At 46.6% G+C, this 72089-nt stretch overlaps 2 protein-coding genes across 2 annotated transcripts in view; both read left to right on the top strand.

Annotated features, from left to right (window-relative positions):
• The first annotated feature begins 13986 nt into the window (after positions 1 to 13986).
• LOC119386402 (uncharacterized) lies at positions 13987 to 45946 on the top strand. Its single transcript, XM_037653718.2, has 4 exons — positions 13987 to 14194; positions 40611 to 40835; positions 42417 to 42615; positions 45635 to 45946. Exons 1-3 carry the CDS (start codon positions 14189 to 14191, stop codon positions 42552 to 42554), a joined length of 369 nt encoding a protein of 122 aa, XP_037509646.1. The 5' UTR covers positions 13987 to 14188; the 3' UTR covers positions 42555 to 42615; positions 45635 to 45946.
• An 18297-nt stretch (positions 45947 to 64243) lies between these two features.
• Positions 64244 to 72089, top strand: part of LOC119394906 (uncharacterized) — an 8004-nt gene continuing 158 nt past the window's right edge. Inside the window, exons 1-3 of the mRNA XM_037662210.2 lie at positions 64244 to 64486; positions 70000 to 70811; positions 72004 to 72089. The exon at positions 72004 to 72089 is cut by the window's right edge and continues 158 nt beyond it. Of these exons, the coding sequence (XP_037518138.1) occupies positions 64475 to 64486; positions 70000 to 70794 (807 nt within the window). The 5' untranslated portion in view covers positions 64244 to 64474 and the 3' untranslated portion in view covers positions 70795 to 70811; positions 72004 to 72089. The remainder of the gene's footprint in view (positions 64487 to 69999; positions 70812 to 72003) is intronic.

Raw genomic sequence — 72089 nt, 5'->3', positions numbered from 1 at the left:
GCTGCACTTAGCCAGACGCAAAATACAAAAACAAAACGTTCATGAGCTGCGCTTCGGTTGAACGCTTCAAGAGCAACAAGTAGTGAAAAATGATTTGGAACTTTTCCGTACGTCACCTTTAATATGCCACTGACCTGCTTCAGGACTGCTAAGCCTCGGCATCAAGTTTCCCGGCATACCTCTGAGCTCACTCGCTGAATTTTTTGTTTGAGGCTCGCTATTTCCCGCTGATTTATCTCCTCATTCATCCTCCCGATCAGCCCGTGCCTGCTTCGACGAGCGATTGTTTTCCACAATGCAGGCCTGGCGGCTGGTTTATCGGGTTTGTACCTGTATTGACGCAATCTGTTTGCAATACTAGAAAAAGCCACTTAACTTTTCTTGGCTTCTCGGCTAACCTTACGTTCACATCCGCTTGAGTTGCTTCTGTAAGCCACTTCAAACGGCTGCTCTATTACAGCCACTCACTCAACTTGGTTCGTGGCTCGCTCTTATGTAAGTTTTTTCGAGAGCCTACCTTAAGCTGCATACGTGAATGCGCAAGAGGTGAAGTTTGCACGCCAGTATCCAAGGCCGATCTGCTGAACGAGCCGGAGAAAGTGTTCCTTTCACGACGGTGGTTTCCTTTTATGTGGGTCCATTTGGCCGCTTCGCCCGCGCGAGTGCCGTGGCTTTCGGGCCACTCCCCTGCGGTCTATTGGGGAGAAGACCAACAGTGCAAAGCACGCCTCGCGCTAAGAACATTGCATAAGCCAGCTTCGACAGGAGAGGGGAAATGAGAAACGTGCCAAACAGGACAAAAAAAGCGAACGACATCATTAGGGCGCCGAGGAAAAGGAAGAAAGAAATCTCTGGTCGAGACAGGCTTGCATCTACAACGATGCGCTGGCTAACGCGCGCCCGTCTGTGTGTACGCGGAAGAAATGAAGCGTGGGACGGCGTAACCTAACGGAGGGGGAGGCAGCACGCGCGAACGACCGGCTGCCGCATCTCGAGCGCGGCGGTTCCGCGAGGCGCTGCCCGTTTATCCTCTTGGTCAGCGGCCCAATGGAGAGAGGTTCCGACTGGTGCGCTGAGGCGTGCACGTCGTCCGACTGCTCGAACGCCTCGTTGTCAGCCGAGCGAGGCAATAGGAAAGTGGCTTCAACCGAGAGTTGAACTTGAACTGTGCTCCTAGTTAAATCAACAATGGTAGCGATATAAGTATAAAACCGAAACAGAACAGATTAGCTCCAAGCGGGACGAGAAAACAACGATGAATGCGAAGACAGAGTTGAAGGCGCTCGACTTACAGCGGCAAACCTGTTTCTGGAAAATGTGAAATAACTTGGACGATGTGCGCATGCGCTGTTCGGTCTTATCTATATAACAGGGCTTACCTATATAACAGGGCTTATCTATATAATGCGCAATGTTATCGCATATAGGAGTCCCGTCATCGCTGTCTTCCAAATCGATGGCTCAGAAAGCGAACCGTGCGTGATATATGAATTTAAACACGAATGATAAAGATCCATGCGGCGTAATATTGACTTTCTAGGAATTCACTGAAGCTGAATTTACCCTTTCTTCATGTTAGATGATTTTAATATGTGGCAAGCTGAACGTACGTAGACAACATCCCACAACTTTCTCACACTTTCCTTTTTCGGAATTTCGATGCGCTGATTTTTGTTCTATGTATCCCGTCTAAAAATCCCTCCTATTTTAACCCACGGATAATAACTTCATCACATGAATGCCGACACGAGTCCGGAGATGGCTTTTCCCTTAATTCTTGAGTGCCGACGCTGCTCGTTTGAAAAGGGGCACCACAATTAAGCAGGCCGCGTTGGATTCGAATCCCACTGCGTTATAAAAAAAAAAAAAATGTTCGGGCATCGATGAGCAGTCAGCGAAAGGACAATTAGTTTTGAGAGTTGCTCAGCTGTCTAGAACACTTGTCTAGTAAATTTTACCCGTATTCCCACGACTTCTCTTGCATAACGGATACACGGTTGCGTACGAATTGGCGTTTCTCCTGCAGAAAGTAATATTTTCATGTACGTCCATTTCTCGTCTTCTATTTTCTTATTTCAATCCGTCTTATTTCTGCGGCTTCACGACGCGTTTGCTTTATATGGTTGCGGAAAAGTTTGAGCCTGTGTACGTTTCCCCTGATCCTTTCTATTACGTAAGCGCAGCCTGCGGTTGGCCTTCGCCAAAACGATCGTATCGTTATTGCACCAATCGTTATCATTAGTAGCCGGCGCCGGAACATTGGCTAATAAGGAAAGGCTTTTTCGTGACAGAAGTTTTGTGAGAACTACAACGCCTTTCCGTACATTACAAGCCTTGAAGTCCAGGATTTTGGAAAACCGAGTACAGCATTGCCCGCGCTATACCACAACGTCTTTGATGCAGCGGACACGTCATTATCATCATAATCGTCCACCTGTTTTATGTACACTGCTTGACGAAGGCCTCTCCTAAAGATCTTCATCCCACGTGTCCTGAGCTAGCCGATTTCATTTTATGCCGGCGAATTTCTTAATTTCGTCGCTCTACCTAACTCCTTGCCGTCTTCGGCTGCGCTTCCCATCTCTCAGTGACCACATCGACGCTCTAATTGACAATCGGTTATCTGTTCTTTGCATGACGTGGCGTGCTCAGATCCATTTTTTCCTCTTAATATCTACTAGGATACGCGTCGCTCCTGTTTGTTCTCTTATCCTCTCCGGTGTCTCCTTATCTCTTAGAGTTACACCCATAATTTTTTATTTCCATCGCACACTGTGTGGTCACTATGTCATTAACATTCTTAATAATATTGCCCTGCTTATCTTTGACTGCATGCATAGTGGTCCTTACAATACAAACTCTTCTTTTAGCTTCCTTGATGGTGCCGCCCTTTTCTACTGCTGCCTCTACCTGTTTGACGGTATAGTTTCCTGTGTAACCAAGTTTACTTCTGTTGATCTGTTTTGACAGCTATGAAAATTTTCCTTTAGCTCTTGGTGTATTTACTTTCATCTGTTGTTGTTTCTTTTCGAAGTATTTAGGGGTTTGAGAGAGCTTGCTTGTTGTTTTGCCTCCTATTTCAAGCGCGTGCTTCAGAACTTATCTTTGTTACGGTTTCATTCTTCTCACATATGTCTTCCTTTTCTTCTTGTTCTAAAGAACTGCACTTGTTCTTAAGTGCAATCTTAAATTCCCCTGTTTTAACCCTGCTACATCTAAGTTGATTTGTTGGTTGGTGATTAACTTTGTCCTTGCTCCCTTAAGGTTGAGTGTAATCTTTAGCCCTCATCTACCAAAGGTCTATGATTTTTACCTCGCTTACTACTTTTATGTACTGTATTATGCTTGGATGTTTGTGGACGTGAGACTGCGCTTTCAATGCGTAACCATCCTAGGATTACTTCCCTCTGGAAATCGTCTGGCCATCCATCCGTCCACTTTTAACGTAATGCGTTACACTGTCCATAGCAGTACATCCATGGCATCTCAGGGAGGTGTTTAGATACGACAATGCCTTATGACTGCGTACTATTACGTCACAGGCTCATGCCTCATCAAGTGTAATAACGCCGCTAAGAATACTCCACGTGCAAGCAAGCGCCTTCAGACGCTTGGCGCGTTTTCCGCAACGCTGATGGTTTTATGAAGTATTTCCCTCCTGCAATCAAGCGCGTTGAGTCGCTTGGCACACACATATCATAGTGAGACCTCGCGCACAAGACAAGGTGTATGCATTGGCCAAAATAAAGACATTTAATGATAATCGTATGATCTCTTCTCAATGCGCCACCAAATCGAAGATGCGGCCACAATTCGAACTCTTAGGAAAAATCTCCGTAATTTTTGCTACGGTGCGGATATAATGCTCACGCGCTATGCCGTACTCCTCCTAAGAGTTTCTGTACATTTTTTCTATGATATATCTACTTCAACGAACTAGAGGAAACAGAAGTTTGCTAAAGTTTCGGTGTGTAAATGAGCATATTCAAGCGCACACTACTTGGAATAATAAAGATGTCTGGTTACAATTTCGGCAAACAAGATTTCCCTGCCTTTTCGACACCATGCGTCCCGCGTCACCGCCCGCGCCCCGTTACACACTCCAAAAGAAGAAATGTTCGATTTTCTTCAAGCACTCACTTAGAAAAAAAAAAACAGAAAAAAAGAAAGCTGCATACGTTATGCAAATGAGGTGTGTTGTGCGCCAGAAATACACTGCGCAAAAACAAAACAAAAAGAAAACGCTAACCTATAGCTGCGCGGAACACGCAGCACAGTCACAGCGAACGCTGGAAGAACGGTCTTTCTAGAGCCCGTTGTGAACTCTCTTGGATGAACTAATACAAGTGCACTTGCAAGGTACCCACTACGTCATAAATCATAATTTGCGTGAAGTAGGAAAACACTTCATCATTTTGCTACTCAGAATGACGAATGACGGAGCAAAAACTTAGCATTTCTAGCAGAACCTTGGCGTTACTAGCGAAAACTTGGAAGTTAGGTCAAACACTAGCTCCGCTGTTAGGTCCAGCCTTGCGCCACTGGTGCAAGGCGCGCACATTTTTTTTTAAACTCTTTTCGCGAGATAGCGGTTACGGACACCAGAGGCGCCGCCGGTGCCGGCGGTCAACTACGCCATAAAAATCGGCTGATGAGCTCTCATAACTGCTTTCGCTGTAAATAGAAAAATGAAAGGTTGTATTATAGAAACTGTGCTGAGGCGTTTTAAAAAATTTTGAACGATCGGACTGTAGTCACTGCGCAGCATAGAACATTGTTTTATGCAATACAGCATAGATTAGACACCCACTTAGCGTGTATTGTAATTGAAAATTAAAATTGCATCTGTGAGTGCACTTTATGGCGGCAGCAAAAGCATGGTAACTGATGTTGGCTTATATATATCGCCACTTTGGCTCGTAGCCAAGGTGTCGAGTGTACCCAACGAAGTGGATGGCGAAGCACCTTCCGTCGTAGCTCAATTGGCGGATCTTCGGACGCGTAATTTTTGAGGTTGTCAGTTCGGATCCCACCGACAGAAAGGGTGATATATTCGTCCACCTTAGTTAGTTTCAATTTACGTCATAATCACTACACTGCAGTTAAAGTCAACAATTGGTGTCCGCTGTGCTTTGCTTGGCCCAATTGCCTGTTGGATTAATTTGGTTGTGTCCAACAAAGAAACGAGCCCCTCTAAGAGATTCCCCTTCGTTCGTTCTCTCGGTCATCATGCAGGTTGCATACCTATAACAACGGTGGCTCGCGAAGTAACAAACCACCTGTAATTCATAGCAAGCAGCTTGGTGAGGCAGGCTGCATTCATTGGTACATTTTTGCAACTGCATATTGCTATATATCACTCATGTTGATGAGGAGACGATGCTTTGTATCGAGCTGTATGTCCCCGACCACGGCTACGACTATACTTTCAACAAGCAACTTCTCGGAAAATAGGGAGGGTATACGTGATGGCGCACTTTCAGCGCCTGTCCATCAGCCTACCAGGTATAAGCAGAAGAAAAAAATTGTCGCATAAACTGAGCGGGCATTGCACATCAAAATACAAGCTGTATAATACGTAGTTACACATATTTAAATCTAATTGTTTTTATATATATCAGCAATAAATACGTAGAATTGTTTGCTGGTGAAATACCCACTGTTACGCGATACAAAAGTCAGAATGAACCGACATGTCCAGGAAGAAGTTTTGTTAAAGTATTGTTGTTATATGATACGTGTATGAAAACCACTGTTGTAGATGGCAGTGGCAATACCACTGACAGAAATGTCTATATATTTCGCTGTTCAGCACATGCATCGTGCGGTGCTTTTAATGGGGAAGACGTTCTAGTGTACGGAACGTCGTTGAACTTACAGGCAAGCGAATACTGGAACCTAAGTGCAGCGACACTAAAAGTGTGTAACTGAGAGATTTATTCGAGTCTTTGGAGCACGTACCTTAAAAATGAGCACCGTTTTTGAGCAGCGCCAACCATCGACTTGTCGGCTGTTCATAGCTGCGGTAGAGTAGTATCTATGCCCCCTTTTTATTCTTGTTTTGCCGTGGCGGTCAGTACAAGGAGTAGTTCACCGGTAAGACCGGTAAGAGAAGTGTTCATTGAAAGTACACCAATTTCTCTGTTTGCTTAGAACTTAACTCGTAATCGCGCGTTTTTCTTCGAAATCGACATTTAACGTTTGAACTGTTTCCTCTCTGAATTCATTCTACCCGGGTTCATGCAGCCCTAGCTAACTTTCAATGGAAAATTCTATAATGAATTTGTCCCTAAAATCCAACTTAAGTCCCTTGTTGACAGTGTCAAGGTGACAGTGCCCAAGCGACGCTCAGGTCTTCGTTTATTCATTTAGGCACATTTCGACTCGGGCCGTATCGTTGACTTTCTTGCCATCTGAATCTATCCTTTCTACGAAATTGCAAGTGGAATCAAATTTCCGTGTTCATTAGCATCAAGCACGCGAGTGGACAAGAGTACAACTAGACAAGACAACGATGCAGGGATCGACCCCAGGCAGCCGCGCCCAAGCGTTTGCCGAGAGAGGGACGAGCTATAGCGAATGAGCTATACAGCCGAATCTCTATAAATAGACACGCTTGGAAAATATATGAGCTGAGCGGGGAGGGGGCGGTCGAGACACAGCTTCCGATTGCGGCGTCATGCCAGTGCAGACTTCGGAGTCAATGGGCGAATGGCGCACACACTCTCGCGGACACGAGGGATGCTGTCGTTATACACCTGGAGGAATAGGAGCGACCCACAATAATTACGGACGAGGAAGACGACAGGATTGGTACATTTCGAAACAAGACGAAAATAGCGACAATTGCCTCGGTGCAGCGCGCTCTAAGTGACCCGGCACAAACAAGCTGATGCTTCCGCGAAGTGAACAGCAGCTATCGCCGTTGGGGATACGCGACTCTGACCCGCTAAAAGTATACTCCTCTTCCCGGTAACACCACAAAGCGAGTAGTATAGTATAGGAGGCCTGTCGCGTGGCACGCTTCACGGGCCGGTTACAGCATTGGCTGTTTCCTATACTATCAGAAACTGGCGCGGATGCCTTCGTGCGCGTATATGGACGTCATCACAGCCGCGATGTAGGAGGAAATGGAAGTAAAGGGTGTGCGTTGATGGCGTTGCCGAACTGGAGAGTCTTTCATTTTTACGCTCGTTTCCGCGAGCAAAACCGGCAATTCATTTTCCAAATAGTGTATCGCGGTACGAAACAATATGTTGTCAACCACTATTCGATGACGCATAGCGCAATTTTAACATACAAATTCCCCCCCTCCCCCCCCCCCCCCCCCCCCCCCCAAAAAAAAAAAGAAATGTTACCTGCAGTAGATGTTTCTGTTTTTCAGAGAAATATTGTAAAATTAAGGGAAGAGACTTTATCTCATTCCGTTCAGTTGGTTCTTGCGAATCATCGTGGACGAGTACCTTTACGTGTGTATACTAATATAGTGACCGTACAACGAATGCGTGGGATCCATGTTGTCACGCAAGGAAATGTTCGGGGACAGCGGTAGCATTATACACAGAACTCCATGGCCTAGCCAGCGGGGGGAGGGGAGGGGTGTTCAAACACCCCCTCCCCCTAATATTTTTCAGTTTTGCATGTTATACATATACGCACGCATACAAACGCATGCATACAAGCGCACGCACGAACATACATAAAATATGGTTGAACTCCCCCCACCCCCCTCCTCTCCCCAAAAAATTTCTGGCTAGGCTACTGCAGCATTCATATAAGTACTGTGCGCATGTGTATTGTATAGCATGGCTCTTCTCGGCATGTTATTTAAATAAAAGGCGAATGCGAACGCTTATCGCGAAGAACAACAACGACGACAAATACAACAAATCATTTTTGTATTGCGAAATTCATGCAGCAAAGGTTTTCGTCTACCTCTCCTGGTTATTTTCATGGCTAATTTTCCGCAACATTAAATTAAAATATATCTTCATACCCTCCTTCCTATCAAACAACTTACTATCACAAAATGATAATCTAGAAACTGTAATGATCGGCGCTTCAAATTATAGTGAAAACGAAGACACCTAGACACCTTCGGCGCACATGGTGTACGAGGTAATGACGAGCATCTCTCTCGGTATTCATATTTTTTCTGCTACCGAGAGCTGGACTGCAGTGAACCGACCATCGGCACGCATCCGCCTGCAACTCTTCTTCAAATGCTCTACATTAGGCCACTGAACGTCCTGTACAGGAAATCGCGCAACTGGGTCGAATCATTGACGTAAATAAAAGGAGGATGCAAACCACGTTTCCTCAGCCACCGCTCCTGAAATCAGTTGCTACGACAAGGAGCTGTCCCACTGGTAGAAGTATAGAGATTGCTGCTCGCACGAATAAAACAAAAACAAAAGAAAGAAAAGGTAAATTCGCAGTGAAAGATTAAAGAAACACGTGGCTCGTATGTTTCGTTTGTTTGTCTGCGCTCCGAAGCCGGTCAACCATGCATTTCTTTCTCCGACGTTCCTGTCTGACAAGATAAAAGAAAAAAGAAAGGTTAATAAACAAAAACAAAGCTTGTTCACTTAGGTAATGGTGTCCTGCTCGGCGAAGATGCCCAGGACTTGTTTCGGTGGACCCAAGAAGGAAACACACTGAAAAAAAAAAGACTCATAAAAACTTTGGAAAATAATGAGGTCTTGTAGGCAATGAGATATTACGTTGCCGCAAATCAGGCCGCATCGCATTACGTCCACAGAAAAAGAAAAGAACTAGAGCATAAGCTACAAAGTAACTAAAGAAACAAGCAAGCAAGCGAACAAAAAAAAATATTCAAACTAAACAGGCATTCTGTACGCATTATAGTAGGTGCTTTCAGGCGCTAAAGGGAAGGAAGGTATTTTTATGGCGTGTTAAAGCCGGTGCAGTGACAAAGAAATTGAAAACATGCGCGCCTGAGCAGTTAAGTTGAACGCGTTTTCGTTTAACGATCTTGAAGAATGTGAAAAACAGCTGATATAAGGAAACACGCAGGAATAAAATCTGAATAGCATTGCTGTGAGGAAAGCAATGGAAGATCCCCTGCTAAATTGCTCAATTTAGTTGTTCCAAAATCGGTTAGGCGTTTAGTACGAGTACAACGCGACAAGGTCATGAGGATTCGTTGGCACCAATCTTCGCTCGCACAGAGGCATTTCGATTAAGTCTTTTCGCACACGGTCGCGGAGTGGAATTCTTCGCCACCTAGCATAATTACCTCTAACAGTTTTGTTAATGAATTGCATGTGTCGTACGTTTTGAACCCCTGGCGTGCTTAGTTCTTTTACGCTTCTATTTGTTTTGTTCCTACCACATTTGTATTGTGTTCCTCCCTTTTAACGCCGCGTCATGTGCGTCATCTGCAGCGAACAATATGGTGCGATGCAAATAACCAGTACGGACTGCTGCACAGAATATATACCCGGCGTGTAGTTTTTATATGCCACAGGGACTAACCGGGCAAGATGAAACGTGCATTCACCGCCTGAGACTCGACGTTGCCTATACGAAGTACTTCAAGCACAATCAGGCAGTCGGACTCACCCACGTGCACTACACGTAATACTCGGGAAGACTCAAAGCACGTACTCTGCGACTGTTCCCGTTACGACGCCGAACAGATTCTGAAGGTAGCACTTCATTTGCAACGCGGCTCGAGCTTGGAGCTGCGGCACCTTCTCGGCCCGTGGCAAAACAGCGGATGTGCGAAGCGCAACACAAAAGCGTTGTTGGTGTTCTTGAGGAACACTCGACTCAACCAAAGTTTGTGAATGATTCTTTTGTGTATATATGTGCGTTTGTGACTGTAAGTACTATTTGTGTGTACATGTGATCATTGTATATACCATAGTCATCATCCGACACCTGGAGTAGCAAGCCAGGCGACAAACCAGGCTAATCTCTCCGGGATTTTAATTAAAGGTTATTATCTCTGTCTCTCTTTTAATGGCAGCATCTGTAAAACAATTTTCACGATGCGTTTTATTTTATTTTCCTTAGCGTATGTTTTGTTTCATGTGTTTATCTCTTGCGTTGTTTGTTTCTACATTTTTATAATGCGTACATGAAGCCCCTCCTACTCGTGGGATCACTAGAATACTTACGCGAGAATTGTTCTTAAGAGAAAAGTCCAGCCAAAACTGCTGCTTAGCGCGATATTAGCGGATACAGTCGGCCAGAAACTAAGTTAACACTTACGAAAGTGACGCTTCGTGAAGTGAGCTCGCGTTTTTTTTGTATTTATTCTTGAAGAGCACATCGGCGATATATGTCGATATTACTTTTTGGCAGTTGTTTCTATCGTATCTTTTTTGTTGCATTTTCATAACAGGTCCATATCGCTTATGGAATATGACTTCATTCGAAACGACTTGCATATGCGTGGAATAGCGCCTAACTAATATGCATAGTATTGCAGCTAATAATTTAAGGCGAATGCCTCAGATGCCTCATCAAACGCGAAAATTGACCGGCGTCCCGTGTCGGTGTTCCCCGTCGGCGGCGTCAACACGAGGGACGCAAAAAACCATCATCACGTAATCACGTCTCCATATGACGTCATCATGGCGTCACTGATACACGGAATTTGTGGCGTCATTGTGACGTCATCGCGACGTTACAGTGACGTCACGTGACGTAACGTCACATGATAACGTCATCACATGACATGGTAACTTAATCAAAGGTGGACCGATCACGGAGGTAGTGCAAAACCAGGTGAGGTGCCTCCGATCCTGGAGGCAGTGGGAAACCACGTTAGGTGCAGAAAGCTTTAGGAGGTTGGCGGGGCAGGATAAGTACATCGACTGATAAGAAAAAGAAGATGGCTTTCGCCTTCCAGTCATCTTCGGTGAGTGCACAGGGGATCCTGTGAATTCTCTTTCCTTGATGTAGCGGTGACAGCGGCTTAGCGTTATTAAAATCTGGCCTCCAGCTCAGTTTCGATACAAAGGCTGATATTTCACGCGAGGAGCTCTCGATATGGTTTAACGCTATGGTTGGCAAGATTTGCGTATTTGGACGCACTGTTGCCATGGGACGGCGCGTCCCTCACCTCTATGTCGCCTGCCAAAGGGAGAGACCTCCCTCCGCCCGCCTTACTTATTTCCAAGCACGAGGGAAAGTGAATGCAGAACACGCGAGCGGGTCGCCATTTAGAAGCGAAACACCCAGCGTAAAACTGTACTATAAGCGGTGTAGTGACAGGCCGCTAACTCGTGGCACGTAAATGCTACACTCACTCGGGGTTAACGTGTTCTACTGCGCAACGACATCGCACGCCAACGCGTTGTGTTCTTGTTCTCTAAATGACTTGTCGCATTTTCCCCCTTTTTTTGTTTCGCATTTAAGCTTTTATTTATAACATTTTGTAGTTGTCGTGCGAACTCGAGTTACTTCGCCCGCGGCGTACAAAGAAAAAAAAAAAGAAGATGCGCGGCGATGCGTGAACATGCGGGCGTTTTTTTTTTTTTCTTTTCTTCAAAAGCTCGCGCGCCTCGTGTCGGCAAGGTCACGGTCTCGGCCCTTTTCCATGCAAATATTGGATAACCTTTCTTCGCCCGAGAGACGTGACACTTCGACATACACGCCTCTCTCTCTCTCTCTCCATCATTTCCTCCTCGGTCCTTCTTTATTATTATTAATTTTTAAAACGCACACGTCCCTTCCCTAACGCGCGACATTCACGCGAGGCACGAGGCGAACGCGACAGAGCAGGAAAGGCTTCTCTGCCCTCCGCCCTCTCCTCGCGAGGAGCCCCACGGATGAGGGCAGGCAACCCGGCCGACCTACATCTTCTGCGTCGCCGACGGCTCGCAGGGCGTGCGCTGGCTCGCGAAGCGCGCCTTGGTGTGAACGAACCGGCCGCAGCCACTGCGGTGAAGCCAGCCACCGCCGGGCGAAACCGAAACCACGAGCACTTTATATTTTTACCTTTTCTCCCCTGTACGAAAACCGCGCCGCGCACGTACGTACGTACACGCGCCGCACGCTCAAACCACGCACACGCCTCCCGCTCCCGTTGCTCCCTCCTGTCTCTGTTCTCTTTCTCTCTGTGTGTATGTGTGTAAGCGGAGGGCGGTTTGCTCTCTGATGTTCCACAGAGTCAGCAAGCAAACGCCGGCGATTTGTCGCGGTGAAACCGTTAGACACCTCCTCTGTGCCGCTCCTTTTGTTAAGAACTTTGTTTTTACGTCGCTCCTTCTCGTGTAGTTCCACGTGATATTGTTATTTATTTATTTTCGCTCGCTCCGCTTTCTCGCTCGGGATTCGGTGTCGGTTCTTCTCTCGCTTCGAGGCGCGCCTTTGTTGACGCTATTGGGGGTATACACCTCCGTAGGATTGTAGCGTGAACGCGCGCGCGAAAACACGCAACGGACCAACCACACGCCGTGACCCCCCGCCCCACCTCACCGAGGTTCACGTGGTTTGAGCTGAGCGAGCATTAGGATGTGGCACACAGCGACACCGTATATGTGCCGTGTCGAACGAAATACGCTTTCCTGGATGGGCGAAAAGCGAGAAAGTTGGGATTGGTTGTAGACGACGGAGTGCGAACACTCTCCCCCCTGCCTCATCATACCTCATCAAACTATATGAATTGATAAATAATCTTCTCAAATGCGTTCGGTTCACGTAGTACACCACCCAATATTCTTAAGTGCTAAGTCAAGTGTCATATCTCGGAAGATTCTTTTTCTTAGAAAATGAATTATAAAAGAACTCCCTTGCTTTGTTATGCTAGTGGAAAAAAATTGCATACATCAGCAATGATCTCAAGTTTTGTAATTCATTACTGAATGAACAAAAATAATAAACATTTTTTTTCATAATTAGGTTCGTTTGATGACTTTTCCGCTAATGTTCAGAAGACCGCCGTCATCGAGAGGCGTCGAGGAATTGAGAAAATAAAGAAGTAACTTGATGTCGATATGTGCAATAACGGAAGTCACGTGCATTGACGTGCTTCATTGCCAGCAAGCAGCCTAAGAGAAAACGATAAGAAACACGTGATATGCGACAAGTTGTATGTAAAGTGCTCTGAATGGTTTTGTGCCTAAAATTTGTCTTCTCGCCCTTGATGTCGGGAAAAAAAAAACACTTCTCGCTAGACGCGCGGCGACGGCACCCTATACGTTGGGCTCGCCCGCTACGTCGCCCACAACAGGCTTGGTGTCGTGCAGGAAGGCCAACGCTGCGCGCGCGCGCGTTCTCTTTCTCTCTCTCTCTCTGTCTTGTTTCAGCGCTGGCCGACGGCCACCGCGAAGCATCTGCCTGTGGCTCGGCGTGCCCGGCCGGGCCCCAGCGATGTAGTAGTAGTAGTAGTAGTAGCAGCAGCAGCAGCAGCGAGTGGCGGGCGTCGGGAACGAGAGAGTTTTCGATAAACGAGCTTGCCCTAAATCTGAAGGGACGACGCGGCCGCCTCTCCGCCGTGGAGCATACACGCAGCATCCCCTTCCAGCAGAGCAGAGTCGGAGGAGAAGGAGGCGAGTTTTCTTTTTTTAGCCGCCCCAGCAGCATCTTTCACGAGTTTATTTTTTTGGCTTCTCTCGTGCTTTGTACTTTGTTTTACCGTCACCCCCCCTCCCTCCCTTCCCCTTCTGTGCCTCGGGGTGCCGTAGCTACGCGGCAGCAGAGAAATTCGCCTTCCCTGGCGTTCTCCCCCGGTATGAAACGGGCGCGTATCGTCCTATTTCGGCGCAGAACAAGAGAGCTTGCAACCACCGCTCATCGCTCCTCCGTGCTCAGCTCTCACCGTTGTCGTGTGCTCCTCGGCTCACTACGCGACTGTCCCAAACCACGCTGTGTCAGCGCTGTGTACGGTTCTCCCATCCCAGAGGCGCCAGCGCTTGCCCGCACAGCCGTAGTCACACAGCGACCACGACGACGCTGACGTACCTGCGCAGCATACTGCCAGCCGACTATCTGGTCTAACTTCGGGAGAATAAAAAAAGACACTCAACTCTGCTACAGCACCGTGAGTTGGAGAAACTACCCTGCGGGACTTGTACGGACGCCGCCATAGAAAGAGTCGATCGTCTTCAGACTTCATCGTGACTGTGTTTGCCTTGACTGGTACCGTTCCCACGAGTACTAGTCCTCGTTCCGCTTAATCCATCACGCAAGCGACGTCGGACTTCGAATCAACATGAAAGTAAGTGATTGCTTTTTTTCGTCGTTTAGCTTGTGTGTCACTATCGCTGTGTCCCTTGGCTAAGGTTCAATACGATTGAGAAAACAGGTGACACAATTAGATTCGGCACAAGAGTGCGCGGAGAATCATGTATGGCACTCTACTGTTATTCCTAGTCACTGAAAAATGTTTCCATGGCGTCTGCACCTCCTCTTGGCGTTCAAGATGGGAACATTTTTCACTGGCCTTCCTTTCACGATGAGTCTCTCACACTTTATTTAGCGACGACGCAATGTCTGGCATGTCCACCAAAACTTTAGCCTTTCGTGCTTGTAGCTGACGCAGATTAAAAAATGCTATAATAAAGAGTTGACGCCCATACAGAGCGACTAGACATGTTGCCTAGCTTGAAAGAAAAAGTGTTTGAGGGCTGCTATGAGAAAGAACGGCTGTTTATATTCGTACGAGGCTTCAAACAAATCTTGATACTGAGCTATATGCGCAATGTCACTGGAGGTTATTACAAAATTTATTGACACCACTTCATTTCAGATTAGACGCTACGATTTTTGAAGAATGACCTAGTCCTAATACACCTACGTACATAGGCCTAAACCTTTAGACTTTCCAAATGATGCCACACTCCCGTTAGAGTTGTTTCTCACGGCTTAGTTACGAAAATAAAAAAAGAAAGAAAAATACATGTGCGAACACAACTTGCTAACACGTATGAGCCATCAGTAATTTTTCTCAAAGTTGAGTCGTTGTATCATGGCTCAATACAGTAGTCTTGAAGGGCCCGTGTATTTTTCAAGCAGTATTCTTCTAATCTTTCAACTTAGCTATCCACGGCCATCCATCGCTGGTGCACTTGGTCATGTATTTAAGACACAATCTTCAAGTGAAGGTCCTAGCTTTCTGAATAACGGTATCATGAGTGTTAACACTGAAGAAACCATACGAAGTATGCTCAAACCTTCCTTCTGGCTGTCGTTTCGCTTGTGAGAAACCGCCAACGAAAGCGAACGCACGTGCACCGACAGCTATCTTGTGGATAGGTGTGTTGCTTTCGCTCGAACGCTAGCATTTCTTTTTCTGTTACTTCGTCAGAAAAACGAATTAAGAACCTCTGCAAACACAATATTTATCAGGCACGCCTTAGGTTACTGCTGTTGTGAAGTTAGTACCTGTTCCAGTGTATCTGTACCAATGCAGTAAACGTGCGCGCACGAGGGTGATATACCATCGCCAGACGCTGGTGTGGCCTCAGAGCTGCTCATAACTATCTGCGAAGGACTTCATTGCTTAAGTGCTTGCCGTCGTTCTCCACCAGACAGACTTCTCATTAAAAAGCCTTCATACGATATGAACGCTGCCCTTGAGAATAATTAATCGTTTCTTAGCTACGTAAACCTACTCACACAGGTTCCTTCAAGCAGTCGCTCTAAGATGCCTCAAGGTATGCTTCACCAAGTGAAATTTCTGCTGTCGATACAGTATGTCCCTAATCGTAAGTTTTTCCTCCGAGCGTAAGAAGCAATGTTCAGTTCAATTCAGCGCAGCCACTGAAAGTGGATTTTTAGTTGCACGTAGTGATCGCGGTAAGCAGTTTTACTGCAAGTCAGCGTTTGCTGCACGACTTTTAGGCAAGCCACATTTGTATCTACTGATCCCCTGTTTAGTGAACACAATCCCTTAAGGCACTCATCGGCGTTCTTCGATGCTCGTTATCGTGGTCAGCAAAATGTTACCCGACTGTCACGCTTAGCAGCTTGAGGCAGCCCAACTATGCGGTGAGCTACAGGAGTTTCATCAAATGAGGCGCGCAATTACAAAGAAAAAAGCAAGAACTTTCCCTTCGCAGGGAATAGTTGTCATCACCCGCTTGCTTTCACCAACAAAATTTCTCTCTCACTCTTAGTCGGCACCTGCCCTAACAAAAAGCCCTAACGTGAGAACTGCTTTAGAAATACGAGCCTGGTGTTTGTATTAAAGGGACATGCGTACGCTACAGCAGTTGCTCTCCATTACCGATGCCGCGAGTGCTCACCACGGATGGTAGCGATCAGCATGCTAAGGAGGCGATCGGCGCAGTGGCAGTCAATTGCCGTTGCTTCTCTTACCGGGACGTTAACGGCAACGGAACGCTACAGAGCGTGTGAATGCTTCAAACGGGGGGTGGGGCGGTGGGGTACAAGAAGCGTCGCCGGTGCGAGGGAACTACGAGCTGCGTGTGTGATCGAGCACAAATCTATACGGAGGAGAGGGAGATAACGTGTCAAAAAGCGTAATAGGGTGCCGAGCCAACAAGAAAAAAAAAAAAAAAGGAGTGAATTGGGTGTCCCAGAGATTTCAACAAACGCCCCTTTCAGCGACAAGAACACAAGCAAACAGACAAATCTCAGACGTAAGAGGAGGGCGAGGGGAGAGGCGCTAATCGGGGCCGGGAATCCTGAGAGCGTGCGGAGGAGCTGCACGCGCCGCGGCGCCAGGCGGTCTGCTCCGCGGGCGAGGCAGCATCGCAATCAGGAGCATCGGCACGCCGAGTGCCCCGAAGGTTAGTTGCGTCGGCAAGCTATGCGGGCCGCCCGAAAAAAAATCGCGCCTTCCCTCCGCCGGACCAACGACCTCAAAGGAGCTCAATGGCATTCGTCGTTCCCCCCTTCTTCCCGCCACCATGCACGTATAGCCAGCTGTGGCGTGCATGCTGCAGAGAAAAGAGCCGGGTACCTAGGGGCACCCTTGGCTCCCGTTATGCGAACGCCGCGTCTTGCGATAGCCGCGCATCATGAGAGCCACCCCCTCTCGCTTGCCCGGTGCGCGGGCAAAGGAACGACGCGATTGAAATGCCGCGCATCGCTGGTGCACGACACTCGGGACGCGTGAGACCGCCGCTTGAGACTTCTGCGCGCATTTAAGATGAACGCACAGATCATCACAACTAGCCCTGTCATACACTAGGAATCACAGTGTTTCGCACTGCGTTGTTAGCGCCGCACGAGGAGCAGCCACGAAAAACGTCAGCGACCGATATCAGGTGCACCAGGCTACTGCTTCCGACGTATATATCACTCGTATGTCTCCCAACCTTTAGATACGTAGATTGTTGCAGTCAAGAGAAAAGGATCGCAGTGCAGACAGGGGTAGAGATCATTCTGAAGGTTTCGTGAGAGCACTCGCTTGCAACCATCGTCTCTGAAAGGGAAACACTTTTTTCCCCTTTCGTAACTCTTTCTCCACGCAGATGTAGAGGAAGGGTTATAAACTCCATTGCCATAAGCATCACTTTGCACTCATGCGTAATTCAGGGTGGAAGAAGGCAGATGCAAGAAGAAAAGGGAGAGAAGGAAGCGTCTTCGACTTTTATCTTCTTCAAGGCAAGGTCAAGTGTGCGGACGTTCATTTCGCAAGGCGACTAATAGCTTCCATGCGGTCGCGTGTAATATTCTCTCTGCGTGTTTTGTATGTTAGCATCCACACTGCATAAACACACAGGCGGTTTCGCTACGATGCGCCTTTTCTTACGGAACAGCGCCACTAGAATTCAACAATTTCTATTAATCGATTCTCTTTATTTTCTTGAACGAAGCACGGGAAACTTAAGGGCTTGTTTTTTCTTTCTTCTTTTTTTGACACAACCTCAATGAGAACCAACAGACAATCAAGCCAACGAAAGTATAGGGAACTTTATTTGTAGTAATTGTGATACAAGTGTGAATAAATTAAAGTGGGTAAAAAGACAACTTGCCGCCAGCAGGGACCGAACCGGCAACCTTTGAATAACGCATCCGATGCTCTACCAACTGAGCTACGGCGGTCGTCCTCCCGCCTACTTTATCATGTATTTATGTGCATTTAAACCTACGAGTGTTAGCGCCACTCGTAACCATGACTGCGAGTGTGGAACTCTTTTTTTGCCTGCTGGCTTCACGTAGCAGGTGATCTTGTTGACGAGATTTCAGCGGACCTATAATTCCTTGCATATATACTTGAAGGCGTCAAGTCTGCCAGAACGAGACCCTCGCTATGAATGAAGGAAAAAAGATGACTCTTAAGCGCTCATTTTTTTTCCCTTGTCAGACACAAACTCTCTCGCAATTTATAGCTCCAGACTGGCTTATCCTGACAATAATGCATGCAAGGCGCCAGTCGGACTGTTGAAGAAGGGCAAGAGTAAGAGCTTTAGAACAGAATCGTTGAAATATTTGAGAAGTCCAGTTCCAACTTTTTCAGATGTAACGCAAGTTAACTACATCCGCGACGTCGTTGGCTTGTGTTGCAGCTTAAAAAGCCTTAAAGCAGCTTTCATACCTACGAGATCCGTAGCTCTATGCCCGCTAGAGATTGCCCCCCCCCCCTTTTTTTTCTGCGAAGGTGAGAGTGCAACAGTGCTGTATATTCGAGCCATAGTTACGTTTATTCTGTCGGATCGGTATATATGTTGCGGTGGGCATCCTCGTAAACAAAGGTTTCTGGTCTCACGACGAAAGTTTAAAGACATAATAGAACGCAGAAATTTCGCCTCCGTCTTGCACTTCACCAAGGTGCTCCTAACATTCGTTCGTGACATTGTGTTCCTCGTGGTCAAAGTTTACTAAGGCTGTGTGGTTCATGGATATTTCGCATGCTTGTCACTTCGCATCCCTATTAGCCGCAGTGTAGCTCGCCAAGGCATGCCGTCAGGAAATCCTCTCCAGCGTCCACTAGCTCATGTCTTCTTCTCTCAACAAAGCGCTATACGCTGTTTGTTTTGGTCTATTTTATGACAGAGCTCAAAAGCCTCCGAGCACGTTGCATGCGCCGCTGACTGCAGTGGCTGCAGTTGTGCCTCGTCACCTGTGCCAGAGAATGCATGCGGTGTCCGCACGTCGTCACTAAGTGCAGCACGTGCTCAGAACGGGGGTTGTCGAGGGGTGGGGTAGTGGTGGGTGGGGGGATGGGACGAGCTCGCGGGCGGCGGTCACTCCGTGCTGCAAGGCCCCCTCGGGCGGAGGAGTGTCCCGATTTCGCGGTCCGCCGCCGACGCCTTTATTTATTTATGTACTTTTGATTTTATTGCTTCTTGAGCGGTCCGAGAGACGCCCCGGGGCGGCCGCTTAACGTGAAGAAGATGGAGGCGAGTAGCGCCCGTCGCAGTCTAAACGCGCGGGCAACGCTCGCTGCCGGTGAGACCGCACGGCGGCAGCCCCGGAGAACTGGAGATGGGCTGCTAGCAGGAGAAGCCCACTCAGCGCGCGCGTTCGCCTCGCCGACACGCATCGGCGATCTCTCAAAAGAGTCGGCGCCCACCGCGTGCTGCCTCGCACGTATTATACAGCGGCGCCCGCCCGTGCGACCCTATAGTATAACGTATGACGGCGGGTTCCAACGGCCGTGAGACTGCATGCGAGCGCACGGCAGTACATTGCAGCTGCAGCCCCTCGTTTATAGTAATGGGCGCTCCCGAACCGCATTCTTCTAAAGCACCGTGGCGGCTGCTATTTGAGATTGAGAACATGCGTTTTTTTCGAAACCAAGGCGAAACGAGCTGGCTGCGAGCTTCGAATTGAGAATCGCTCGACGGGCGCTCGACGACTGTTGGCGCATGAATTTGCGCACGTGCGCGCGTGTACGACGGAGCAGGGGCGGAGTGGCCGTAACCATACGTCGGTCATTGCGCTTCACCCCGATAACGTGCTAACCTATGCGCTAAGGCACACGTGCCTCGTATAATTAGGCTCTGGCACGTTAGGTGTGAGAGTAGGTGGAATAAACGCGGGTGCATCGCTGTAACGCGCATCTAATCAAATTTGCATGGAGACGGCTGCGCGCTGGAGCGAACATTACGGTGGTAATGATGACGCGGCCCTCCTGAGGCGTGCAGATGCTGTAGCCGATTCGGCCCGGGTGGTCTAGGACATGACCGACAGCACCCATGCAACACTGCGTCGGGTTGCTTCAAGTGCGTGTCCTGAAAGGCGCATGTCATGCGTGCTATATATGTTGTCACAGCATTATCCAACTGCTACAAGCGAAAATATGTGTATTATTCTGCGTGCAATTCTAAACGTGAAGAAAGAGTGTCGTCTAGGGCATGTGGACAGTCCTCAACACATGCCTTAACGCACTCACTCTCACGTGAGTCACTATACTTCGAAAGAAGGTCCTCAATTTTCGCTATTCAATGTTAACGAGCAGTGAGACCAAATAAGGGATGATAATTCAGCAGATTGAAAGCCCAAGCAAAACCGTTTGCATTTCTATGCTAGGTTTCGATCTTTTGCCTGTAAACCGCGAAGCGACACATGGCATTGCAACAAACAATACTCCGACAACCTAGACAGCACCCAAACGTGCCTCCTGCAACGGATGCTTGTGGGACACCGTAATCGCAATAAAAATTGGCTCGTTTCGGAATTATGAGAAATGCGCAACGGGTGATGATAGGTGCGGTGTTGCGAGATGACTTCTAAAATCCCACAAGCATCTTCACGTTAACAGCTGAGACAAGGCGAAGTCTTGTCCCATATTATGCTAGAAACGTTCCCAACGTATATCGCCTTATCCACGTTGCCAGGGGTCATTGGCCCGCTGAGAGGGATACCAAGCGGCGGCAAGAAAAGGCGCAATGACCATTTCCTGTCATTTCGCTTCCACTTCTTAGGCTCCCTCCTCGCAGAGACACGAATGTATGGCCTAATACCTCATCTATGTTAGGCACGCGGCTTGTTTCAGGCTATACAGCAGAAGAGTGAAGGCAACTTTGCTTCGTGGCGTCTCATGCGCAGAGCAACGCGCGTCAGCGGCCGACCGTGTCTTCGGGATGCGCTCGTTCCCATCCGAGTGTTTCGGAGGCGCACTCGGGTAGACACCCTTTCCAGGCCAATATTACGCATGGCTGCAGCGCCGTTCGCTCGCATGGAACAGCAAACAATGGCCGCTCGAGAGGGAAGGCCCATTTATTGTGCACACCACGCCTGCGCACAGAGCATGCATGAATTCATTAGCCGCTCATTTTCCAATTATAGAACAAAGGTCGGCTTCTGTAATCTACAAAGGAGATTGCTTGTTAAGTCGTTTCCTGGACATACTGAAAGAGAACGTAATGCAACCTTAGGCCTTACGGCAGCGTACTGTTGTGCTCATGTTAGGAATGTCTTCAGAAGTGTGTAGCCTCTTGGACGTTGCCATCATTTCCAGTTCAGTTAAAGATACGGCAGAAGAAAGAGATCTGAATATTCTGATCACTTTTTTTCTGTGTCTAGACGAATATGCTCATAAAGCACATAGCCTCTCCTCGACTTCATCGCCATTCTGTACATTGTATCGCAGGAAAAGTATCGGTAGCTGCCTTATACGACATTAAATTAGTCAGCTGTTTCTTACCCCTCGGAGTCGTACACTTCTACACTAATGGTGCTCAAGCTATAGTCGTATTAGAAAGAGGAAACGTACGTGCCCCCATCCAAGTCCTTTCACGCCTCTTAAGTTTTTATTACGATGCACATGTGGTGAGGAACGTTGCTTGAAAGTGTCTTGGTGAAAAGTTTCACTGGGTGAATAGTTGCGCAAAAGCCTAATAGAGTTTCGGTTTCTTAGATCTTACGAATGAACGAGTCCTTGCTATGAAGTCGGGTTTCGCTATACTTTTGTGCACTATTCTTTGGATAGGTTCTGAATTTGAATTTGAAGTTTGCTTCCCCACATAAGTACACTGACATAAATGAGCGGCGAGGATGGCAGGATAAAAGCTGCACAACGGAGGCTTGTCTGGTCCTACCTTTCCGTGAACAAGCAGCAACATGAAAAAGTATTCGATACACCAGGCCCGTAGCCGGGGGGAAGGGGTCTAGCCCCCCCCCCTCCCCCGAAATTTTGGTGAAGTAGGTGCTTTTACCAAAGATAAATAAAGAAAATAGGCGTTTTTCTAAAATAGTCAAGGTTTTCAGCAAGTGCCCCCCCCCCCCCCCCCCCGACCGAAAAATATTCCTGGCTACGGGCCTGCGATACACATACTCGTGGCAAGATAAAAGAAAGAAAGGAATCATACAGCAAGAACGGAAATGTCGCAACTTTGAAACGGCAAAGAAATACTTTACAAGTTTATACATTCCAAAAATATTTGCAGCCATGTGTTTTTACGCACCGAATGCATGCTTCCGTCCATAGTTCCTATTTATTTCGTACTTAGTGTTTGTATTCGAACAGGTATAAAAAGCCACGTGTTCTCGTTTAGGGTGGACCATGCTGTACATCGCCATCAGAGTTAAGCCGCGCAGGGGTCGTGTCTTGTTTCGTCCCCGCGTCATTACAGGAGCGCGGCATTTCACCCAAGGGAAACCGCCTCGAGGTTCCCTCAACACCGTCGAGATCATCAGAGGCGCATGCCATTGGCCAGTGCGCGAACGGCAAGCCTTTTTTCGCCTCCGCGCCTAACAAGCGCCGTGAAAGGCGTTTGTGCGCAACGCAACGCCCGTTCTCGTTGCTCTCTCAGAAGCGCTCGCATTCGAAAGAGCAAAAGTGACCGGGCCGCGCGTGCCGGGCGACAGTGCGGCAATTACGCAATTTGGCGGGCCGTTATACGCAACAATGCGGAAAGTGTACATAAAAGGAAAGCCGCCAGGGCCGATCTCGGAGACACCCCGGCGAAGCCCGCGCGCGCCACCCGTGACCGCATTCCGAGCACGCGGGGCGCGTACGGTGCCGACGATAGCGAGCGTGCGAAGCAGGCGATCTCTGGAAGGTCAGCGCGGGAGGAGCGCACGGAGCGCCCGACGCTCGACGGTGCGCCTCGATCGGGCACGAGAGGGGCTCCGAGGGTTTCTTTCTTTCACTTATCCCCTCGGGCACCGGCGTCAGGGCGGTATGGCCCTACTCCAAACGGTATATGGTGAATAGGGAAGAAGCACCGAACTCTGTCCTTTTATACCTCTCCATTTTTCTTTATTTCTTGTCGCTGCTTTCGCTTTGTAGCAGGGGCCGTCAAGTCTTGCTGCAGGTATAGAGCTGTCCGTATACAGAAAGAATATATATCTCTTTGTTTTGTTTTATTTCTTCAAAGAAAAAGGAAAAACGGTAACCGCGCGCAGTGGAAATTCGAGAACGAACGAGGGACTGTAGAGATAAAGCCGCCACCGCCTCCGGGGCTATACAGATCATCTCTATACAGGGGCTCTTTGAGAAAGCAGGTTTGTCTCGGGTGGCCCCCCTCTTTTATCTATTTTTCGTCCGCCGTCTCATCCTTTCGTTCGTAACCCCTATTCTATATACTGGAGCAGTCTTATTTCTTCGAGCAGGTTAGGTTACCCAGAAGCTAAAAGGGCCCGAATTACAGGGCGTACGCGCTCGGCATTGGCCGTGTTGTGCGGGGAAGCATCGGAGTGTATTATCGCCCCCTGCCATCTTTTTGCGTCTCGGTGAGAGAGACTGCTAGAGAGAAAACGTGTCATTTGGAGCGCTCTCAAGCGCTCTGTGCATAGGACGATACCGAATGATCAGAAAGCAGGGGACCCGAGCGGCTCATACGAAATACAAAAAAAAAAACAACAGTAGAGTTATCGTATTCGTGCTGGGCACTGTAAAATGTCTGCACAGTAGTATGGTTAGATAAAATTACCCTTTATTTTCTTCAAACGCCTCCGTCGTCTCAGATTAGCTGCCCTTTGGACGCGGAGATTTGTGTGGCTACATTTCGCTCTTCAGCCTTACAAGGCAAAGCTATATTGCTGTTTCATGTGGGTTTTGTGCAACGACAGGTTGGTTGAGTTATAGCACAACAAAAAAAAAAATTCCCAGCGGCCTGATTTCGCACTCTTTCGGGAGGTATGCTTACACATAACCCATTTCAGGAAAAAAAAAAGAACAAGCCGTATTTGTGATGCCTTTAACTTGTTTTCTTTCTTTTTTTTTTTTTAGCTGGATAGAAGAGTGGTGCGGTGTTCTTACAAGATATTTCAGTCATAATACCGGAATGAAACAGAATCTAAGATAAAAGAATTCTGGCTAGGTTATACTGGTATAGTTCGTTACGGACAAGAATTGAAGTGCAGCATTACCGCTCCCACTTGAATTCTTGCCCTAAAGTGACATATCGAGTATAGTAATAGTCATAGGCGTGCGCAGGGTTCCCCATCAGGGGGAGGCGAAGGTTCATCGCAGCGCCCCCCCACCCTACTAAGTCAATGTATGGGGCAGATTTTGCCCCCCCCCCCCTTTAGGTGACTAGAAGGGTCAATGTACGGGGCAGATTTTACGCCCCCCCCCCCCCCCCCTCTTAGGTGATTAGGGGGGGGCACGCAGGAACAAGGCACCAAACACATTAACAGGAAACAAGGCACCAAGGAAACGCTGGTCGCGTTAAACGTCGCCAGGCTCCGCCGTTAAACATATACATAGAGTTGCAGTCATTCTATAAGTAGCGCCAGGGCACAGAAGCTGCCAGCCGTGTTTTGTTTAAGTAGCGCTGCCTCAACTATGCCGTATTGGCCCGCGTATAAGGCTACGGTGGCCGAATGCGTAACACACTTCTGAAAACATCTGTTCCCTAATGTACAGGGGTGGTCAAAAGTTCCCAGGCCACGCTGCCATAGACATACATGGGATAGTGGCCTGGGAACTTTTGACGGACCCTGCACGCGGGGAATACTTGCCATTGTATCGCTCCCGCAGTATCACCATATGTAGCTGTATTGCAGAAGCAGCTAAGAGCAATGCACCTATGATTTATTACGCTATCAGTTAACGCAGTCGGCGTTGATCGCATTTTGCTGATCCGCAGCACTCTGAAAGTATACCGCTTCATATTCGCATATAGTAGAACAATAGTACCGGTTTCTTTATGCAATCGGTTCTGAGGCGTTCCGACCAGGGCACCTAATATGTGCCGCTATTTTGTATAGCGATGCTTTTTTGCTGCTCTTCCTTTCGTACATTTCGCACCTCGTCGCTGGCCAGAGCGACACCCGCTTATATCATCAATGGCGTGTGGATCTTAATAGTGGTGTGCTCAAGCGAGGAATTTCCTATCATATATATATATATATATATATATATATATATATATATATATATATATATATATATATATATATATATATATATTGTTTAATAATTAGTAGACGCTCCTCGCTAAAACTCTTTGCTTGATGTGGAGGAGACTGGAGAAAATGTTTTCGTATTGAGAGAAGAAATCCAAGTTTATTTTTATTGACATAAATCTCCGTCGGGGATTTTCGAGGTGTGAACAAGGTTAAAGATTAATAATAACACTAATACGCGAGGTTTAACGTACCGAAACCACAACATGATTATGAAGCACGCATAGTAAAGGTCTCGGAAAATTTCCACCATCTGGTGTTCTTTAACGTGCACTGATACCGCACATTACAAGGGCCTCGAGCATTTCGCCTCCATCGAATGCAACCGCCGCGGCAGGGGCCGAACCCGCAACATTCGGGTCAGCGGCTTTCTACGAATAATAAAACGGTCGTGATAAGCATCTTCGAGTTGCTTGGACACTACATGGATTAGTAAGTAGTATTTTTATTTAATTTATTGTGGCAATCGATTATTTTGGAACACGAATGACTTGATGCTGAGACAGGCTCACGTAGCTTAATCTTCATTCCCGGCAACTCCTTTACAAAACTGCATGCCATAACGTTTGCTAGGAGGCAGAGAACACCGAGAACGGGTGTTTCTAGCTAACATGGAGCACTACCAAATGAATCGAGCAGACAATTAGGCCAGGGAAAGCATAGATGACGTTGATTGTTGTTTTCTATGCTTGCCCTGGCTAAGCGCCTACAGAAGAGATGTGGGATGTGTGGTGCGTATGGCTAGTGCCGCTATCGAAAAGTGGCGCTTGTGACCAATAATGCATATTTTGGGTCATCAAATGAATTTACGAGAGCGCACTAGGATTAAGCTACTTATAAACCAAGCCACTATGCGCCTGAATTTTCTCATCAGCTATTGTTAATCAATGTTTGATATAAACTACAATATACGTATAATCTTTGGTGCAAGTAGGCGAAATAAAAAGAACTCGCTACCAAATCTGGTTAACTATGCGCTTATAAGTATTGAAAACTTTCTAGGCCTCCAGTTTAAGTTTCATGGGTATGCTTTCATCAGCGACAACATAATAATTGTTGGGGTTTTACGTCTGAAAACCATGATATGATTATGAGAGATATGATATGATTATGGAGGACTCTGGGAATTTCGACCACCTGGGGTTCTTTAAGGCGTATCTAAATATGAGCACACAGACCTCTAGCATTTTGCCTCCATCAAAAATGCGGCCGCCGCGGCCGGGATTCGATCCCGTGACCTTCGGGTCAGCAGTCAAGCCCCATAACCACTAAACCGCTGCGGCGGGTACAGCGACAACATGCCAATCAAGGAGCTGGCAGTGCCAATCATTCGCGAGACACGTATTTTGTTGGTATAATAATTATAAGCACATTCTAGGTGCGTTCGCACTCTGGGCGCCGTTGCAGCTGCCGCAGCCATCGCGCTGCCACAGTGCTGACGCGTATGCGCGACACGCGCTTAGACAATATGATGACCTACAGAAGGGGGAGATGCGCATACATTTGCACACCATCCGACGAGTCTGCGCAACGCTAGACTTTGTCATTGTTCTCAGCGCAATTGGCGGCGAGGTTGCCAATCCTTTTTAGCGCAGAAATGTGCAGCTACTGTGCATAGCTGGTTTGACAAGGAGAGTAAGACATTTTAGAACTGGAGTTGCCAGATGTGCTCACATTTTCCGTGAAACAGGAACTCTGCGCTTAAATGCTTGTGTGAACATGAACGGCCGCTGCTGGACATCGAAAGGAAGTGATAACACATTTGGTAATGCAAACGTTTGGTAATCTATTTGCTGCTAATTCCATTCGGAGTACTTCGAATTTGCCAGATGCCATCCCACGCTTCTACTTACACGAACCCCGAACAACAAGCTATGCATTCATATTCACCTTGTCAATAAGCTAAGCATTGTTGAACGTTACGAAATAATACAGTTACAGCGGTGACAAGCACTGAGGGTGAATAAAAAAAATTGGGGCAGCTATGCACTAGTCGTGTGAAGACTGAGCGAGCAGCGGAGCTGGTAGCGTTGCCTTCCTGTTTTCCCTCCTCCTCACCATCACTTCCCTTTCCCACCCCCTGCTGTACTATACTACACATGCCTATGCTTGCTCTCTCCTTCTTCAATATTTTCTTTTTTGTGTGTGTGTCTGTTTCTTCATGTCTCTTTCTCTCTCTGCCTATTTCTTTCTCTGTCGTTCCATCTTTTTTGCCCTGGCTTCTCTTTCTTTCGTGGCACATCGTATGTACGGCTAGGGTAAACACGAGCAAGCATTCTGTAAAATTTATTAGTTATTGATCAATTATTCACTGGCTATCGATTGATTACCATAACGCATCGGTCTTGCATTTTTTTTTTGGGGGGGGGGGGAGGGGTCAAGCTAAGCTCATCTAAGCATTTTCTATAATGTATTGGTTACTGATCGATTACCGATTAACTATTGATTGGTTATCGATTGGTTATAGCAAGGTGTCGGTCATGCATTTGGCTCAGGCTAAGGTCATCCAAGCATTTTCTAGAATTTACTGATTATTGATGGACTATCATTTACCTATTGATTGGTTATGGATTCACTATCATAGGCTTTGGCCATGTATTTGGGCCTTGCTAAGCACATCCAAGCATTTTCTAGAATTTATTGGTTATTGGTCGATTACCTATTAGCTATTTATTGGCTATCACAAGGCTTTGGCCCTGTATTTGGGCCCTGCTAAGCACATCCAAGCATTTTCTAGAATTTATTGGTTATTGGTCGATTATCGATTAGCTATTTATCGGCTATCAGTTGGCTATCACTAGGCTTTGGCCACGTATTTGGGCCCTGCTAAGCACATGCAAGCATTTTCTAGAATTTATTGGTTAGTGGTCGATTATCGATTAGCGATTGATTGGTTATCGATTGGCTACCACTAGGCATCGCTGGCCATGCTAGTAGCTGCTTGGCACGTGTCCGCTTTCAGTGGCGCATAGCCGCCGAACTTTTGCGAACGTCGGACGCAGAACGAAAAGCTTAAACAGCTCCGCTATTAATATTAATACTAATCATAAGGCCTGCATAACAATTGTGCCGGTAGATTGTTTCGTTTTGAACGCAATTGAAGTTCCATAAAAACATTCTGAATCAATTAGGATAAATGAATTGTCAAGTGCTCAGTGACATCTCCGCAAGCCCTACAGCAATATTTGAATATATACGATATAGATAAAGCGACTAGCTGACGCAGCAGGTTTCCATAAAAAATTTACGATTGGCTGAATCGTTCGTCAGTCCATTGCTTTCATGTTGCTGCGCAACGTGACATATATGTTTGCCATAGACGCCGTAATTGTGTTATTAGAGTTGATGTTAGTCACATTTTATATAGTTATAAGTATATTAAAATAGCGTTTGGGCATTCCAACTCCCACCGAAATGTCGCCATTGTAGCCAAAAACTGAAATAATGAAATTGTGTTCTGCTGAGAAGCGCACTGAGCCACTGAATCTTTCCAAACATACTTGTTGCGCTTCTTGCGGACAACTAGTCTCAGAGACAGATTTTAAGTAGTGACGTTTATCGCATTATTGTTCTTTTTTTTCTCATTCTTTTTTTGTAACATCACTTTTCTATCATCTTTCATTCCCCCTTCCCCAGCACAGGGTAGCCAGCCGGTCTGACAACTGGATAACCTCCCTGTCGTTCCGTTTTACAGCTAAGGCTGTTATGAGATCATTTTAACGGCCGTTTTTGGCGCCGTAGTTGTCCGCCGCCGCCGGTGTCCGTAACCACTATCGCGCGAAATAAGAAAAACAACGAAATAAGAAAAAATTTCCAGGATGGAACGGAGTTCGAACCTGCGCCTTCTGCGTGGGAGCCCAGTGTCCTACCTCAAAGCCACGCCGGTGCTTGAAACTGCCTTGCAAAAAGACTCTATACAGGCTTCGTGTCCGGAAGGAACCACACTACTCTATGTAATATAGCGTGATAGAAGAGTGAAATAACAAACAGGTGTCACACGACGCGAATTCTGTAACCAGGCCTCACACAATGCGAATTGCGCGACGAGTAGGTTGTTGAATGCTTCCAACCCATCACAAAGGGCTCTGCCATAAATCTTCATCGTCATCAGGCACCACATCAACAAAGTGCGCATAATGCCTTACATGTTTTTAGCGGGTACCCCGGCTCTCCGTTGAATGACAAAAAATGGCATAGTGGCTGCTTCCCTACTTCACAGAAATTGTGATGATTTATAACGTAGTGGGTTCCTCGCAAGTGCACTAGTATTGGTTGCCAAGGAAGTCCATAAGCCCATGATCCATTTCCTCAGGGTCTCAATAAAGTTCTCTCCCCCCCCCCCTCTCTTTTTCTCACGTCAGCGTATGGTATAGTGCATGGTGGGAGAGTGAAATAGCGACCGAGTGTCACACAATGCGAATTACGTAGCTGGTGAGCCGTTTAAAGCTTCCAACCCATTACAATGGGCTGAGCCACAATTCTTCATTGTCATCAGTCGTCACATCAACAAAGTGCACATAATGCCTCACAGATGTGTAGCTGGTACCTCGCTTCTGCGCAGAATGACGAATAATGGCGTTGTAGGTGCTTCCAAACTTCACAAATATTGTGATTTATGGCGTAGTGGGTACCTTGCTTGTGTACTTGTATTGGTAGCCCCAAGAGAGTTTAGAACGGGCTCTAGAAATCCCGCTCTCCCAGCTTTCGCTGTGACTGTTGGTTGGTTGGTTGGTTCCTTACACTGCAAACGCAAACTAGCCGAATTGGGCGTTTTAAGGGCTACAATCCCCCTTAATACTACCTCCATCTGGACAGTACTACCTTAGGGTGTAATGAGGTGGGTGCAATAAAGTTCTGCGTCCTCAATTTTACTTCGTTAAGAAAATATGTGGAAGAAAGGAGGTAAATTCACTATCTGGCGCCATTCGTCGAATGGAGTTAGAGGAACAAAAAACTCCCATCTCATTTCCTCTGGCATGTTTTCTCTTTTTTTTTTCCGAAGCTTTCCATAATGCCTTCAGTGACTGGCGGGCATGCATGCAGCTGTGCGGGGGAAAGAAGTAAAAGAAAGAGGCGGCATGCTTCAGCACACCTAAAAATCCCTTGCACAGATAGCCCAGAGAAAGAGATATACGAGACCCTCCGAACGGCTGGAGAGGAAGCGAGCAGCCCTTTGGCCTTGGCGGCTGCAGCCTACTCGGCCCGCCCCCGCCAGGTCAAAAGCAAGCCAGACGAGGCGCTACCGAAGTGAAATGGGACAAAGCTTCGCGCCGCATGCGCGCGCCGAAGAAAAAAAAACAAAAAAAGAAAGAAACGTGAGGAGGGAGTCGTTCCCGCGGCGGCGCGATCGTCGTAGCTAGGCAAAGCCGGCTAGGCCTTGTCAACACCACTTCTCAAGTGATCAGCTGTGTCGGTCGTGTGTGCGCGTTTTGTGCCTGCAGCCTCACTGTGTTCTCGCCGCTGGATGTGATATGCGTGGTTTGACGACAGTGCGACATGCTGTGCTGCGAGTGGGATAATCGCGACGGCCTCTCGACTCAAGCGAGCGTCCGCTGTGCATTACCAAGCAGATGATGGGCACCCTGCGTGCTCGGCACATTCAGGAACAAAAATGGTAAGTAATACTGATGTTCTCTCTCTTTGCGAGCCCTTATCGTCGCTTATGCACCTGTAGATGACCTTCTGCACGTTGCGTCGCTTGAAAAGTGCAATGAAAAGCAAAAAAAAAAAAAAGAAAGAAGAGAAAATCGGCATGTCAAGCTTGCGAAATGCCCGCACCCATGAGCGTGGCATGTAACCCATGCCGTTCATTACACGCATGTCATTCATTGTTTCCATGTTACCAGCTGTCATTTATGTACGTCATACCAGGCACGTAGGCAAGGGGGGGGCCCGGGGGGCCCGGGCCCCCCCCGAAATTTTTCCATCCCTCTATATTCCCAGGCAACTTTTTTTTGTTTTTGCCATGGAAAGATTGTCTTTCGAACAAATAGGCCCTGGGCCCCCCCCCCGAAAAAAAATCCTGGCTACGTGCCTGCGTCATACACCACGTCACGCTATGCCAATCTTGGTATGATATCAAGTTAGAGAACCGGACGCGAGTGCACCAGGCTCCATGCCGTAAATGACATACATGTCGTTATTTTCATGTTAATATATGTCATTTATGTTCGTCGCACAATCACGTCACGCTATATCAATTTAGGTGTATGTCAAGCTAGCGAACCGCCGCGAGCGCACCATGAGCGTGGCGTGTGTACATGACATGCATGTCATTATTTTCATTATGCCAGCTGTAATTTATGTTGGACGTGCAGTCACATAGCACAATACCAATTTTGGTGTATATGGAGCATGCGAAACGGCCACTAGCGCCCCCGAGACCATGTTGTCAAAATAACGCCATACATGACAAGCGTGTCATGATTTGCAAGTTAGAAACTGTCGTTTATGTGCGTCATACACTCTTGTGACGCCATACCTATTTTGGTAAATATCAAGTTAACGAAACAGTCGCAAGAGAACCAAGAGAGTGACGTGTAAATCATGTCGTTAATGAAATGCATATCATGATTTTCAAGTTAAGACCCATCATTCATGTTCTTCATGCAGTCCTGTCATGCCACACGAATTTTGGCATACATCCCATTAACGAAACACTCACACGAGCTATGAGTCGTAGGCGGCTAGATAGATAGGTAGATAGATCCGTTCAGAGTCGTAGAAGTGTTTAACAAATGCTTCGCATTAATTCGTTAAACTCGGATAGCAATGATGTGTGATGCATGTTTTGGAACTTCTGTGAATATCACTCATGCTTCATACGACCAGTCAATCGACCCAGGAGTGCGGCCTGGTAAAGTTGTTTGCACGATATAATTTTCTTGCCTGCGATAAAGCATGAATGAGGCATGATGCTTTCAGGGAATATACATTAGAGCAAAAGGCCACGGTTATCACATTTTCACATGATGGAATGTGCATAAAGGACAACTTTGTTTTCGATTTATTCTTTTCTCCAACTTCATTTGTTTGTTTTAATCCTTCGTCATCGTGTCAATTTGCGCACATTGACATGTGACAAGACCGTGCGCTCTCATTTTGCAGCATCTACCTTGGATGCAGTCAACTACCCTGGACATCTTTCTCCCGCCATGCAACTGTGAGAACCCACCGAAGCACAGATTGTCAGGAAGTGAAAGACTTTTCGGCAACAATTTTGCATTGCGCACTCTGCCCGTCGCCTGAAATAGCATATTAAGGTACATAAGCGCTGTACCTTCATACATATGCATCAAGGAACAGTGAAATAGCATATCAGGGTACATTAACATCATTAGCTTGGATTCATTTAGCTAGAACGAATAAATCATGTTAAAGCTATACAATGACGGCCATATCATGTGACAGACATCTGCTAAGTGCAGTGTGTATTGTGAAGCACATGCATTTTATGGTATTGAATGAATGGATAAATGTTTATTCCAGCAAAATACAGGAAATGGGCCTCAAGTGAAAAGCGACAATGGTAGTTTGAGAAGTGCACAAGGCCCAGTAGAGCAAAAATAGAGACAGAGCAGCAGAAACGTGTGCACGTTCAAAGGCAAAACATATACGCATACAAAAAGAAAACAGGAAAGACAAAGCAGAAGAAACGTGCACATTCAAAGGCAAAACACGTATGCCATCTGCAAAGTGACAAAATCAAAAAGGGTAAACATTTACGCTAGTGAAACAATGAAAATCAGAAAACAGTGAAAACAGAGAAGAAGGAACGGCCATTCAACGGCATGGAAGGAATGCAACTTCATTGGTCACGTATCAACAGTGGAATGTGCCAAGGTTACATGTGTATATTCTTAGCCATTAGGAGATGTGCAAGGCTAATTTAATCGCATTGATATAAGTCAGCTGTTGAGTCTGTTGAACCAGATTGTTGAATCATCTTGTTTATTCCATCTCGTTAATTTGCTGTTTTGCATTATGTTGCCATAGTTTTCAAGGTCAATACATAGTATCATGACTGTTGAGACAATCTGACAAGGTGAAAGCGCTGTTATTGTGCCCAGGCCTTAGTTTATCCTCACTAGAAGTGCGCTGTTTATTTTTGCCATGGTTCAGTGCCAAGTTGCCCAATCTTCACTCCTAAACAGAGTAGGTGCGGTTAATCAAGACCTTGCTAACATTCACAACCCTTTTAAAGTGTACTTATAGTGATAACTTTACTGACATCAAAAACTACCCACATAATGGTAAACATGGCAAGAGTACGCTTCTGGTGGTGTGAAACGCTCACAAGGAAGTACTTAGCAGCATCTCAATTTTGTATTCATTTCGTGTTTGACAAAATGTCTGCAATAAGGATAGTCAAGTGCGAATCTTCGGTAAGACATTCATTTTATGTATACAGAAATCTTAGTGGACTTCTTTTTTGTGTAATTTTCAGGAATACACTTCTGGCAAAGCAGCAAGTGTTGCTTGCCCACCAGTCTGTGTTCATGTCAAGTGTATTGTGGCCATGAGTGTCGGCAGGATTTGTCTTGGGGTGCAAGGCGGCGTAACGTGTCGGCCTGGTGAGCAGGAGAGCATTGGTGTAGCTTGGGTGGGGTCAAGTGCTGGTGTGTCTTGATGGCGGCAGGTGCCCTTTGTGCAAATCCCTGCCGACACCCATGATTGTGGGAACACCCTGATGTGCCTCACTTTACACTATGTCGAACAGCTCGTACATCTTACCACATTTAGGCCAACACTGGTATTGATGCAGAGTGTTATGCGCAATACTGCGTGCAACCTTTCTGATATCGTGTGCATTTGAAAATTTCGCATTGTTTAAAAAGACGCTGAGTGGACCCAGTGTTATTCAGCAAACATAAGTCTTAACAGGGGCAGTTGGGCGAGTTGGTGTATATTCATAGTTAAAAAGGGGGGTGCAAAAAAATCACAGCACAGAGAAATGAAGGGGACAGGATAACGCGCTACTAGCAACTGAAGTTTAATCGAAACCACAGAAAGATGTAAACACACAGTACGAAAAAATTACAAAACTAAACAATCACACATCCATAGAGGAATGAAGGGGGCAGACAGGACAGTACGCTACTAGTAACTGAAGTGTAATCAAAACCACAGAAAGATATAAACACGCATGACTAAAAAAGCGAAGCACATGTTCAACTTCAGTTGTTAGTGTGTCGTTCCGTCCCCTTTGTTGCTATGTGTTCTGATTTCGTTTTCACGTTTTCCTTACCCATGAACTGAACTTCTGACTGTTTCACAGTCTCTATATATGTGTGGTCAATTTTTATTCATCCTCATGGCATATCAAGTCCTAGGACCCGGTGTGCAAAGCGACCAGTCACTACAGGAATTTTTTTATTTAGTGCCTGTGATTGCCTAATTGCAAGTTGACGTTGCAGCCATGGTGCTTGGATTATTTTCAATGTGGTAATTATGCGTAAGCCATCAAGTGAGGAATTAAGGATGAACTTTTGAGTTACAGATGGCACTAGCTGGCATAAAAACATAGAAGCATGGCTGTACTTGTTATGCATATTAGAAGTATTGGTACACTGCAGTCATGTGATTATGCCGACAAGTTCCCAAGCACACTTCCAGAAATTTACGATGGCTTCCAGGTATCTGTGAGTAAATATGTACAGCAACATATGGAGGCAACCTTGTAATTTTGTGGGCATTGCTGAATGCTTTTATGCACCTTGGTAAGTGGACCTACAGTCAACACCACAGGTCTATTTTGGGCTTTTTTGTAGGAAACTCAACTCCAAAATCATCTGCGACATGTTTTGATGCCATAGGGCAAACTAATGCAATAAAAAACTGTACAACTGCCTGTCTACACGGTTTCATATTTCCCAAAAGTGATGCTAGCCTTATTGTACTAATTAGTTGCCTTCGTGTGTAGGCTGACACCAAGTTCCTTGGGTAGCTTATTTTTTTGGATTATACTTACATACTGGCACGGTGAAGTGCACACGTTAGTGCGCATCATGATGAGATTTTACACCCTACTTTCGTATTGCTTTACTGCTGTGAATTATGTATAGTGCTTAGGCTGTACTGTATATGTTGTTCCACGTGTTCAATTTTGGGAGTAGGTTCTGTGCACGACGATGGAAATATATACCTATATCCTTACATTGACACGAGAACTGCTGCTGTTTTGATTCCAATAAAATGTTGCAACCACTGGTTCTTGTATCAGTTGAAGTATGACTACTTGTCGTGCGTGCAAATTGAAGAAATGAATTTGTGCTTGCAAAACAAATTGCTGAAACACTGCCTGCTCAATGTAACTGCTTGTGTTTTATTACCAAACACATTGAACAGATGATTCACAGATTATGACACGTTGTAGAAGATAGGCAATAGAAAGACAGAAAGTCATCACTGTGTTCTAACGTAGATTGGGTGATCTCTTATCAATAGTAGCATAATTGAAGGTTGCTGTTGTATAAATAAAGTTTAACGTAGTGTGCAGGTGGACGAGGGAGTGCACATATGATAGTTTTTCCAGTTTTCTGCATATTTGCTACAGTCCTCGTGTTTCTGTGTTACGATTGTAAAATTCTGAATTGCAAACAAGCCAACCTCTCTGCTGCTGTGGTGAAGTCATTCAACTGAACCATATTTTCTCAAGAACAGCTGTTCCATTGAGGAAGAGGGTAATGTTTTTTTTAATGGGTACTGCATCATCTGTCTGAGGGGAGGGCCAAGTACACATGGAGAGAAGTGCAAGTACATTAACTTTTTTGTTTTGTGGGAGACCTGTCACTCGTAAACTGGGGAGGTTCACCTTGACCTTGGGGCACGCGTTAGGCATTCGCTTTAACGCGGTGGCGTGATGCTTACCAATAAAAGCAAACAAATACTGAATATGTGTTATAGAGAATCGCTGAATGCCGTGCTAAAGCGTGCATTGCGAATAAGCGCTAATTGCGGAAATAGATAAGCGTTCAGCTGCTCAGAAGGTGCTGCTCGCGGCTGTACGCGTGCATTCAACGCACTTTATGTAGGCGCGTTACAATGTCCTTGTAACTCTGGATTTTTCTGCGTGTGTAATTTTCATATGCGAACGCAGGCGGTCCGCGCTAAAGGGTGCATTGCGAATAAGCGCCAATTGCGGAAACAGATTTTTGTTCAGCTGCTCAGAGCGCGCTGCTGCCCCTGCGTGCAGCTCGCGGCAGTACACGCGCATTAAATGCACTTAATGTAGGCGCGTTACAGTGTTCTTTAAGTCGGGCATCTGCGTGTGTAGCTTTCATATGAGAACGCAGGCGGTCTTCGAACCGCTCATAAGACGCTGCCGCATCTGGACGCGCACAGTTCGTGGCTGCAGAAATAACTAAAATTGCTCCACAGCATACGCTCATGGAATGCACATACGTTCACTCATCTGAAGATACCTTTGTCACGCTGGTATTCACGAATTTAGCGCGAGCAGAGAGGGCACACGTTTATAATTTTTCTAGCGGCACGACACGGTGAACCGGAGAATTCGGAGCCGAGGGTGTTTACGTCGATCGGCTCGGCCTGCATGACGCCCCACAAATTATGTATTGACCTTCCGCAAGAGCAAACACACGCCGATGGTACAAGAACAGAAGTTCGAAGTTGTGCCGACGGGTTACCAGCCGCTTTGTACATACATTGGTACATATATAAGCCCACGAAAAAAGCAAGCTTGCAAGTGGTGGCGCTGTGGTATAATGGTTATAGTGCTTGCTTTGAGCGCGTGTGGTCGCGAGTTCGATTCCTGTGCCGTGCGTACTTGTATGCAAATGTCATGATTGTGCATAAATACTTTGGTGTCCGTTTTCTATTATGTCCTAGTGATGAATAGTAGCTGAAATTGGCCGGTGAACGTAATATACTGCCTAAAATATACTTTTTTTTTTTTTCATTTCGCGACCGCTCTAGGGCCTCGTATAAAAGGAGGCTTTAACAGCTCTCAAAAGAAGCAGAAAAACTCTCAGTGCGCTCTGTTCAAGCCCCCAAAATGGCTTACATAAAAACAACAACTTTACCTCCAAAAGGAGGCTTTAAAAGCTCTCAAAAGAACCAGAAAAACTTCAAATGCGCTCCGTTCAAGCCCTCAAAATGAGTTCTATAAAAACACAAATTTACCTCCTTACTTCCGTCTAATCACCCCCTTAAAGGATGTAAATAAAACCTCCTTTTCAACCTCGTTTTAAAGGGGGTTTTGCGTAGTACCTTTTGGATGCACGTTATGCGTCGAGCCCGAAACTCCCTAAAAGGCTCAATCCCGTTTGCAGTGTAGGGGAATAGCTCAACCCACTACGGGGGATCGGCCACGAAGCGTGCGGCAGTAGACTTTGTGAAAAAATAAAATAAAAGGAATATGCGAAAAAGGTAATTTATAGTAAAGAAAAAATGTTGGGCCAATTTTGATTTTGCTGCGCTTTCCGCGCAGGCTCGGCGTTTTTTTTTTTCTTTTCCTCTTCCTTCCTCCAAACATATTTCATAAATTCATAGAGATCAGTCTGACTACAATAGCTGCTGGCTGAATGTTGTACTGAAACATAAATACTCTTGTTGGGTAAGCATGTCAAGGCAATTTATTTGTTAAATGGACACTAAAGTGAAACAATGAATCGATTTAGATTGATACGACATGGACTCAACGAAATTTCCTGAAACTTGGTATCTTAAGTCTATGGCCCCCTTATAGGACAATGTACTTCATTTCTATTGATTAGGGACTACGTAGAACCTGGCAGACGCTGTCAAATCTATGACGTCACTGCGTTTGGTGCGGGAGTTTCACGGTGGCGTCACCACCCGCATTTTCGTTTGCGCGTTTTCTCGCTTACCAAGCGTCTTCTCGCGGCAAGCGGGGGGATCTTGGAATTGCGAAACAGTAATTTACTAATATGAGAAAAATCGTTTTTCTGCGTAGTGTCCCTTTGAATAAGCGATGTGGGAGGAGCAATGTACTACCAGCGCCACGCACACTTTACTATCTTGCCCCAAGGACTGCGCGTCAAATTGAATCATGCACTCAAGCGTGAATCACGGCAACGTTGTGGATTCGAAGATAATCGTCAGCGCAAGAACCTTCGCGTTTTTCAGTATTTGTGGCCATCCTGATTCGAGGCACTCATTTTTTTATGTTCTGTTCTTTGTGCCACATTTTCATACATAACAAATGGCTGGAGGCCGCTAAAAGCGGAGCGTCGCTGGGATCTTGGCACAGGGTATTAAGGACGACCCCTTCGTACACGTGAAAGAACGCGAAGTCGATGCATGCTTAGTGTACTGCTTCCTTTGCGGATTGGGTGCTATGAAGCCGTGACACAGCAGTCCTATCTCCTGATAGCCATATCTCGCATATCTGTGCCAGCCTAGCCGTGCTTTACGAAGGAACCGGTGGCCCGACCCTATAAACGAATCGGTATGTCCGGGACGGTCGAACCGCTGAAATCGCGCGGGAACCAGTTATGTGGCACAGCCTGCATACCGACGGACGCTTACCTCATCAATATTGCGTCAGTACGGAGGCTCAAATCTTTACGCAACAGTATCGCAAGACAGCATCCTTCTATACGAATCGGCCGAGTGTGACAGTTGTCGACTGCGTGAGAGACGCAGCGACTGTGAGTCGTGTTGGCGGATCCATCAATCAACCACCAGCAACGTTTAGCTTCCGTCGGTACTCGTATGCCTATACGACAAGGTAGGAAGGCTCCTGTCAGCTGGCGTAAGAAGGAAGACGCACCGCATGGTGAACCTTCAGCCGACTCCACCAACGAATACATAACTGTACATACGACTTCTACGATTGTGTGCCTTGCTGTCGAAACGTGGTCTGATAGCGGGTAATTCTGAAATCTCAAAAAATCGAGGGTGGTTAAAAGATATCTTACGACATAAGCAAAGCCAAACTTGCCAGCTCCACTTATACAAAGCTCAAACATACGTTTAGGAAACTTCAGCTATACATGAGATGAAAGTTTCATTGTATTTCCTCCTCATGGCTTACATCAGTGTTTGTCATTCGTTCGTTTTTTTCTATTGCTATCTATTGGCAGTGCTTTTATCTTCTTGCTACATTATATCATGATTATTAGGAAGGAGTTCCAGTTTTTCTTGAATGGTTTATTATGAACAGAAAGCAGGACTTTCTTATTCATACGCACTTTCGCGCACACTAACACAACGCACAAAATGAAACGGAGTGCTGGCGCACTGCTTACAGACTGCGGCAAGGTGTGCATGCGAAGAATGGAAGCGATTGAGATATTCACGTAATTTCGCTTTCGAAGTTGAACATGAACTACACTCCTGTAGCAGTTGACAAGAATATTCTTCATTTCCGCACGCAGGTATCTTTTCTTTATGTGGCTTTTCTTTATGGTCAGCTTCACGCGGGATCATAGTCACATTGATAAGAGTTAGTGTGGGTCGCTGAACTGGCCTACAGCTCATATGCGAGCGAAACAATTATTACTCTTGAAGGACCCATCACCAGGCTCCATTGCAAAGGTTGGTTAATCACCGTATTTTATAAGGTGCCGTCTGGGGAGCATTTCACCCTCTTTATTAGACATGTTAGAAGAAATTTACATGTTCATGCATCCTGGAAGTGCGCTTCACTGCCAAAGCAAGCAGTCTCTCCCTTTTCCTCGGTCAGCGTGCGCAAGCGCTGCGTACTGCTCTTTTAGGTTGATGTGACGAGCGCCTTTTTCGTTTTCCCCTCCCTTTCTATTTTGCTACTGGGCGCACTTACAATAGCGGCATTGAGAGCTTTGCACTGGACGAAGTACCAAAGTCACGTGCAATAACGAGTGACGTTTCACGACCACTATGGCTCACGCAACTTCACAAACCGGATATGGGCGTTCCGACAAGTGCCACTGACGTAGATACGCGCGTTTTCACTCTCTCTAGAAGCGAGGCTACCGCGAATAGATGGGCGCACAGCTTTTTCTTTTAGATTTCGACCGTTCTTGTGCTACGCGGGCGCTGCATAATTTGAAGGCATGATCGCTACCGAGTGATATATGCACCACACTTGATTGTTTGCCATGCCCAAACTTGGATAGGAGCCCTGGAACTGGGCTAGTTTAGTCTATATATAAGGCAGGTCAGAAAGCCACAGGATAGGTCGTTAGATACCGAGAAGACGCTTGAATGGGTGCACGTTCGTATTGTCATTTGTTTGGCTTATTCTACTCGTTACGTAATTCGTAACTTACCGGGGGTGTATTGGTCTAATCGTTCAGTGCCTTCACTTCTGTTCCGTCGAGCGTTAGAAATATGGTGTACACTATATTCCCATATTTCTCACGCGAGCTGACGGCAGTCCCTTATTTTATGCGCAGTTCTTCTACCTCGCACTGGCCCTGGTGGTTCTGCTGGCGGCGGCCCAGAGCGGTGTCATGGCCCAGAACGAGCAGCTGCTTATGCCCTGGAACCAGTACCGGGCATCGCCACTGCTCGACGCCCTGCGCGGGTGGATCAGACGGCCCAGCTTCACCTTCACCCGACCAAACTTCCTGCCGGCACTCAGCGCTAACGCCATCAGGCTGCGACCGGGACTCCAGCAGGTATGCACCAGGGCCCAAACATTAAGCTGAGAGGGGAGCCCGTGTCTAACGGTCTCGTGCTTGAAAGCAATGGAGGCGGAGCGATGCATAAGACAGAAAAATGGTTAACTAGAGCAACACTACGTCTGTTCGGTAAACCCTATATTAGGCATACTATTAGTATGCATTAGTAGGCATAATATTAGTATTCGGCGCGTAGCTTTTCAAATCTTGGAAACATGTATCGCCCGCACTTAGCGACATTGATCTCTTTAGGCATTAGTAGCTGTTTTGGTGCAAGCATTGACAGTGCCTCAAGGAAGAAGATTAGAAATCACGGCAATTCAGCAACTCATTCCAACTATTTGAATATATTATACCGTACCAACGAAGTTGAAATTGCTGAACGAAGGTACTGCGTGACATGTTATAACGTACATAGCTCGTTCCGCTCGGCTACAGCAAGGCTTAACAGCAGTGCTATGACCCGCTGCCTGGGCTGCGATTTGGTTCATCATTATGCGTCTGACCTTTTAAAGCTTAGGCCGCGCTGACCTGCACAGCTGCTGAATCTTGCGAAAGCTAGTTACCATTGAAAAGGAAAATCGAGATTTCTCAGATCAAGCAACATATACCCATGAATAAGCTTTAGGGTGGCATATGAAGACTTTGGTACGCGCTAAAATTAAGTACTTGGCGGGCCTTTAGGGCGCACATCACTTGAACAGCTTTAGTGTAATGTTAGAGGAGCGGACGAGAAAAAAAAGTACTGTTGAGTGGATGTAATCATAGAAGCCACTAGCACCAATTAAATACATACTTGTCATACAAGATTTCATTTCTTGACAAGAATTTATTTCTTTGACACAAATTAGAATGAATACCAGCGCCACCACACTAAGATGCATGTGCTGTAGCATATGAATGTCCCTGCTGATGGCTGGTATCGTTTATTACGTGAGGAAATTATGTGGGTAGGCTTAAGGAGCTAGTCAGTCTGCAGTCATCCCACTTATGTTCATTCCTGTAGGCATCAGAAAAAACGTAGAGACATGGAATGCGAGGACCGTGGTATGATTTCTCCTGAGGATCCCGTTAATTTTTGTGTTACGGTTGGCTCTCGTAATGTTATTTTCATGCTGTATATATAAAAAAAGAAACAAGTTTATTCAGGAAACACTTGCATTACAAGTGAGTACTCTGTTGCGACGGCCTAAATGTATAGGTGGTGCCTTAATACCAAGGAAAACACGTTATTTCGCTTTTTTTATGACAACATTGATATCTGGAGTTTTTTTTTTTTTTCATGTTACCATATGACCCAGCGCCATCCTGTATAACCGATGTTTCGTGTCTCCTCGAGACAATCATTTAGACTAAGTAATTTTCGGGGGTAACACCGTATGGACCTTACAGATGATGACAATACGAATGCAAAATGCTGGTCCTGCTAAAAGAGGGAATGAGTATTAAAACAGAAATGAGAGATTTTCTGCTTCCAACTATGTGATTTAGTACCACTGCAGCCAGATATTCACAACATGCTCTTGCCAGCAGTTGTTGCACAATGCAGTGACCCACATCGTGAACGTTGGCGCGCAGGTGCTGCGCCCCATGCTTCAGCGGCCGGCCATTCAGAGCATGATCCGGCCAGCCCTCAACCTTCGACCCGTCATCGCCACTGGAATCGCCAACCTGGGAAGCCTCATCCGGCGGCCCTTCCTAAACTTGGAGGAATGACATACGCGTAGCCCGGCCATCCGCGTTTGAAAGCGTCGTGTATTCTTCAGCATTTCGTGAGGTAAGAGCGAGCAACTTTCCGCCGTGAGTGACTGAATGAATGAATGAGCTTGATAAGTCCAAATTAAGCGTACGTATGTGGCAACAGTCGTAGTTAAGTCCCTGAGCCCTCTTAGGACCACGATCATACGGTATGTGTGGTTTTTCCAGGGCTCGATAAATATAAGCACTCTCTTCAAAAACATACAGCAAGGTTGACTTCAAAATCTTAAACACTGCATGTATGATTGTCGCCCTCAATATTCAGCTCTGCAAGTATTAATCACTGTATCAGTGCAAGAACGAAAGTAGGAGATGTTTTTCGAGGGGCTCGTTTCTTCGTTAGACACAACCAAACGAATCAAAGAGACAATTAGGCCAGGGAAAGCACAGGGGCATTATTGATGTCTTTTAACTGTAGTGTAGTAATACTGACGAAAATTGAAATGAATCAAACTGGGCAAAAAATCACCCATTGCGTCGGTGGGATCGGAACCCAGAGCCTGCGAACTGTGACAGGGTAATCAAAGATAAACAAATCCGAGTGATTCGTCAAGCTCTGGACACATTTACTGCCATAAACTGAGGCTCTCGCAAAAGAGAACGGCATCCTTTCAAGGTCTTTTTCTCTGCAAGTTCCACAATGCCATCTTCGTCCGCGACACTATACGAGTAGTGTGTTGTCGCTTAGGAGGCACATGTGCAGTTACAGCGACTGTCAACGTACATTTTGCGAATACAAGCTGCGCGAATTCCCGAGTATCAAAGCCGCGCGATAGCTCCGTGGCGTTTGTGTCTCTTAGGTCTGTGTCTGCATCCCTTACCATCTTTCATGATGAGCTCAGTCTTCCTTCCAGCTGCAAATTCCCATGGGTTTACGTCGCTACTTGCTAAGACTGAAGCTGAGAATGAGATGGTAAGCTGACGATGACGACTGCAGAGTATTGGAAGTGAGGGACAGAGATAGCAAACTCTCTCTTCAGCATTTACCGGCTGTCGCATCAAATTCAAGGAAAGAGCACTATACAGCAGAAATACGAAAATGTTAGAAAGGTTACAGGCTAAAACGGCATCGATTTTCTAGCTCCATAGGTGCCCAAACTGGCGTCAACGCGGCGACTGTTCAGGTACGGAAGTGGCGGACAGACACGAAATAAGCTTTCATCTAACTCCAGGGCAGTTTTAGTAGCTTTTACGAACGATTCTGCGCAAGAAACTTACATAACATCGGGCAAGAAAATGCGACGAGCACCAGACAAACTGCCATAGACATCATCCGTATGTGCACCGACTTCATACTTCTCTCTCAATGGCGCCGTGTCGCCGATTTTTGGTTATTCAAATGAGCTCTTTTGTTTTGGGGAATACAACAAGACGCTGCTTTTCCCCAGAAAAATGTGTCGCGGTACCTCAAGTGAAAAACGTATCGCGTTGTCGGTTTGCCCGATTTGGTTCCTCGTTTCCGCGACTGTTGCTTGTCTGAGAGCAACGTTCCGGGAAATGTTGACGGAGCCACCTACAAGGCCAAGGGATCAAATTCGTGCGCCATTTTAATCGCTCAAGAAACCAGCAAGCCCGCACTAGCGCTAGCGCAAATGGCCACCTGTTTGTGTTCGCTAGCGTAAGCAGGTCACGTAACTCTCGGCGAGACGCGGGCACTGCCAAAGTCTATCAGTTCCGGCTTCGCTTTTTTTTTGTCGCAACTGACACCACGAAATAAGTAACGGGAGCGCCCAAAGGGCTATGACAATATAAAATGCGTCATCACAACGTACAGCAGCTGCAGAGTAAGTCTTGAACTATGCTGCGTGACTTCGGCAAAAGTGTTTCGTTCCGGGGAGGAAATAGTTTAACCGCTTATTCCCCTCAAAACTACGTGTTCGCCGGCAACGCGAATAGACTTCCCCCGGTAGAATGAGCACGACACCGTTAACGGACAATGGGCAACGGACGCGAACGCAAAGCAAAGTAAGAAAAAGGACGCGATGTCCTTGACAGAGAACGAGAAGCATCGAACGAGGTCACGCAGGGTGGTTTCCCCCGTAGTTGTGACGAGGAGAAAAGCCTTGTGTACACGTTGGCCGAGACTTCCCGAACATTTACACGTCATGGTTCCTGGTGTGTAGCTGCGCTTCGGTGCGTACCATGACGAAAGAGTTACGCCAGTGAGCCAGTCGAATGCACTTGGACCTGCTTGCCTGCCTGAGGCGCGACGGTACAGCCACAAATCCCTCGTGTACGCGCACAATAAGTTAAGAAATACTATTTCCGTGCCAAAGAAACCGGAGATATAGTATGTCCTGATCGCAATCAGAACATTTTCCCCTTCGTTGAAGTGTAGGTAAAGAATAAAAGTGTGAACTTGGATGCCACTTGAGTTCCGGAGAGCGTGCAGCGAAGTGTGCAGTACAAGACAACACGTGTCAACATTATACTGCGTCACCAAAGGCATAAGTTTCCCATTTTTCCGCGAAGAGAGGCAAGGGGGGGGGGGGTGCACGCCGAGCTACCTGTGTTCGGAGGATGGCACACAAAATACATCCGTCATTTTTGTTATCAAAATATGGAAATTTATGTAATAAAGGCTCACTTCAGCAGTCTACAACATGTCCTGAACAAAATGTAGTCGGTAATTAATTGGGCTGGTAAGTTACGCGGCTTTAAAATAGAAGGAGGGAGGGGAGGGGCAGAATCCTCACCGCCTCCCCCCTTACTGACTCCTTTGTGCGCCATCCCTTTCCTCGTTTCTTCACCCCAAGGGTGTACCGCATTGCTAACGTTATAGGCCCTGCCTTCTATATATATGCCATGTAGTTATAGAGCCCTTCTTTCGTTACTGATGGAATCAAGGCGCCCGAATAACCAACCACCGAGATTGACACTGAAAAGAATGACATAATCGTACAAATTTCTAGATGGCTGTTCTGAAAGACTGTGATATTTCTTGTCGAGTTGTTCATAGGACGTGTACCGAGGGAAGAGTCGGTTGATTTGTTCAAAGTACCGAATTGCTTTAATGACGCGTCACCTTCTTCTCACAGGTTCCGCTGGTTTGGAGCCCCACTTCACGCCTCATCAAGTTCGAAGCAACCTCGAGCGGTGCAACAAGTTGTAAAAGCACCTTTGCATCGCCGCCTGTTGCCGTTTTTACCTTCGTCATCGCAGCGCATATGTACAGTTCGGCGATCATTGGCAGTGCCACTGGACGGGCCTCGGTGGCTGCCTGTTTTTGTAGCACCTCTGTTTTTTTTTTTCGTTACACCGCGCCACTCACACTCAAGCGCATATTTACGTATACGGCGGGACCACAGTTCACCGACCTTTTCTTCCAGATAACAGTCACACCACTAATTTATTTCTTGAACGAATAAAAGAACATATATAGATACAGATTTATGGTGGTGCACTGTGTCCGCTTGTCTCAGGTTACTACAAAAATAAACGTGCCTATGACACCGAGAAAATATCCTTTAATGAATGGTGCCACTGCTTATCGCCTCTTCTGACCGCAATATTCTCTCAGCTCAAATAACAGAACATCTAAGACAGAAATATAGAGGGTGCCCCAGCTGATTCTGGCCAGAGTTTAAAAATACGCCGACACACTCAATGACGACGCGACGAAATGCATGTTGCTGGCTGTTGCCTGGAGTAAGTCTGACTATTTTTTGCGTTCTGATTGATTGCTTAATTAGGCCACTTAAATGAACTAACTTCTGAGGCAACGAAGCTGGGGATAAAATTCCAATGAGAAAATTGTAGATTGGTTTGCAGAACGTCCGATTAGACAGTTTCTTACTTTCTATCCATAAAGTATTAGTGTTTTTCTGCTTACTACAGATGCCCGCGAAATACAAAAAACAAAACACCACGTGACATGCCGGCTTGCGCGCCTATGAGCGCCGTGATTCTAGTGCTCCCTAACGTTCCGCGTACAAACGATATGCTTCCCTCGCGCCGGTTCATGACAGCGATAAGCAGACGCGACGGTTATTGCTTGTGTTGCCGCTAGAAAATCGTGTCCGTTGCACGGCAACCACCATCGTCGCTGCCCTCTCGAGGCAGCACAACCGGGCAAATGCTATGGTCGTTCGCATGCGGAACTTTAGGGAACACCAGAATCATCGCGCGCACTGGCGCGCAAGCGGGCATGTCACGTGGTATCCTTTTGTATTTCGCGGGCATGTGTAGTAAGCAGAAAAACACCAATACTTGATAGATAGAAAGTTAGAAACTGTCTAATCAGACGTTTTGCAAACCGATCTACAACTTTCTCATTGGAATTTTTTGCCCAGCTTCGTTGCTTCAAAAGTTGGTTAATTAAAGTGGCCTAATTAAGCAATTAATCAGAGCACAATAAAATAGTCTGACTTATTTCAGGCAATAGTCATCAACATGCGGTCGCGTCGTCATTGAGAGCAGTGGCATATTTTAAAACTCTGGCTAAAGATAGCTGGGGCACCCTGTATAACATAAATGTGAAGGTCGGGCTAGCTGGGCTAACGAGTATAGATGCCTGTATTTTTAACACATGGCGTTTGGAACATTGAGTAGCAACAACTGGGTTGCTATTGAGGCGCATTGAAAAATGCGTCGACACTGCTTTCACAGCATCGACTTGTTATCCGGACGACTCCTAAGTTAATGAAATGTTCCCGTGTCACAGTAATGCAACAATGTGGGCAATAGCTTATGGGCATAGGTCGGCAAACTCACTCATGAGTCGACTCACTCAAACTCACTCAGACTCATATCGAGACGTGAGTCTGAGTCTGAGTGAGTCCGGGTGAGTAAAGTTTTTGTGACTCTGAGTCCGAGTGAGTTCGGTTGGGAAAAATTTTGGTGAGTCTGAGTCCGAGTGATTCCGGTTGAGGAAAATTTTGGTGAGTCTGAGTCCGAGTGAGCCCTAAGGGCAAAATATATTGCATGAGTGAGTCTGAGTGAGCTCCACATTTTCTGCCGACCTATGGTCCTATCTACTCAACTTTAGCAGTACTATCAGCCCTATGTCAGCTCACTTTGATACTCCCGTATACTCCCTCATATTTCAACGCGCTACCGTTCATACGTCAGCTCAATATTTATTGATCAGAGGCGTGAGTTGAGGAGGGAGAGGAGGGAGGTGCCTTGACCTCCCCCCGCAAACTTTTTCACGGGAAGTTACTGACATAAATATCTCGTGTGAGTCATGACATTCAATAAAAAGGTCCTTATTGAACTGCAAACTCAGATAACTCGTATTTGAAGGTACGAAATCAAAAGGTGCTAAGTAGCGCACCGATTATGCGAGATATTGTCGTTAAAGGGCATTGACATTATGGTAGAAAAAGGATAATTAAATGCTAACGGACTCATGAGTCGACTCACTCAGACTCACTCAGACTCAGATCGAGCCGTGAGTCTGAGTCTGAGTGAGTTCGAGAGAATAAAACTTTGGTGAGTCTGAGTCCGTGTGAGTCCGGTTGAGAAAAATTATAGTGAGTCTGAGTCCGAGTGAGTCCGGATGAGGACAAGTTTGGTGAGTCTGAGTCCGAGTGAGCCCTGAGGGTAAGATATGTTTCGTGAGTGAGTCTGAGTGAGCTCCACATTTTTTGCCGACCTATGCTTATGGGTAACCTTCTTTAGCATTCACTCGAACAAGCACACCATAAGTAAAAAGTGGGCGCCTTTATAGCAGGTACGAAGCGTGATTTCAATATTCAAAGGTCAAATAGGAAGGTGCGCTTATGCATCGGGAGTTCCTAAACGGTAACCACTCTCTGCGAGCCCCTCTAGCATGCGTTCTAGTTCGCTCTCACCTACTCTTCGCCCAGCAGTCATGATAATGTTTCAAGAGGCGGGCAAGCTCGATAATTTATAAGCCGGCAACTGTTACGTCCGAGCACCTCTCTCGATTTCACATAAATTTGTGGCCATGTGTCAATCAGATCAGCCTATATACGCCGATCAGCCTATATAGCAAATATGTAGGAACGTACAAGGCTTCGTTGAGCGCCATCCGTGGTCCTTCAGGCAAAACTACTAATTGTGCGTTTGCATGAGAAAACTCTCCTCTAACGAGAACTGGCGGGTTCACATGAGGTACTTTGGATCATCCTCTTCATTGCACACTGCGGAACATAACTGCGCAGCACGCCCAGCTTTACACAACATGCTGGAGAGTATAGGTCGATATTGTCCGTGCTTTGCGATGCCGGATGGCTTCTCTGAGGCGAAGCCGTTGCACGAAGCAGGGCTGGTGCGGCAATGCACAAAACGGTTGAAAGTGACTAAGAATCAGGGGCCTAGCAAGGGGTGTGGCTTGCGCCGTGCGACTACAACTCCGTCCTCAATTTTTACATTTTATTCCTTGTATATATATATATATATATATATGCGCACACGCACAAACATACATAAGGGAGGTCGGACCCCCCCCCCCCCCCTCTCCCCCCGAAAAATATTGCTGGCCACGCCCATGCTAGGAATTGCCGCATTAGGGAACTGGAGACATAACGGTGCTCCAACTGATGAAATACTGGCAACATTCAAGATTGCTACGCGAGAGGCCGAACTCAGCGGGGGTAAAGGTTAAACAGAATAACCCGATCCCTTAAGTACAGTACAAGCCCACTATTCCCGAAAGCAGTTTGAGAATTTAAAATACGCAGAAGGCAAAAGAAGGTGAACAACACGAAGTTCTGGCCTGGTATCTTTATGCCGAGTCAGCGAGTGTATAGCGTCGTAGATCCAATGTCAATGTCCATGCAAATGAGGCCTTTATCTCGCCTGACCGATGCCGGAAAGGGCACATGTAATCGCTAGTTCACGTAACCATCTCGCTTGCGGTAAGAACAAAGGACACCCTTGAGCGGCCGGCTGGGACAAAGGGTATCCCTGCATTATGCCAGGGGGCAACGTAACTTGCACGAGGCCACTGACTCTTGTATGCGAGAGACGCCGCCCAGTCCGGATCTCTCCGACGCAAACCGCTTTCTCCTCGCAGGCAGAAGAGTGCCGCGCGTGTGCACGGGAGAACAAAGCTCATCCTTTACGGAGAGGAAACCCTTTCTTGCTTTCGGCGTCCGTGCGCTTCTCGTCACGAAGGCGGCCGCGCGGACCACGGGCATGCCGAATGGGGAAACCGGTTCAAGGGCGATCAGCGCCGTAACAGCTGATCCTCTTCGCGTCAGCTCCAGCAAGGTGCAGCGCTTTAACTCCTCCTCCCTGACCATCGGCCGTCTCGCGTTTCGAGACTAGCTTCACGGCTGCTTCCGAAGATTCTGATCATGGTTCTCGAATGAGAAACCTAACCCCCGACGTGGGAATGGCGAACCAGGAATAGATCGCGGCAACGATTTGCGCGCCACTCTGCAAAGAGAGGCGCGAGGGCACTTCACGAACAAAGGTTTGGCAAAGCGTGGCAGGGCGTGACACCCCTACGGACATTGTCCGCAAATAGTCATCATCGCTGACTCTTTCCAGACGAGCCCGAAACACTCAGTGGTTTCTCGTGTTCTATGCCTCTAAACTGAGCGGAGCACGTCGGCGAGGCGCAGTGAAGGGCATATATTGCTTCAGATACGTATAGTACTCTTGCAAGGCGCCCGCTTTACAAACCATTTTTTACTTCTTTTATGAACTATGCAGATCGTGTTCAAGTGCTTTTACAGAGATCTATCTATAGGTAGTTACTTTGATTGAATTATGAGCTACCCTTTCGCTGTACTACTTACAAATGGGCTCGGCGAATGGCTGGACCGTACATTGGCGGCGTTTAGCCGCCTGTACGCGTACCATCCCCCGCTTTTTCGCCGTTCACATTGAATTTCTGTGGTTCTAGAATCACAATCTGTACGATCATCTGTGGTTCTAGAATTTCAAGCAGCACCACCATCCTTAGCGCGAAAGTAGGGCTACCAATGTTTTGACTTGGGCGAGTTGGTACATACTTTGGACGAATGCAAAGCGATTTTGAAAAAGACAGGAGACACAGAAAAACACAGACGGCGACAGTCTGTATTTTTACCTGTGTCTCCAGTCTTCGTCAAAATCGCACTGCATTCGTCCAAAGCAGGACTAGCAGCTGATACAAAGTTATTGAAAATTCAGAAATGTGCTCCGCAGCACTACATTTCAGTTTTCACTTCTTGGTGGTTGTTAGCCCTTCCCAATGTAGGTTTATAAAGCTGCCTCTACGCTATGGTGGCAGCAAAGAAAATGGTTACAGTTTCGGTAGATTTTGGGCATTGCCCATTATGATAAAGTGATGTGAAATGTCTACACAGTGGTTACATATCCATTAATAATTTACATTATCCTCTGTTGAGATTTGATAATTTTTAGATACATCATCAAAAATGGCTGTTCGGCATCAAGACATCCATGTTTCCAAACCCCGGGCGCCCAACGCTTCCAACAGTGATGAACGCGTGGAACGCGTGGATGAACGCGTTTACACTAGAGCGACACGACACCGATTTCGGTCTGCCGACTGTCGCCGGGAATGTCTTTTGTCGTGTCGTCGTCCTATTTACACTGCAACGACGCCAACAGTCGGCCGATCGTCTTAGAAACAACCACACGATGCAAGCAACAAAGTAAGTTAACGAGCTCGCACAGGAAATTAACTGCAGTTCCAAACAAATGCATCACTGATAAGGCAAGGAAAAATTAACCTGGGTGACAAAAAACAACAACAAAAACAACAACAAAAAATTCGTCAGATCCCACGCATTGTGGGAATCGGCTTCATGCGAAGCAGTCAGCGAGTACTTCTATGCTGTACATTATGGCTTTGAGCCAAGCGTTACGAGGTTTATCCACGTGTTTTTGTAAGTGTAGTAGCTTTGTGCACATCGTGGGCTTATCAGGCACGTCGATAACACTGGCGTTTAAAGGGTAACTTACGGTGCGACGTAATGTCAGCCCTCACGTTAGAGTACATTCGTCAGTATTATCGAAACTAAGTGCACTTTATGATGCGATCATCTGAATATCACACGTAATAATAATATCTGGGGTTTTACGTCCCAAAACCACGATATGATTATGAAGGACGCCGTAGTGGAGGGCTCTGGAAATTTCGACCACCTGGGGTTCTTTAACGTGCACCTAACTCTAAGTACACGGGCCTCAAACAGAACATCACACTTAACTTTCGTTAATGTATCTCACCGGTGTCGACCATTGCTTCAATATAGCTTGCTGAATCGTAGGAATACAAATGTAATGCTTATTAGACTGCTAACACTGGAGCCAACACTGGAACCACAGACGTTAATCTGATATGACGCCTGTATCGTGAGAGTACATATGTAGTGTTTATTGCTTTCTTGTAAATTTAGATAGCCAGCACCATAACAACTGATGTTGCACCGTCGTTACGCCTACCACCAGTTTGTAGACCTGGCGTGGCTCTGTGGTAGAATACCTGATTGCCACGCAGAATGATTGGGTTCGATTCCTACTGGGATACTAATTCTTATTCTTTCCATTCGTTGGGTCAACCCTGCCAATGTCGGTTTTTCTTAACGCTCTCTCATTTAAATTACCAATGTCTGCTCTCGCCGTTCCTGCGTAGATATAAACTGTCAATCACCTTTGGCGCATACCCGTACACCGCGGCCCGTGGTGAACGGGTACGTGCCACACGTGTCTGGAGGAAAGGGTTTGACGACGTACACGACAGGATTTTCACGTTATTCATGTCATGACCCGACAGTCATGTTCGTCAAATCCTCTTACCCTCCCATGCCCATTTTGGTCTACACCAAGTTAAGGAGGCGATCCCGAGAGCAGGCAGACGTATAGGCGGATAGATAGATAGATAAATAAAAACGCTCAAAGTGCCAAAGGTTCGCTAAGAAATGCTTCGCATTTAAAAACAAGAAACCTGCCCTCGTTGAGAATCAATACCACATCGTCCAATGGCTCTGTACGGATTGAGGAACGGCAATGGCTATCCTCCGAAACACTTTGCATGCTTTTAAAGGCGAAGCAATTCTTGGCGATTTTTCAAGGAGAAAATGGATACGTGAACCGAAAAGATAGTATTTACAGAATCCGGCAAAGTTTCACTTTTTAGCATGAAGTCTCATTCCTGAAAAATACGGGAGATGAGGGCACAGACAATATGAAAGGAAGGGTCCATTTAGGGATAAAGGCGAAAGAAATGTAGGGCGCCAAAGAGGTCGCACGTATGGTTTGTTGCCCGAACCAGAAAAAACTGTTTAAGAGACCAAATGATATTAATGAATTAAGTAAAAAGAACAGTGAGCTGCACTTTAAAGGAGCCCGGCAACACTTATCCAAGTAACCATCGAATGGCTTCATTAAAGGAGTTAATTGCCTCACGAATGGACCGCCGAAAAAAAATTTTAGAATCGATCAAGTACGAACAGAGTTACAGATATTTATCGCATACTGTAATCGCTTTCTCTCTTTCGTCCTGACGAGCGCGCTGGAAGCTAAGCAGGGAGGAATGGCACAGGGGAAAGAACGTACATGACGCACGCGTCATGACCTTGAGCACTTTTTTGTTTTCTTCGAACGCGCGGCTAATATTGAGTGTGATCACGAGCGCGGGAACGCGGCGGCCTCTCGCGGCGGTCGCGGTAGCTATGCAGCTCGGCGGAGAAATGGCACGCGTCTCTATTCGAGTTTGCGATGCAAACGTTGTCTGTCCAATTAACCCTGTTAATGAGAACCTATTTTTTTCAGTAGGTGGTGCGACGACAACGTGGACAGCAAATGTCGCGAATAATGCGAGTGCTGCCCTCCTACAAGGAAATGGGATGCTGAAAAACGCGATGTATTACACGAACCAGAAGCTGTGGGTGGTTCAAGCGCCCCCCGAAATTTTTCTCTTTTATATGTGTACTAGGTACACGCACACATACAAACACGTGCACATATAAAGTGGTTAAACCCTCCCTCCCACCCCCGAAAAATATGTCTGGCTACGTCCCTGGCCATTATTTATTTATCTGATTTGCATACACATATACACAAGGACGTAGATAAAAGAAGGAGAGGGCAAGGTGGCAACTGCCACCTAGAAGGGCACAACGCCTACCTACTTTTTCGAGAGGAGGGAAGAGGAAAGGAAGATAGGAGGAGAGAAAGAGGAAAGAAGATGAGAAAATAAAGCAAAAAAAATTGACGAAGACTCGGACAAAAACAGGTAAAAAAACACACACACACACACACACACACACACACACACACACCACACACACACACACACACACACACACACACACACACACACACACACACACACACACACACACACACACACAAACAAGAAATGCTTATAAGGTCTGAAGAAAATAACACGCCGTCCTGTGTTCTCGAATATTCGGGAAGCTTTGTAATTCTGTATTTCGTTTTGTTTTTTAAATGGTGGATCTAATATACTTTTTTTGGCAACATTGAGTTATAATTCGGTATTCTGTATAAACTCTTGGCGCCGTAGCAGTTTGCTTTACGATGCTCCTTCTATCGGGTGGAAAGAAAAAGGGAGAAAGATGAACAAGCCGTTCAGTTGCGAGCCCCATTGTGGACAATCGCTATATAGCTGAAAAAATGCTAAAGACGAGACTCTTAGCCCAAGACTGACCGCTCATGATTTCTGAGGTCTTGCGAATTCTATGAAACCCTGTGCGATCTGTCCGTGCTTCAACAAGAGCTAGCCCAATTTTTACGGTTCGTGAATGGACTGTTACAATGAACGATTTGGACATACGTACAAATGACGGGTGTAGTTTCATACTTAGCAATAACTGATAACAAACTCATGCTGCTACTATTGTTCTGTGTTACGAAAGCCTACTCAGATGCATATATGCGGCTAGTCTACTGAACGGGTACACCACTCGACTCTTGATTCGTTTTGGAGCACCACGTTGGGCTCCAGTATAGAAGAGGCTGGAAATATAGGTCGATGGTGAGTTTTTATCAAAAGAATACGTTTTACAGACTGCAAACACTGAGAGAAAGCATTACCTCGGCAATAAAGTATGTTGTGTGGCTACTTCGCGCATAATTATTGAATGGTAGTGTGGCGCTTCAACAAGAGCACGGACAACGGAAAGGACATGTGCGCATGTTGACGTCGCGCAACCAAGGTGTGTAACATCTAACGCTTTCCTCGGATTTAGCGTCACTGGTCTCTATCGGTGGTTCGCTGAGCTGAACAATTGGTTTGAACACTTGGTTGCAGCTCTCGAGTACACCAACGATTGCGTGTTTCAAAGTATATCGTGGTTTTGCCACATATAACCCAAAAACTTAGAAAACGAGGAGAAAAATGGTGCTGACTTTCTACGACGTGCATGCTGGTTCGGCCACATTTCTTTGCGTTACCAGTGTTCACGATTCAATGACAGAAAGAACTCCTTTTGATAAGAAACACTGATGTTGGTATAAGTCTAAAGCTTGCAAAAAGAAGAAAGGAAGAGCAAAGAAATGACGCAATGCAACACCGGCTCACTCAGCAGGTTTGATCAAGTGATGAATTCTTTCCGGCACTGAACGCGGTCCTGTCGCCGCGGGAGTTCACCCACTGCGAACTTGCGTCATTCCTGGAAGGCAACGTTTACGAATAGCACCAGTATAAGCATTAGTTACACTAAAGTAACCGACGCGAATCCGTCAAAGAAACAAGAAAAATGTTCTCTTTGCGGCTGCACTGAAAGCGGGGCCGTTGAAAAATTACGCCTCACCCCGCTCTCACGCTGCGCATGAAGCGTGTACCCGCAAAGAATGGAGAACAAACTGACCGACGATCGCTGAGGGCGCCCTCGAATTTTTACTCCTCACGCTAATTATTTTTTCTCGCCATCTCTGAGAGCGCATCCTCGTGGTCGGTCACCAGTGAGAGTCGATGCTCGCATCGAATGCGCAGCTGCGCGCCACGTTTCTTCACCCTGGGTTTTTTCACCGGACGCTCGCAGGGGGGAAACGACAAATGGGCCAACCGCGCAACCCGTCCTCCACCCCCCACTCCCCTTTTATTATTATTCCTTTCTTTTAAGAGCTTGGAGAGCAGTCGGCAGTGTTGCTTGGAAAGCCCGTGAGGCTGCGGAACAGCCATCTTACTCGGGGATGGTTGCAAGAGCTGAGCAGCGATCGGCCGCCCACGTGCGCGGCAATGCAGATAGCGCGTGTTTAAATAATTCCCCTCTTCCCAAGAAGAATAAGAATACGTACGAGGGAACAGTAAGAAAACAAAGACTGTTACGAGCGCCTTCTTTTCTTCGGCTCGCGGGGCTTCCCGGGGCCGGAACGGTCGAGATAGAAGTAGTAAGCATCACTCTCGCAGGCAAGGGCGCTTGGTCTATTTAAAAATTGCACGACCACAGAAGTGAAAGACGAAAAGAAAAGAAAAAAGAAACAACGAGTTAGGCACAAAGACTTACAATGTGTTTGCCTTATTCCGAATAAATAGAAATAGTTACCCTCTCTGCCATTAGCTCATTGTGAGATGTGCGCTGCGAAAGGTTTTTCAGTACGAATAAAGCGAGTTCGTGATGTATGTTTTCTTTAAGAGCTAGGGAAAGACCCGTGGTAAAGCCATTTCAGTTGTGTAAGTTTTGCGAGATACATCAACAGACAAGTTTTCCTAGCAAGAATACTGCAGAAGCAAATACTAAAGCAAGAATGCCGGTACAGCCAAATGTCTGCGACGGAACTATAGTGCGCCCATATCCTGCTCAATTTTTCTAATCTCTGCTTATACAGCGCAAAAAGGAGCAAAGTTTGATCATTGCAGTGAGAAATTTATACGCGGAGAAAGCAAAAATAAGAAGTAACGTTCTTAACCAGGAGGGAAAGAAAGTCCCAGACAAGACGGGGAAATTAAAGGGGTATACTGACACCTTTTTTCGAAGGCGCGTTTACTCTGCCATATAAATCTCCTGGATACAGAGACAGGTCTGGGCAAGTTGGAAGCTCAGCAAATGCTGATAAGATATTTAATTTGATATTAAAGTCAATTTTCCCGTGGCGCACCTACCGACATCGACACTGTCTTGACGTCAGGCTACAGTACTAACTCTGGTGACTTCATGCAGCAGTCTGGCTAGTTGTAATGACGTCAGGTACCAAGACTTCCAAAATGGCCACAGTGCGGAGCGGACATGGAAACGTCGCGATATCTTGCGCGAGCACGTGACGAGGAACTCGTACCGTGTCGTGACGTCAGGGTAAAGTAGGAACCGAAGCTAGCTTTTAAAAACACACTGTAATTACTTTTTCAGGGTGCACTCATGTATAGCAGTACATTTTCTAGGCTCTTGAGGGCTTGGCCTTTTATTTGACGCAAGAAAACGACAACTGAAAATTTTCGTGTCAGTACCCCTTTAAGGCACCGGTAATGTAGTCTGGTACAACGACTTTTGCGATGATAGCGAATGGTGAGACTCCAGCTACCTGGCTTTAAAATGACATATAAGGCGAAAAATATGAAAACGAATGCAAAGACATATCTCCGCATAACATAAAGAAAAGAAAAAGGAACGCCACAATGCCGCAAATAAAATAGCTAATGAGGTAAACTCGCACATATCATCCTTTACTAGAAGCTAGTAACTAGTGTGAACGAAAACTCTTTTTGCGCGAAAGGTGTCGTGTACTTCGCCGTTCATGCATATGTACGTTCCAGAATTATGTCTGAAGGGAGTATTAAGAAAATTTTACTTGGCTCACTGCATGCCAACGAGAATACGAATGGTCTCCACGCAATGGCACTTCGGCTATAGAGGCGAAACGCTCCCTGTCGTTTTTTTTTTTAAACAGCGAAGCTGTTAGTCAAACCATAATGTCGGCGGCGGTGATGCAGAAAGCTATCATCATCATAAACTCGTATGTGCCACAGAATTTGGGCAAATCCCACTACCCACCGCTCCGGTGTGGCCTGTAATATCCCTGATGGGTGCAAGAACGAGTACGGAGAGAGAGAGACAGAGAGGAAGAAAGAAAGATACAAAGAAAGAGAAAGAGAAACATTCTTGCCGAAAAAAATATTTCACGAGGCGGGATTGGAACCCGCGTAGCCTCGATCTGAAGGCGAGCGTCCTAACCACTCGGCTGCCCAAGCGCGCCAGCAGAGCATAGCATAGCAGTGTATAGTATAGTGCAGCAAGGGGGTAGGAAATGGAAGTGAGCGTGTGGAGGAGAGATGTGATGGTGAGGAGGGGTGAAAGGAGGAGGGGAGAGAGTAAAGCATAGGACAGAAAGAGTGAAAAAGAGAGAAATAGAGAGAAAGAAATGCAGAAAGAGAGAAAGACAGAAGATCAACGAAAGAGAGAGAAAATAAGAAAAAAAAGAAGGAAGCAAGAGGTGAAGTATATGGTCACGATGACCAGATACTTCACCATCTGGACAAGCCGCGCATGCGCGGTAGCTAAGCCACGCCCACAGACGGAGACATCAAAGCGCGACCTCCGCTTTACAATGCATAGCCTGGTTGCGCTCGATCGTGCTGAGACAGCCATGGGGCGTCCTAAGAAAGTGCGTACTCCCGAGGAGGAAGCCGCGCACCTCGGAGCTAGTGTGCCGGTCGACGGGGAGTACGAGGGGCGACGGGCCCGTGCTTCGCTGTGCGAATCTTCGCGCGACTTAGTGGAAATTTCCCGCATTTCTTTTTTTCCGAGGCACAGATTTTTCTTGACGCGCGCAGCTCAGTCCAATGCCACGTCCACTCGTGCTCTCCAGGTACATGAAATTTATCTCCTCTGCTTTCTTTTGCGTAGAACACATAATACAACACCTACGCCTTTGCCCCGACGGAGGCCCCATGAAGAGCTATATGAAGCTAATACACGCATTACGTGATGATTGACCCAGATATATGATGCTGACACACGAAGTTGGGATGCATGACGTTAAGATGAGATATACCGGGTGTTTCACATAACAAGAACAAAGGATTTAAAAAAAGAAGTGGTTAACGGCAACTGAATGAAACTAACGACACATGGTCTGCCGTCATATGACGCTTACTAGGCTTCTTAGATTACGCTTAATTAGTTAATTAACTAAGATCAATCATGCAAAATTTTTATGTTCACTTAGGGCCAGGTCCGTTTCGTTACTTTGTGGAGTACATTCTTAAACGAGAGAACCAATTTTTTTAGGCAACGTACGGTACTAACGGATTGAAATAGGACACTCGGATCGGGTGGCCGCCGGTACATGCAGCGCCGCTTGTGGGTGCTCATGGAACCAAGGTGTTGCATTGTGGTGTAGAGCGAGGGAGAGGACATCTACGCAGCAGAATTGATCCTTCCGGTCGCCAAAGAGCCGGCCTGCAGTTCAACACGCAGTCAGCATGGCACTGCAAGCCTTGCGCGCTTTCGTATGCAGACCGAAATGGCTCGCCGGTGCGCACCTCCTATATTGCGGCGCGAGCAGAGGACAATCTCATTATACGAGCTTTGCCGATGTGGCTCGCATGCCGTGCAAGTAAGACACAGGATTCAGCTAAAAGATTGCGCCTTACATGCGTGCATGTATAAGCAGTGCATTTTGCCAACATTCAAGTGCAAGGACCGCTACCGTCGCAGTTATCAATCGCAGTGACAAGTCGCGGTGAAGTAAAATGCCTGTGTTTTTCCCGCCTCCTTCGCCCACGTTCCACGCCCCAATCTGCATCGTGTTGCAATGAGCGGCTGATGTAGCGTCAACGAACGCAATCACTTAGCTGACTCCAGTGTCTTACTTGCACGGCATGCGTGCCGCATCGCCGAAGCGCGTGTATCGAGAGCGTCATGTGCTCGCGCCGCAATATATGAGGTGCGCACCGGCAGGCCATTTCGGTCGGCATGCTAAAACGTGCAAGGCGTGGAGCGCCACGCTGGCATAGTATGAACTACGGGCGTGCTCGTTGGCGACCGGAAGGAGCGATTCTGCTGCGTAGATGTCATTGTAGATGTTCTGCCCCTCGTTCTATACCACAATGCAACAGCTTGGCTCCATGAGCACCCACGAACGGAGCTGCATGTACAGGCGGCCACGCGATCCGAGTGTCCTATTTCAATCCGTGAGTACTGTACATGTTGCGTGGTGGTTTTTTCCGGCGTTTAAAGAAAGCCCGCGAAATATGAAATAAAATCCCATGACCACGCTCATGCACTACCGTATTGCAGCGCTCTCACCAGGCCCGTAGCCAGGGGGGAGGGGGGGACCATAGGGGCCCGCCCCCCACCCCCGAAATTTTGGTGAAGTATGTGTTTTTACCAAAAATAAATAATAAAAATAGCTGTTTTTCTCAAAAAGTCAAGGTTATCAGGAAGTGGGCCCCCACCGAAAAAAAATTCCTGGTTACGGGCCTGGCTCTCACACATGTCTCAATCGAAACAACCGTGCGCGCCAGGGGCGTAGCCGGAATTTTTTTTTTGTTTTGGGGGGGGGGGGGTTCAATCATACTTTTTGTATGTTCGTGCGTGCGTTTGTATGTGAGCGTGTATATATATATATATATATATATATATATATATATATATATATATATATATATATATATATATATATATATATATATATATATATATATATAATATATATATATATATATATATATATATATATATATATATATATATATATACGCAAGCAAAATTGAAAAATTTCGAGGGGGTTTGAACCCCCCCCCCTAGCTACGCCCCTGGTGCGCGCGGACCGTCAACCTATCGATTATCAGGGACGCAAAGCACCCGTATATGCAGGACTAAATATACCGGGTGTTCAAAGTTAAGCTTTATGGTTTTGTTAAAATTAAGCACTGGGAAGAAAGTGAAAACCACATTTGCAAATAAGTTATGCATCCAGGGGGACACAAAGTGAGACAATAATTATTGCTGTCAGGCAACCAATTAACTAGGATTGAGTAATTAACTCTTTAATGAGCGCAGCAAGCGGGCATGGTTGTATTGAAAAGTTGGACGCAGGCGCGTTTCTACACAGTTACACTTGGAAGAATTGTTCTAGCATGTCTGTGCCCCGAGATATCCCGCTGCAAAGTTTATTTGCGGTTTGCATGATTACGCATGCAAGGCAGTGAGCACTGGCTTAAAGCTCCTCTCCAATGTGCCACGACAGTTGCGTGCGGCGTTTAATCTGACAACGGTTCGAAGGCATAGGCAGCGATGATAACGGTTACCCTTTTGTTACCGGCTGGCGATATCAAGCAATGACTGCTCGTCGCATTAGGGACGAGCTTTGCGCCAGTGCTCACTGTCTTGCATGTGTAATCATGCCAACCGCAATTAAATTTTGCAGCCGGATATCTCGGGGCACAGACATGCTAGAACAATTCTTCCAAGTGGAAGTGTGTAGAAACTCGCCTGCCTCCAACTTTTCAATACAAACATGCCTGCTTGCTGCACTCATTAAAGAGTTAATTATTCAATCTTAGTTCATTGGGCGGCTGACAGCGATAATAATTGTCTCACTTTGTGTCCCCCTGGATACATAATTTATCTGCAAATGTGGTTTTCACGTTCTTCCCAGTGCTTAATTTTAACAAAACCATAAAGCTTAACTTTGGACACCCGGTATATTATGGCAAAAGGAAAGTTGCATAATAATTAAAACAAACATTTGCCGCTTTTTCACTGAAGAGCAACAAACCAACCAGCTAAATGAATGCAATACGAAGGATGCTAAGCTGGATTTCAAGGTAGACGCCTGTTGCTCCCCTGCGAAAATATTCATCAAGTTGATGATGGCTTAGCAGGCGACAGCGCACTGCCTTTTTCGACGGCTTCCGTCCTGGAGAGCCTCACACTAAACCGGAACTCGCGCTTACTTCAACAACTGTGCATAAGCCTTAGTAAGTCCAGCTTACGATGTGACTATGTCATCGTCACCACCGCAGATAATCAGTAACGAGAGTTGCTCGTGCCACGAGCAACAAAGTGAACGCGCTCTAATTTTCGGCCAGGCCTTCGCTACGCTGCCGCCGCCTCGCTCTCTTGACCTTGCCGAACAAACGCAAGGAAGGCGACCCACTATCAACTTGACATCACTACGGTTCTCCGGTGTGTTGTGCAGCACGTTGCTATAAGTTACCATGTCGGGATGGGCGTACAAGAAATCCTGCAACGTTTCCGTATAACGAAGCAAATCGGTATCAAAGCTTGTTTCTTCCTTACGCATTTAGCCCATGCTGTGTTTTTTTTTATTTCCTTTATATTAATTAGATCTCCTCGCTGCTAATAATTTGTGTGTTGTTAACTTCAACGAAAGAAAAAAAAGTAAGGCGAGAAAAAAGTGCAATAGGGTAGAGAGGTGGGCGATTTGGAAGCGATGCATACTCGGAAAATCAGCGCAAACACGACGGAGACGCAAGACAAGAAGGACACAGTACAAGCGGTGATAATGTTACGAAGAATAATAGAATATAATTATTCTTAAGACACTGATATTAGTGAAGAAAACGCGCGGTTGACGAAAGGTGAGCAAATCTTGCGCTAATAGAATTACGGTTGAACGCCGCGGCGGCTGCATTTTTGGTGGAGGCGAAAATGCTTGAGGCCCGTGTATTTAGACTTCAGTGCACGTGAAAGAACACTGGATGGTCGAAATATCTGGAGCCCTCCACTACGGCGTCTCTCATAATCAAATCATGGTTTTGAGACGTGAAACCCCAACAATTATTATTATTACAGTTCAACGCCTCTGCAATGAACGTCTCTACAATGAAATGACCAGTATAACGAAACATTGCTTATACCCCGACTGCACTGCCAGCGTTACCGTGTGCGAACTTTAAAATTCTTCAATACGCGGGTCACTTCGTTCTAAACAACCTTGGAAGCGCTTGTTATAAAGGCGTGTGACTGTATATCGGAAATAACTACGACATTCTTGTTCCAGATGCTTAACAACAATAAGGGAGTGCTTTAAATAACCTCGTAATCAAAGTACCTCGCTTTGCTTCAATTCCACAATCCAAGAAATTTTTCAGAACACTCACAGTGCTTCGCATGTTCCACGAGTCATTTAATACGGTAGAAAATAGAGTGAGCTGTCCAGCAGGCCCACGAGGCGGCCGCCAGGTATTCTCTGTCGGTCCCTACGTGGGAGACGCCCGCTACGCGCTGAGCGCGTTCTGCAGGACGTAAATAAAGTTTTTCCAATCCAAAATCCAAAACGGAAGATGAATGAACATGGCCGGTGTTAACCTGAGAGGAAAAAAAAAAGTCAGTCTCGCCGCAAGGGCGAAGCAATGGATGCGATAGCAACAAATTGGAATGCTACAGATGAAAGGCTAGCAGCTCACTCTTTCAGGAAACCTGGCCACTGCAGCGAGTGAAACAACCTTCGTGTCTATGAATTCACCCAAATTTCGCGATGAGGGCACAACGCGTACAAAGCTGTGAGCCGTCTGCTTATCCTCTCTAAAGATACAAGCGCACGACCGCGAGCGACCAGGCCCGGTCGGTCATAGTACGCATTTCCTGCCCAAGGGGGGGGGGGGGAATCCACCTTCCCCTCGCACTCCTCCCTTCACATGCCTTTTGGGCTACGGAGGCGGCCTACTCATTTCGTCTGCTTGAGCCGCGTTCGCCGGCAGCACTCGCGCGCTTTCACTCGCACATAGAGCATACGACGCGAGGGACGATGTCTTCGGTTTGGTCTTTATACGGATCATGACGACGACAGCAAAAATGCGCTTGGAGTGTCCATATAATTCATATCGCATTGATACGACGTAAGCCAGAAGTGCCCATGTGGCCTTACAGTGGTAGCTGTTATCGTGGTTATTCATGTAACCATGTTACAAAACAAAACAGAAGAAGACGGTGTAGCTACTGCCTCCTAAAAGGATTGGAATAGAATTTTCTTTAGTAAAGCAATAATAAATTCGCAAAACAAGGCCAAATCATTCAAAGTGCACAACTCTGCCCGCACTGAAAATATGTTGTGTGTGTGTGTGTGTGTGTGTGTGTGTGTTGGTACTAATAATTACTAATCACTGGGGTTTTATGTGCAAAAACCACGATACGCTTGTGAAGCACGCCGTAGTGGGGGACGCCGGGTTAATTTCGATTCGACCACCTGGAGTTCCTTAAGAGCACCTAAATGCATTCTCGCATTTCGACCCCATCGAAATACAGCCGCTGCAGCCGGGAATCGAACCCGCGTCCTCAAGCTTAACAGCGCGACACCTCACCTGCTAAGCTGCCAAGGTGCTGTGTGTATTTAAGCGAAATTAATGTTAATTACGCAAGCTCAACGCCTTACGAGAGCCGTTGCGCATGCCGACGCCGGACCTCTGCCTCTGTCTTTTGGGGCGTCTCGCGCGATTGTCATTATTCGCATCCTGCTTTCTCGAGAGCACAACAGCCGAATTCTCGTGCCACGCACCTGCTCGGCGGCGCCGGCGAAACCTCAGCGCGCGATTCGAGAACGAGTGGCCGCGGGACAATCCCCGACGGCTCCTCCTCTCTTCCGAGTGTTATTAACGGCGCCGAGGTGGGCGAGCTCCCGAACCGACGACGCCGAGACCACGGTGCAATGGCGCGCTGGCCGTGCCAATACTATCGACGCGAGGAGGACGGTGACTCGAGTGGAGAAGGAGAGAACGCAAGAAAAGGCGAGGCGGTGGCACCACCACCACCACCTCCACCGGCAGCAGCCTTGAATGAAAAAGACAAGAAACGGGTGAAAGCCGCCTCGTATGTTCGTGCGGCGCGTGTATGTGTGTGCGTACGAGTTCGTGTGTGCCTGCGTGATGAGGCGGCGTGGGCTGTATATAAGAGCCGAGAGGTAACCTCCGAGGGGACACCATCGCCCAGCGGCGCGAAGAGAAAGGTTTTCGCTCTACCCCACAAGGCGGTACCCTTAGTCGACCCGACATTCTCCGTGCGATCTCACAGGCCGACAACACGATGAAGACAGCGGTAAGCGTACAGCGGATAGCTCCTCCGAGACATTTTGTCGCGTATCGGTTTGAAAACTGGTAGACGCATCTCGCCAGCGAAAAGTAAAGGAACACGCTGCTGCGAACAAATTCATGTTCGCGCACCTGGTTCCTCTACTTTTTCTTGCATTATCCGCCTGCCCTCCACGCTGCAGTTTGCGAAGTTCATTTCATCAGCCCAGTCGAAAATTTATTTGCCGGAACAATGACTGAGCTGTAGCGCGGTCCGAGTGTAAACGTCGCTATGACTAAAGTTAGGCGAGCCTATGGTAACCTGCTCAAAGCAAACTAGTAGTTCGTTGTGAGCAGGTAAAATAATTACGTAAGAAGTTGAGTTTCATTAGACCTTGAGGAATTCCGTACGCCGCACATGAATCCCGGCATGTTATTTGCTTCTAGGAATAAATCGAAATCCTAAATGCTTCAATCAGTTCAGTAACACTTGACCGGCAATTCGGCCCTATAGCAATGCTCACGATGAGATGGCACACAGGCGTTTGTGGCTGAGTTGTACACCTGAATTCAATTGTGCCGCAGCTAGCTAGCGTTCGTAGGCATGTGTCCGAGACCAAACATAGTGTTTCTGAACGCTAGTGAAAAATATCTCATTGGTGCAGCTAGAACTCTTCCTAGTCAAACCGTTACGTCTACTATCGGAACCGAGCGATATAAAATATCATTTCCACATACTTCAAGAGTGATTGGTTTCATACGAGATATTGATAGTGCTTTCTGCGGAGTTTTAAGCAATATGCATTTATTTCCAATATATGACCGCAACGTTAAAAAAAAGTTTTTCAGAATTATATTTCGGCGACACCTCGCATCTTTTTGTATGGAGTGCCAATCGGTGATACGACACTAGCCGAAATATTATATCCAGCTGAAATAGCAGTCCTCACGTTTCTCTTTATATCACTACTGGCCGCCGAAGCTAAGAAAAGTGCTTAAGCTGAAGACGATTGAAAACGAAACTATAGCACTGCAGTGCAAGGCAAGAAAATATTTGGAGGTTTGTTCGTGAACCTTGAACTTTGTTATACTGTAGCAGAAATTTAGTTCTACTAGAAGCTTTGAGCTACCAGAAGTTTGAAAAAGACAGAAGTTTGAAAAAGTTTTGAAAAAGACACACACGGAGCGCACTCCGTGTGTGTCTTTTTGTGTTCCCCGTCTACGTCTTTCCGCGCAACAGTTTACGAGAAAACTTATGCTTGTGGATGAACTTCGACACGAGCAGAAGATACAATGTCCATTGCCCCTGTCTTGCGTCATCCATGAATGTTTAACTGAATCATTACTAATTCGCACTTGTTAGTCAAGGCTTTTGTACGCATGAAAATGCTAAGACAAATACTAAAAAAATGGCAAAATTTCCGCAGACGGCAGGTATCAGCTTTCTAATCTCTATAAAGGAATGTATTATCAGCTTATGAGTAATAGTTCTTGTGACATCTGCGGATAGAGCTACAATAAACACCCGTTCAAAAGCGGCATGCAAAATTATTAGAACAGTCAGTACACAGAGCAACTGTCTCTTAATTAATAGGCGACGCTGGTGAAGGATTAACTGCTTGACGGTGTGACGCATTCACTGCACGTTTAACCGCACACTTGGCAGTGTTTCCTGCATATAAAAAGAATGCAGTTTGGCTGAGATGCTCGCCGCTACGTATGGCTGCTGTTACTATAGCTCTCCTAGAATCAAATAATAATCAAATAAGTCGTAACAGGTAATTGTTCTGCCTTCTACCTCGGCAGCGTCCAATGTCAAATTCCCTGTCTCTCTTCGCACATTAAAATATCAGCAAAAAAAAACCCACATCCACTGTCCGCCGTCACATTCATGTGTTCAAATGAATATGAATTTTCTGTGGTGTGAGGACAGAAAATTGAAAACGTCCTTCTTTGCTACTTGAAATGGATGCGCTCTGCGAATAGATGCAGCTTTTTATAAACGACAATTCCCCTTATTATTATTATTATTTTGGCTCAGAAGCGAGAACGTGTAAAGTGTGGCGACTACTATTTTTGATTTCCCCTAAGGCACGGAAATACGATTTGCCAACGGCCGGTGATGGGGTCATATAGCAGCGCTACAGCTTCTGACGAGAAACGAGCTTTCGACCATCGCCAGCGTCCTTGGATGTAATGTTAGCGGAAATCTCGGCGTAAAGGAATCGTTTTGTAAACGCCGTCCGGTCTGTTGCGCCAAGATGATTCATTTGATGACCCAAAACACCGTTAAACGTGCTCGGATGAAACCACTCCCACTTACTTTAGAACACGCAACATCGAGGAAGGTCATTCAACGACGTTAATGTTATGCAACACGGAATCGCGTACTATGCAGACGGTTATTGGCGTCGGCTTGACGGAGAACGTTATAGTCATTTCGACGTTCTGACGTAATAATGACCGGACAGTTCCTTTTTTTTTCTTTTTTCGCGCCAGAGGTGAGGGCGTCGCAATAATGAAGGCTGCAAGCTACTAAAACGGCTACCACAAATAGACCGCTATCCTGTATTGTTACTTAAAGGGTGCACATTTGAAAATATGCTAGTCTGCGGCTGGGTACATGCATTTCCTGGAGGCTATGATACAAGGTGCATAAAATTCCCATTTGACTCTTTTGGTTCAGGTACTTCAGGATTTTGGTTCACGTAATGACCAGGGGTGTAGCCAGAGGGGGGGGTGGGTTCAACTCCCCCCCCCGAAATTTTTCGATTTTGCTGGCATATATATACATGCACACATACAAACACACGCACAAACATACATAAAGTATGGTTGACCCCCCCCCCCTAAAAAAATTTCTGGCTACGCACCTGGTAACGACCACCGAGATCGTGCATGTCGTTGCATACTTTGGAACCCTTGTGCTCGTCGTTGGACTCCTGAAAGCTGTCATAGCGCGCCACATTACGTTCGAATCATCCTCTTCCACTCCTTCTCACTTTTCACCTTTCGATGCTAGGTGAAAAACGCAGCAAGTGGCACATAAGAGGCTGGTTATTTGAGAATTCAAAATCGCTGTTCATAAAAAAAAACTCACAGGATCCTTTATGCATTTGCCGTCTGCATTATTTGCATTATTTTCCGTCGGTGTATTAATCCTACCTCCCCCCCCTCCCTCATCTCCAACATCTCTCTGCACCTAACGCGACTTTACACTGTCTCAAGGATGGGAGGCATTGCAAGCTTTATGCACTTCACCTAACTTTGCATTGCCTCCGTGATCGATCCAATTTGACCAAGCGACGATGCCATGTGATGACGCCATTACGTGACGTCATGCTAACGTCGCAAATTTGGCGATCTGTGACGTCATAATGTGATGATGGTTTTTTGCATCTCTCGGGTTTACGCTAAGGCCGCGGGACGCCGACAGTTAATTTTCGCGTTTAACGAGGAATCTAAAGCCCGAACCATATAGAGCGTTTTTGCCGGCGTTTCCTGGCGTTGCGTCCCTCGACGTCGTCGCATCAACGCCGTCATTGAGGGCGGCAAACCATATGAAGAGCGTTAGCTCAGCGTCACACAGTGTGACCAGAGGGAATGAACCTGACACCTCCTAAAGCAGTGTACAGTTTCCGTCAATGGACCAACAAGATATATTCCTGATTATAGCTTTTATGTCTCATTAGCAGTTCTGTGGTGCAGAAAACGAGTCACAGTGACACAACGCCACCGAAAAGTCTATTTTTTTTTATTTGACTTGTAGCGCCAGCTATTGGCATTAAGAAGAAGCACAAACTTGCAGTATATGTCCTCTGAGCTTGAAGCTGCCGTACATCTTTGAGGCCACGTATTCGGCCAATACACTCATTCCTGCTAAGCCTACCGATGAACTTGAGTACGGCACTCGGAAAGACTTCAAAGATATCACGATCGCTTTGCTGTCGAAGCTTCTAGGGAACAAGCTAAGTCAAATACAAGCATCAGTTGAGAACTTAAGGGCCACACTGTGCACGGCGACGACTTATTAGATCCGAGGCGGGCGGCAGCCATTTTGGCGGCAGCGACGACGCCGTTACGTAGCGGAAGTCGCTGCCAGCCGCACGCTGATTGGTTCTGCGTCGATCGAACTGCTTCCGGCGTCGACGCTGCCGCCCGTGATGTCTGGACCGTCCAGAGGTGGACGTTTCGGCCACCGTCACCGGTAGCGTCGACGTCGAGGGACGCCGGCGTACGAAACGCCGGGAAAACGCCGGCAAAAACGCTCTATATGGTTCGGCCTTAAAGCTTTCGCCTTAAATCTTTCAGGCTTTCTTTGCGGTGGGCAAACGCGATGTGATCAATGGATATAGAACAAGAGGTGCCTCAAAAATCCAGATTTCGAGAAAGTGCATTGTATTGGATATGAAGTAGACCATCTCCGTATCGAAACAAGTGCTTTATAGAGGCCCTTTTCCGACCTCTGTTGATACCTTGAGGCTCCCACCTGCTGTATTCTTTGAGGCAACGCGAAGTACGTTACGTGGGCCCGCCGTATCGATGATTGTATAAAGTGAGGTGATGAATTCTCCACGGTATTAACATACACAGGCGCTCACGCGTCGTTTCGTTTCTTTTTATTTTTTTTCAACAAAATGTTAGTTTTTATTCCCGTCTGTCATTCATTTAGGGGGTGACGTGAGATTAACGGCAGGTAAATGACCTTTACAAAGCCAGTGAACAAGAATCTTGCAAATTTTTTTGAATAGGCTGTTGTGCAAGAGAGAAATGCTGATACGTAGGCTTGCAAGTTCATAGAATACAACCCCCAGAAGTAGAACAATGAACCCTGATATTTCATGTAGGTATAATTTGCTGCATGGTGTGCGTTTATCGAATTATTATTTCGTAGGCATCACTGTCATATAGAAGAACATAATGCGTTCATGCATCAGTTCCTGGAGAAGCCTAAGAGATGGGTGGGAATGAACGATTAGTTTTCAGAAAGCAGAAACAGAAAGTAAATTGGACGAAAAGAGAATGTGCCGCTAGCAGAAACCGAACCTGCGACCTTCGGATGGTACGAAGGTCGCAGGTTCGGTTCCTGCCAGCGGCAAGTTGTCTTTGCATCCACTTTACTTTCTTCACATCTAGATCACGATTATTACAATACACTTAAAACAGTAGAATTAACGTCCCCTATAGCTCCCTTGGCTTCATTATCTGCTGGTTTTCATTAAGGTTGTGTTTAGGAAGTCCGTAAGCACGAAGTACAGACGCATACAGAGGGAAAATACGCAAAAACTTTCCGAATTTGAAGGGACGTTAAGTGCAACCATCTGCCGGTATCGCGTACTGCACCAGTTGAGATAATACGAAAAGCTCAATAAAGTTATGTTATACAGAGCGCTTAAGGGGTCATTAGGTAGTTTAGAAAATATATCTGTTAAAATGGCGAACCTGCACCTTTCGCTTAGTGCACCCAGTAGGTCTGCTTGAAGCATTGCACGCAAAACAACTGGCCGGAATATATGTCTCAGTCTCGTTCATTGCTTCCAGCTGGTCCTCGCGGTCATCTTGGCCGCTTTGGCCCTCGTGTCGAGCGCTGACGAGCCGGAGGTCGCTTCCACCGATGCTCCGGCTGTGGCCAGCACTGAGGAGCCGGCCGTTGAGCCAGCTGCCGATGACAAGGACAAGAAAGAAGGCAAGGAGAAAGTCGAGAGTCGCGGTGGCATCTTCGGAGGCGGATTTGGCGGTTACGGACCGGGCGTAGGAATTGGATACGGCGGCCTTGGCTACGGCGCTGGTCTTGGCTATGGCGGTCTCGGCTATGGAGGCCTCGGCTACGGCAGTGGTCTTGGCTACGGTGGTCTTGGCTACGGTGGTCTTGGTTATGGAGGTCTTGGATACGGCGGGGGCTATGGCGGCCTTGGATACGGCCGCGTCGGCTATGGTGGTCTCGGCTACGGTGGTCTTGGCTACGGCGGGCTTGGTTACGGTGGTCTTGGCTATGGTGGACTTGGCTACGGAGGTCTGGGTTATGGCGGCCTCGGCTACGGCGGAGCTGGCTACGGCGGTTACGGAGGTGGATACTACGGTGCCGGCCGCGGCTATGGCCAGGGTGGCTTTAACTACGGTGGTGGCGAGGCTGCGAAACGCGTGTACGGCCACACTTCGACTTACGGCCAGACGTCCACTTACGGGCTGCAGGCCAACGCAGGCAGCGCGTACGGTGCGGGACATCAGGCTGGCGGAGCTGGTTTCGAGAAGGCCGCACACGCAGGAGGAGCCGCTGGTGGACAGTACGGCGGTGCCCAAGTCGGAGGCGTCGGAGTCGGAGGGGTCGTTGGCTGAGACCCGCCACCATCACGGTGAGCTGGCTGTACTTTTGCTGTTTGGCAGATGCTGCTTTAAACACTCATACGTAGATTTAAGCATTCTTAAAAGGCGTTACTCACAAGGGACTTGTTAGGTATTTGCAAAAAGTCGCAATCTCCTTAGATAAAGGACCTAATAATACGCTGTCCTCTGTTGCAATTAGCTTTGCGGCTCTTAATTATACGCGTCGTGCACGCGTACGGTGACATTGGAAGTCTGTTACGCTAAAACCGCAAAATTACGAATGAGTGTTTGTCAGACGACAAAAACACGCTATGACAACGTGGGCAAGTGCGCAGGAACGATGAAAGTTGAATGGTATGTTTGGTGCAGCACGCTTGAATGTCTTAATGTTTTGTCATTGCTTTGCGCGCATGATAGTAAAAAAGGCAAACGCAAACTTAGATTTAAATTCCATCAGACAGTATCGTGTTTTGACCCTCCCTGTTGGGCCAGTGCAGAAGAACACAGCAACTTGTTCACTCCCCTTAAAGGAATCGAAATGAGCATTAAAAAAATTAATTAATTAAACTGTGTTGTGTAAGGTGCCAAAAGGCCGATATACCTATATATAATGTGTGTGTGTGTTTGTTTGTTTGTTTATTTGTATAAATACCCCCCCCCCCCCCCCACACACACAAATGTTGCAGCTGCGGCCGGTAGAGAGCTCGCAACCATGAACTCAGAAGCGCAACGCCGTTAATTCGTCAATTGTGAGATACTGCTGTGTGTAATGTGCTTTTACTGAGATACAGTAACGTTGCAGTCCACGAAATACTGGAAGCCTTGCGTTGAATATATTGCTGACTCGTTGCCAATATTGTCAAATATGTAGCTTCTTGCGAAAGGTTATTAATCAAGTTGCAGATAGACATGCGATAGTCAAAACAGTTATGAATAATTGTGCATATTTAAGAGAGAGGTGCACGGGACTAGGGTTCCAGGGGTCCATCGCTCGAGAAACACTTTCCTAGGTCACTGGACAACTGGACGTGTTTAATTGGATGTCTTAGAGTAAATAAGGCGAAGTAACCTTCTAGGAAATTCTAGGTATGATATTCATAATGTATACGTACGCAAATCATCAGTGAATGATAAGGTACGTCGATACAATTTTATTTGTGTGTTGTGTATGTGTGTGTTCGCGACTAAGTGATGCTTCCCATATTATTTTTCCTACGATAGAAGCTTGCCCCATCCTGCTCCTACCGAGTCTGCGACGGACAGAGAGGAGCTGGATTCTTCACCAACACTGCCTGTCAGCGGACTTC

The sequence above is a fragment of the Rhipicephalus sanguineus genome, chromosome 1 (assembly GCF_013339695.2).
Source record: "Rhipicephalus sanguineus isolate Rsan-2018 chromosome 1, BIME_Rsan_1.4, whole genome shotgun sequence".
In the NCBI taxonomy this organism is placed as follows: Eukaryota; Metazoa; Arthropoda; class Arachnida; order Ixodida; family Ixodidae; genus Rhipicephalus; species Rhipicephalus sanguineus.
Note: the sequence above shows the minus strand (reverse complement) of the source record. Positions and strands in the feature narration are given on the sequence as shown.

Bases quoted from the DNA above. Each gene is read 5' to 3' on its own strand.
- LOC119386402 (XM_037653718.2), top strand. The intron at 40,836-42,416 runs GTATGCACCAGG...GTTGGCGCGCAG, and splicing joins TGCGACCGGGACTCCAGCAG to GTGCTGCGCCCCATGCTTCA.